Below are 72,089 nucleotides of genomic sequence, written 5' to 3'. Positions count from 1 at the left end.
CCTTTAAACATGTTATATCAAGTTTCACTAGTAACTTTTTCCAAATTAACCATTTTTACCTGTTTTATATCAGGTCAAAATGATTAATTTTGAAAAATGTCTTAACATTTATGGCTTAATCGGAAAAGATAAAGTTGAAGGGGTTAAACCACAAAACTGCCCAAAATATAAGGGGTTTTCTGTAATTTGTTGAAAAAAGATTTATACTTCTCTTTCATGACTTGTTTCTGCTTCCACAATTGCAGCTCCAACAGTATTCCCAGAAGACAAACGTGCAACTTTTTTAGCACGAATATCGATTTTTTCATCATCACATTGCATTGGTCTTTTGTGTTGGATATCAAGTTCAAGGGCAGATAAGTCTTTTGTAGCAAGCTTAACTTGTTGTTCATTTTTCTTCACACCTTTTCTTGAACGTTTTTGTTTGTAAGGTGAAGGTGAAGGACCACATGCTAACCGTGCACCATCGAACCGGGTGATCGGGACCAATGAGTCCGGGTCAACACGTGGTTGACCATCGTCTCCTCTTTTTGCTTGTGCCTTGTCACGTTTCACCCTCTCAAGTTGTTTCTAAACAAAACAAAAATAGGAAATTACAGAAATGGTCCTTCAAGTTTTATGGTTTTTATCAATCAAGTCCAGTTTTTTTTAATGTGAGTATCAGCTGTTTTTGTAATGGTATTAAGTTACATATTTGGTTTATGTTGTTAAACTTTGAATGTTAAAAGTTAAAACCATACAGAATTACGATTGTACCCCTTGTTTTATATTTTTAACAACTAGTAAAAAAACGGACTTTGCCCCAGGTCAGTTTTTTTTACAATAGAAGGCGGCAGGGACTAAACATGCCAAACTGTGGAAACTATTGTGGCTAAATTTTGAAGACCGCAAAATTTTGTAATAAGGGACCAGAAGTGTAAGAATCAAAAAGTTGAGTGGCAAATGTCTAAAACAAAAGAACTTTACTATTCCTTAAGCTTTTGAGAATTAAGGGACTAAACTTGCCAAACTGTGGAAAATATTGTCGCCATATTTTGAAGACCACAAACTTTTGTAATAAGGGGCCAAAAGTGTAAGAATGAAAAAGTTTAGTGGCACAATGCACCAAAAGAAAAAAAAAACCACAAATGTCAAAGTTCAAAAAGTTTTGGGCCAAAAATGTCAAGATTGAAAGATATGTAGTGTAACTGGTTAAATTTACTTGTTTGCTTCTAGGTTAATCTCAAAAATGACCTTATATTTTGTGTTTTTTTCCAGATTAAACCTCAAACTTATTTTCTGTCTGAAAAGGACCTTGTATTTTTCATTTTTTCCGAAAAAAAGGCCTCAACTTTTTAATTTGTTCCGAAAAAAACCCTCAACCTTCTAAATGGTTTCCAAATAAGCCCTCAACTTTATTAGTTTTTCTTGAAAAGACCCTCGCATTTTACAATTTTTTATGGCAATAAATGACTAAAAGGGCCAGATTGGAAACAATGAAAAAACACAAGGTGTTTTCAGGCAAAAAAATAAATTTGAAGTTTAATCCAGAAAAAAACAACACAAAATATAAGGTCTTTTTTGAGATTAACCCTTTGCTTCTAAAAGAAAAGGATTTATCATTTTAACCCCTTAGCCTTGATTTCTTTTTCTCTTTCATTTTTTTCTTCTTTTAGACAAAATCATGACCTATACCTAAACTTAAAACATTTTTTTTCTTTTATATTGTCTTTTGTTTTGCTTATGAACATGAATGATTGAATGAAAAAGATGTGTAAGTGAGAATTTATACCTGAAGCATACGAGCTCTCTTTTGAAATATAGCCTCTTCAAATGATCCAACTGCTTGAATAAAATGCTCTACTTTAACAAGATCTGGCTGCAACAATAAAAATAGAAAATGGGAATGAAAAAAAATAAGGGCAAATTTTTAGAAAATTTCTATAACTTTCTTTATTAAGTCAAAAAAAAAAAAAAAAAAAGATGCATTAAGCAAAGAACATGTAATCAGTAATCAGTAATCACCTTGCTTGCATCAGTCAGATATCCACCCATGGCCTTAAATTCTTTTTTATATACTGCAAATAGTAAATTAATGGCACCCTGAAAAAGCAAATAATAAGATTTACACAATTTGAAATGTAACAAATAGAATTATAAATAATGGGAGATACAAGAGAGGTTTTAAAAACACACCTCACGAATATCCAATGTAGGCATATGTGGTAGAAAATCATTTCCAACAAAAAAACACAAGAACACAAAATCATCAATTATTCTCTCCAAATCAATCTCAACATTAGGAATTTGCATCTCGTGTTTCAAATACTCCCTAAGAGTCCAAATATTGAGAAACTGCAAAAAAGCATAAACAATTATTAAAGAATTATGAGTCATTATAGCCCAATTTGTACTACATAATTGTAAGAGTAAACTACACAAATGGTCCCTAACTTATTTTTTTAACTTGAAAGGTCCCTAAAGTTTGTTTTTGTTGTGTGCTTGGTCGTTGTCTTACCTAAAAAGACTATTTTGCCCTTGATTTTTTAATTTATTTAAATAAACACACCCCCAACCTACCCACCTTATTTAAATAAATTAAAAAATCAATGGCAAAATAGTCTTTTAAGGTAAGACAAGGACCAAGCGTGCAACAAAAACAAACTGTAGGGACCTTCCGAGATAAAAAAGATAAGTTTCGGACCAAAGTGCAAATTACCCCAAACCATAGGGACCATTCGTGTAATTTACTCTAATTGTAATAATAATGTCAACTGAGACAAAAATTGAAATTTTGGGTAAGGTGGGACATGGACTTGCACTTGATCTCTTGTTTGAGCAAAAGACATAAATGCCCTCATCATAGAAAATTTATCCAATTATATGTACCTGATATGGTTTTTTAGGCTCTTCAGTGCCTCCCTTCTCATCAAACTCTCCTGCCTTTCTCTTCACCTTCCCTTTACAACCAGCAGCCATATGACCTGATTGACCACAAACAAAACACTTGCCTTGTTCTCCTTTGATAAATACAACCTAAAACATAAAACAATGAGAACATACATACATACATACATACATAAATTGGACAACATGTGTATGCTAATTTCACTAGTTTTTGTAAGTTAATTATACAACACTTACTTCTCTAAGTATTGAAAAATGAACTTCATGAGTAGCCAAAGCCAACATTATCAAATCTGCATCCTGTAAATTAACAAACTTATGTAACATTGAGTTTAAAGAAAAAAAATTTAGAAAAAAAGAAGAAGAAGAAGAAGATTTGTGTAGTTATTACCAAACCATATAAGCAATGTCGAGTATTTGGATCAAAACTTGGGAGATTTCTTTGAAGACGAATATATGACATGATCTTGTGTTCCCCTTCACCAGGAACATTTGCATCAGAAAGAATAACCTTCATAAAAATCATAATCAGATCAACAACAATGAAAAATAAATCAAAAAATAGAAAATACTCATAGTCAAATAGTCAAATACCTTTATAGACTTCCATCCGGGATCATTGTTTAATCTTTTGTGAACATAATATTGTAAAGCAATTGACAAAACAGCCATGAATTCTGTTCCTGGTGTAATGACATTAGAATCAAAAGTTTGTGATTCTTGCTTTGGTGGAAGTGTTCTTCCTTCTTTTTCAAACTCTTCCCTCAATCTTTCTTCCTCAGCTGCCTACAAAACATATGTCACAAGTATCAAGATTCAATCTTTGAGGTAAAATATGGCAATTTGAGTTATATTTTATTCATAATGGGTTGATTTGAGTTATATTTTATTCATAATGGGTATAATTCAGCTAAAAAGGATGTGGAAAACGATTTAAAAACTTAAAGAGGTCAAAAAAAATCATATCTTGTGAAAAGATGATGTAATTTTGAAACAAAAAAATAAAAACTTTTTGCAGACTTTTGTAAGTAAAAGTAAATTTGCAATGGATCCATTATGAAACAGGTGGTTGTTATTTGATATTTTCTCTAAAAAGGAAGTCAATTTTTTAAATGGGGCCCACATATTTTTGGTCATTTTTGTGATTATATTTATTATATGTGGAATTTTTAAAGAAGTGGATATAAGAAAAAGGTACATACTGCTTCAGCTGCATCTTTAGCTGCTCTAAAACGCCTTGAACGTTGCTGATTCATTTTTGCTCTTGGAGCAACACCATCTAATAAATATTTAAAAGTTAAGCAAATATTTCCAAACCAAAAAACTCATAAAAAAATATAAAAAAATAAATAAGAGTGCATTTAGTAGTTACCAATAGCCATGTAAAGCAGTTTTCGTGGTCTCACCATTACAAATAACCGGTCAATATAGTCAAACACACACTGAAACACCTCACTAAAAGAGGTTGGAGAAGGCTGTATACATGGGAAAATAAATAATCAATCATAAAGGTTATAAACATATGAAAAATATATATATAACATCATGTGAAAAGAGCATTCAGGCATGGTTTATTACTTTGTTATATGAATGTTTAGAAGTATATTGTACACTTGATACAATTAAGTGTTTAATTCCAATGTATATTTATCTAAAAGGTAAAACATTTATAATGATAATTGATAACACCTATACTTATTCAACATACTAAGCATACATCAAACATATCATTGCATAATGTAACTCTCGCAGTATAAAAATGCATAAGGCTCATCTACACACTATTTAATCAGATAACAACAGATTCATATATCAAAGTTTTAAAACAGTAGAAAGCAGTGATATTGAAAGGATCAATAAACTTGAAAATCATAATCAGATCAAGGTTGCTTAAAGCTAATCATATTTCTTTTCTTGAAAACTATAATGGTCATATTCGGTTGAATAATTGCACATTGCCACATTTCATCAACCTTGAATCTGATATTTAGTCAATGAAGCTCCCAATTAATTATTTTCAAGGACAGTAAAGCATGTATAGAAACTAATACGAATCAACATATAAACCAAACAAGAAATAACATTAAAAAAAAATGCATTCGAAATTCGTTACCCGGTCTTCAGGGTGGAAACACGGGTGAATAATTCCATTCATATCGAGATACATATTATCGTACTCGATCTTATTAGGGTTAGGTTTACTTGTATCCACCGGGATTTTAACGCCACCGATTACAACGGGTTCTTCCTCTATAACATCCACTACCACCATCGGGTACTTCTCGGCTAACCACCGGTAAAACGCCGGCACACCCATCTCAAACCAGCCTTGCTATACCCACTAGATAACTAAACCCTAACTAGATTTGAGAAATTTGCAGGAGGGTTTAGAACAATGCTATCGAGTATCGACGCGAAAAGAAATTTGCAGAAGGGTTCATTTACCCTATTCATTTAACCAATATTGTAAATTGATAAATTAATTAAAATAAAATTTAAAAAAAAAAAAAAAAAAAAACATCTTCTCTAATAAATAATAAATAAATGAAAATATTTTTGCTCCACGTCATATTCTTAGGTTATTGAGAGTGGTAGCACTCCTAGCAACTTCTGTCATGTTATTTTTTTGTCTGCCACATCGATTAGTATCTTTTTCTAAACATTTTATAAGGAGTGGTAACATCTTTAGTATTTTTTGTTTTTTTTTTCATTTTTTTAAACTTAAATAAATTATATTTTTTTAATACATAAACATTTTATATTAAATAATTTTTATTTTTTATTAACACAAAGACTCTAAAGAAAGAGAAAAAAAAAGTTTAAAAAAAATTAAAAAAAAAAATAACATTGGAAACAGTAACAAATATGTGGAATTGGGATTGAAAATTGGACGGTCCTTCCCCTTTCTCTTATTTTATACTAGTTTTGAGATTTATTATCCTTAATTCAAAGAGGCTCATTTGCTTCCACAGTAAAATCCCCTTTTTAATAAATAGGGTTTCAGCAAACACAAATTTGGATTTTAATAAATAGGGTTTCAGCAAACACGAATTTGCTTTCGACAGGAAAAGGTCCTATTTTTTGTATTCTTCTGAGTGTTGAGGGGTTTAATAGCTCGATCAATTGTTTGACCAGAGATGTGAACGACGGCAGCGGAAATGCAGACGGAGAAGAAAGAAGAGGAGGTGAACAAAGTCAAAACTCAATAGTCAATCAAATCATTGCAACCCTTTCTCTCTCTTCTCGCTTAGCCGGTAGCGATAATCCCTTAGCAAGCCTCCTGGCGAGGGCCATGGGGCGGTGTACAGCGACTGTAGCGAGTCGTAGCGAGGGTCGCGTAGCACACGACTCCGTCCAACCTTATTGATTTGGTTATATGTCATATTTTGTGGTTATTTTTAATTATTTTTTATATGTCATTTTGTGGTTTTTTTCATTTTATTAAATTTCACATAATATCTAAATGTAATAATTGGAATAAATATAATAATAAATGTATATCAATTTTATTAATTGATTTTCCTTTTAATTTCAAAATTTTATAAATTAAAACCTCATTAGTTTCTTTTATTTATTTATCTAAATTATTATTTAAATTTAAAAGAGAAAAAAACATTTTAATTTTAACTAATTCAATATTTTTCTTATTTTTCTTATAAATTCAAACTTTTCAAATGTTTAAAATTTCATATTTAATTTTTCTTTTAAATAAATCCATATAATATATGAGTCTTACACCTACTTATTATTCTATAAAAATCTACTATAATAAATGAAAATCCATTTTGTCACATATCAATCTCTCATAAGTTTTGACACTTGTCATTTTGTAGTATTTTTGAAATTAATATAATCTACATGTCAATTTCTATGTTTTTCTAATTTTTAAAATTAAAAAACCACATAATACATATAATATAGACAAAATTTCATAATTGATCCCTATGGTTGTAAAATATCGCACTTTGAGGACTTTCAAAGAAAACGTCACGCCACTAGTCCTTGTGGTTTGCAAAATTACATGAAAGGTCCTCCTACCGTTAAATCTAACTTTTCAACTGTTAGATTTTAATGAAATATACTATTTTACTCTTGTATCAAATTTGCAATATACTACAAACCTCAAGGACCATTTGTGTAATTTTGTATATTTAAAATTTTGTATATATATAAATTATAAATATAAATTTGGTGTGTGAATATATATATATATATATATATATATATATATATATATATATATATATATATATATAATTTGAATTTGATAGCTTTTTTTTTCTTTTTGACATTTTCTTTTCTATTTTTATTTTATAAATTTAGTTATTTATGGTTTTTTAATTTTTTTCTTTATTTTGATTCAAGTAAATAAACTTAAATTCGATAAACCATGTCGATATCATTTTTCTTTAATTTTTCTTATTTGTGAATTGAAGCGTTAATTTTTTTTTTTATTTTATGTTATTACGGTTCATGTGTTTTTTTTAACTTTGATGTTTCATAGTTAATATCGTTAGCAACTTTATATTTGTATTTATCATTATATTTCATCTTTTTTTTTTATTTATTTTTATAATTTTAGTTATTTATTACTCTTCTATTGTTTTTATTTATTTTGATTGAAGTAATAAAAAATAGAAAAACAAAAAACAAAAACTCAAACACCAAAAATATTATATACTCTAATATATTAATACATTTTATATTTTTCATCTTTTGTGGTTTTTATCGTATTTTTAAAAAAAATCATATTATTTTTTTGATATTTTCGTATTATTTTTTAATTTTTTTTTCCTATTTTAATTATTTTCGTTGTTTCATTTTATTTTTTATCAATTTGATAACTTTTTTTACCTTTTTCCAAAAAGTATAAAATATATGAATATATTAGAGTGTATTACAATTTTTGTGTTATAATTTTTTTGTTTTTCTATTTTTTAATAATTTTGGTTATTTATGGCTTTTGTAACTTTTTTTATTTTGATTTGAATAAATAAAATAGTTATATTACATGGGTTTTGTATACCCCTTCGGTATCTTTCAACCGGTATCTGCCATCGGTATCTTTCAACCGGTAACCGGGGACTATTTTACCCCTACCACTATCATATAATAACATGATATAATCATACAATCAAACATTACTGGGGTACTGACCTACCCTTCGATCCTAACGACCGAGTCAGGGAAGAACTATTCCCTGCTACTACCACTGACACACATAGCATATCACATAAGCATACCAAGATAATTATCACAAAGACAATTATCTGCCAACTACCCCTGTTGGTGGGCCGACATTGTGGCCTTAGACCCACCCCTACTGGAAGGTAACTCACCTCACACTGTTGAAGTCCCGTAGACATAACCCACACTGTTGAAGTCTCGCAGACTCAACCCCAGCTGCTGGATGACAGATTCCCGAACTGTCAATACCAAAATAACACCCAATTAATAATCGGGTTCCACTACATAACCATAACACATACTTGGATAATTACTACATTACCCCAAGTTTGGCGTATTCAAGCCCAAGGCCCAATCCATAAGCCCAAAGACAATTAGGAATCAAAGCCCAACACATGGCCCAATTTTCCAAATTGGTCCTAGGCCTATACACGGTCTCATTCTAAGGCCCAACATCATATAACCATTAAGGCCCAAACTAGGCCCATCTATGGCCCAATTTTCCAAATTGGGCCTAAACCCCTTACATGGGCCTTACCCTAGGCCCATTAAATTATTCTAGTTCAATTGCTTGCTCTTGGATGGTCCATTATTATCTTAATCATTTAGGCCCAATATAAAGGCCCGATAATATACCCAAGTGAAATTAGGGTTTCACATAAAATGATGACTAGGGTTAATTTTCCTACTTAACCCATTAAGGACATAATCCTTTAAGGACTTAATCCATTAAGTCCAATATTGCTTAGATTAATCTTGCCAATGATTATTATTTAATAATTCAAGTTATTAAATAATTTATTGTATGTCCTGATTATCCCAAATTAGGATTTCATTGCATTAGGGTTTTCCAACCCATCTTAGCCCAATAGGCCCAAAATCAAGTCCTTAAGCCCATTAGGTTTCCTTAGATCAATTAAGGATTTTGCTAGGCCCATTAGCTAAGTCCTTAGATCCATTAGGGTCCATTAAGCCTATTAGACACATGCTTGGGCTTTAATGTCAATTAGGGCTTTATTGGGCCCATTAAGGTTTATGTCCCTTGTCCAAACACCATAAATGAGTCACCATACAACAAGGCACACCGCCACCCGACACGGCGACCGGTGGCGGCAGGAGGCGGCGGCCACCACCCTAAGGCGGTGGAATTTCCTTTCATTATTCCATTTTACAATTTACAAAGAAAATACTAAAATAAAAGCACATACACACTACACTAAGCAAAGTAAACGACACGACGACTGGTGGTGGAATTTGTGACATCCCCTAATTTCTCGGCCAGAAAATACCGATTTAATTTATGTTTTTTAAAATCAAATCAGAGAAATCTTTATAAAAGATGTTGCGGAATTGGTCCCCAAAACAAAATATGATAAAAGTTTGTCAAAACCTTTCTTTAAGAAGTATATCATTTCCTTTTTATATCAAAACCTCGGGATGTCATGTTCCGATACAGATCAAAAGCATAAACAAGACATTATAAACCTTAAGACAGTTATTTGTAACTATTGGTCTATAATCTAAAATTCACCCATCATCATCATCTGACTATGCTCAGGGTCCTCTAACTGTAATATAAACAGCTGAGTGGGTCAGGCTTGGAAGCATGGTGAGCATATAGGGTTTTCAACCCACAATACATAAATTTATTATGTTTAAACATCAATCAATCAACCGAATTGCCCTAACCCCCATTATTTTATTTATTTCTTAAGGGTTTACCCTAAGAATCAACTATCACTCCTTCCTAAGGATTCATCCTAAGGAATAGACACAAAGTCACCTCGTGACCGAGGTTTATACAACGGGCGCTAATTCCATAGCTGCCAAGGTTTATTCAACATGTGCTAAGTCCATAGGTCTCATTTATCGACTATATTATTTACAGGTATTCTCTCCTGCAATACATATCAATGGGTTTTTAGAGTACAGCAAATGAACATATAGTTCATTACACCTATAGGTTGCGGGCCTGCTAGTGTTCCATAGACTGTCTAGAATAGTCCATGGTTTTCATTCATACTCTGCGGAATGATGGGGGCCAACAATTTGGTTAAGTGATTCTCTCAAATTTCACCATTCACCCTCAACTCATGATCAATATTATTGATCATCTCCTCTATCCAACTCACCTTTCATCATACCCACTATTTCATGTATCCATGTTTTACCCAACATTTTGAATCTTTCGCACATAGGGATTTTTATATTCTTTTTATCTTTTTCGTCCTCTCTAGCCTTTCTATGTTTCCTCCATTGTTGTTTCTTTCTTACTTTCTTCCATTTTTGGCTATGGATTCCTTTGCTGAATAGTTCGACGCTTTACGTGATTTGTTAAACCATGATGTAAATCATACATGGTAGATACAAGAAAAAAGAAGATAAATAATTATTTCTAGCGAAAAAGATAAAGTTACAAAATCTCATACATACATATTATTTATTAAACCGTGATACTAATTATAACTTTATCTTATTTTTTTTATAATCATGTAAAACAGTGTGTTCAGCCAAACAAGCAACGTTATGTATATATATATATATATATATATATATATATATATATATATATATATATTAAGATAGAATGTTATTTATAGTCAAAAATATCTTTAGAAAATATTTGTCAAAATAATAAAAATAATATCAATATTGATTGTTAAAAAAACATGAAGATAGCATAATATTTTAATTATTTTTTATTTTTATAATTGTATGTAAGATTAATCCCATACACAACATGACAGAGACATTAGTAACTCATTGCTGCTGAGATAAAAATGTCATACTTCCTTACTCACTAAAGTCATTGCTTTGTCTTATCAACTTTGTTTTTATAATTATATATGTATTTTTAAAATATATTTTTCGATAAAAATGTTCTATTAAATTTTATTCAAATAAAGACAAATCAGTAATATGTTTTCTGAAAAACGATTTAGAAAATGAATTATGGTCGGAATACTAAATTTTTATTAAATTAAAGTTAATAAACATGAAAGTGTTCTAAAATATATTTTTCGATAAAAATGTTCTATAAAATTTTATTTAAATAAAGACAAATCAATAGTATGCTTTCTGAAAAACGATTTAGAAAATGAATTATGGTCGGAATACTAAATTTTTATTAAATTAAAGTTAATAAACGTGAAAGTGTTCTAAAATATATTTTTCGATAAAAATGTTCTATAAAATTTTATTTAAATAAAGACATATCAGTAATATGTTCTCTGAAAAACGATTTAGAAAATGAATTATGATCGGAATACTAAATTTTTATTAAATTAAAGTTAATAAACGTGAAAGTGTTCTAAAACAATGTACTTCTGTAGCAAGAAGCCTTTCTTGAATAAGTGTGTATAAATATAATTCAAGATTGTCATCCCGGCGGCATGGTGTTAATAGTTCCTCAGTGGGTCCATTCCTCAGTGGGTCCATAAAAGGATTCTTGTTCAAAAGAAGTCACAATTATAGAGAAAGATGTCATTTTTGATGGCATAAAGGGAAAAAAATCAAAATTTTGATGCTTCTCCTCAGTTCCATTTCACAGATTCAAATCAAAATCAAATTTGTGGACCTCTTTTGATTGCTTCCTATCCGTCGCTCATAAATTCCCGTTTCCAATGATGTCGTCCACCAATTCCTTCACATTCCCTCACTCCCCCCGAATCTCTTCAATCATTGTAGGTCACAACACCAAAACCCTAACAACAGTTCTTCAAAATGTCTCTCACAATTAAGCTCCGAATCGCTCCCACCATTTCACATTTCGACCTCAATCGCAAAACCCAGAAAAATCCCATCATTTCACGAACACCCATTTACCATTCCAACAAATTATCCACTTCCCTCTTGTTTCGTACCAAAAAGATGGCGGCGTCTCATGTAATCAAGAGTTCTCTGATCGAACCAGACGGCGGCGTTCTGATTGATCTGGTTGTTCCAGAAAATCAAAGGGAATTGAAAGCTTCACAGGCGGAGGGAATGGAGAAAGTGCAGTTAACGAAGATTGATTTGGAGTGGGTGCATGTGATTAGCGAAGGATGGGCGAGTCCATTGAAGGGTTTCATGAGAGAAGATGAGTATTTGCAAAGTTTGCATTTTAATTCATTGAGGATGAAGAACGATGATGGGTATGGGAGTATAGTGAATATGTCTTTACCTATTGTTTTGGCCATTGATGATGCGACTAAAGAGAAGATTGGTGGTGCTAATGACGTGGCTTTGGTTGGGCCTGATCAGAAGATAGTCGCCATTCTAAGAAGGTTTGCATTTCTCGTTTTTGATTATGTTATTAATTCAGTATTTGATATCTAAAGATAATAACTTTCTATGTGGTTGTTTGGGACATATGTTTAAATCGATTAGTGATTTGAAGTCTTTTGCAAAACTGAAAATAACTATGACGTTGTACCTTAGATTTTGTCTTCATAATCGGATTGCATGCTTCATGAGTTCGAGATATATTATTATGAATTTAATTTCAAGTTTAATATTCAATAATAAATAAAGATTTGATGAATTTTAAGAAATTGAAAAAGATGATAGACTAGTCCCTCAAATGCATTTGTTTAAAAATGCTCAATAGATTAAGACACACAACATCTTTATTATATATACAACAACATAAGAAAGTGACTACTTTCATCATTTTATCCATTTAGCCACTTAACTATTTTCTGTAGTTACCAAACCATTATACTATTTTTTTTAACTTAAAAAAATATCAATTTCCATGGTTATCTAGTTTGAGAAGGTTAAAATACAAAAAAAACATATTTCACCATTTTATCGATTTAGCTATTGAACTATCATTTCTTTATATGATTAAATAGTTTATTGGTGAAAGTATGTTGTACTTTTCTGTATTTTGTCCTAATATCAAAACATCAAAACTAGGTAATGAGGAAAATGACTTTTTCTAAATCAATCAAGAAAAGTATAATTGTCTTATTCTTATCACTACAAAAAACACTCAAGTAGCTAAATTGGTACAATGGCAAATGAAAAAGCCCTGTTTTGTATGTATCCTCACTTATATATCTACAAGATAGGAGATTTTATAACTTTATCTTCTTTTTTCTCATATCTACCAAGTACAATTCACATCATGATTCATGACCTAAATTACATATCTTTCTTCATGATTTTAGCATTGAGATATACAAGCACAACAAAGAAGAACGGATTGCAAGAACATGGGGAACCATTGCTCCCGGATTACCATATGTTGAGGAAGTAATAACTCCAAGTGGCAATTGGCTCATTGGTGGAGATTTAGAAGTATTATCACCTATTAAATACAATGATGGTCTTGATAATTACAGACTTTCTCCTAAACAACTTAGGAAAGAATTTGACAGACGTCAGGCGGATGCAGTGTTTGCTTTTCAACTAAGGAATCCGGTGCATAATGGGCATGCATTGTTGATGAATGACACACGTAGGAGACTTTTAGATATGGGATACAAGAATCCTATTCTTTTGCTTCATCCTTTAGGGGGATACACAAAAGCCGATGATGTGCCACTTGATGTTCGTATGGAACAACATAGCAAGGTACTTTCCACTTTCATTTTCTTTCTATTATTGAATTGCATTTTTGTTTATTTTCTTTTTTAAGGTATTCTACTTTCTAACATCTTCCAAATTGTAACATTGTGGTTTTGTTTTTTTTTTCTTCTTGTTAAGAAATTACATTTTGAAAAATCTACTCAGTTAACAATCCAAATTGCTTTGTGTTTGGATGAGATTGCTATAATTGGGTAGATTTTTCAAAGTAGAGCGTTGTAATAAGAAAAATTAAAGGTAGGATGCTAAACAAATCAACGGAAGTAAATTCCTATTTATTACATTTAAGTAACACAAACCAAAATGGAACCACATTACTTAATTAATAAACATGTGTTCAAGTGTCCCTTAAGCTTGCATTTGAAATAAAGCACCAATATCTGTTTGGGATTGGTTATTTTAGAACTTTCTGACAAGTTGTTAGTAATTATTATCATTGTATTTGCACGCATTAAGTTATGTCCTTATTAACATAAGACCTCATTTATTCTCATTAAGTGTTGTCCAATGAATGATGTTCAAAAAATATTGGAGAAAATGACAACATACTTGGGAAATTGAAAAAAAAAACGTAAAACGAGGGTAAATTTGTAAAAAAGTTAGGACTTGATGGTAAATCCTCCTTGATTAAGCAATGTCACCATCATCTATTAATGTAAAAGCATAAACTTGAGGCAATATACTTTTTTCAATCATGAGAATATAATTTTTTTTTCTTCTAAATTTGCAATTTATATAAGTATTTGATTCATTCTTAGGTGTTAGAAGATGGAGTACTTGACCCTGAGACAACGATTGTATCTATATTCCCATCTCCAATGCATTACGCGGGTCCCACAGAAGTACAATGGCATGCTAAGGCAAGAATAAACGCGGGTGCTAATTTCTACATTGTGGGCCGTGATCCAGCTGGCATGGGTCACCCGACCGAAAAACGGGACTTGTATGATCCGGATCATGGTAAAAAAGTCTTGAGCATGGCTCCTGGCTTAGAGAAGTTGAACATTTTGCCATTTAGGGTATGTATGCCTTTCGATACCTTTTTAACAAGGGTATTTTTGTCTTTTTCATTCGACCATTTGACATTCGGTTTTCGAAAATGATTGTGAAAATGGTTAAATGTTTGTTTATGCCGAGACATTTAGGCTGTGTTTGGCACGTCACAACTGGCTGATAAACTAGATTATTTTTCGAGCTTTTTTAAGTTGTCATGTTTGGCAAGCCAAAAAGTAGCTTATAAGCTAGCTTTTTAAAAAACTACTTAGACTAGCTTTTTAGAAGCTTTTTAAATTTTTTCCAAATATACCCCTTAATTAATTATATAAACATATTCTTTTAAATGTCCTTTTATGGCATTATATATCTTTCAGCTAGCTTTTCAGCTAGTTTTACCAAAAGTTATTTTTTCTACCAACCAGTTTTTTATTTAACAGCTAGCTTTTCAGCTAATATGCCGACCATAGCCTTAACATTTTTTTTTTCTCAATTTATGCAACAAAAGTGAGTTTTTAGACGAAATATGCAACGTTTTATTCTAGGACCAAAATATGCATAATTCGTGTCGGTTGCATGAATTGGTAAAAAATGAAACATTGTTGCAAAAATTAGTAAAAACGTTAATCATTGTTGTATAAATAAGCATTTAACTAATGCCAAGTCATGAAGTAATCATTTTGCAACTTTTGGTCCTAAATTGAAAAACATGGTTGCATATTATAGTCTAAAATATCACCTTGTTGCATTAAATGAGATAAAAGGTGAAACATTGTTGTGTAAAAAAGCATTTAACCTTCATAAAAACATTCAACCACACCACTATTTTAGGGATTTTGAGTCGAAATTAAATGTTATTAATGATTTTAAGTCAAATGACCAAATTAGAATCAAAGGGAAAGTATATTGTTAGTTTTTGTAATTTACCAACTAAAATATCCATAACATAGAGGTTTTATACTTTTATTATTCCTTATGTATTTTGTTCAAGTTATATTTATAACTGTAGTAATGTTATAAGGCAACATTATGGTCATTTTTTTTACTATAGAAAAGCAAGAGCCTATATTTATTTATGCAAGAATACATGAACATATATGTTTAAAATTATTTGTGCTTGAAATTTGTAGCCATTCTTATTGTTATCATATGATAAAAATGTTTCTTAATCTATTAATATTTTGTCACAGGTGGCAGCATACGACACAGTAGCTAAACAAATGGCTTTTTTCGACCCTTCACGTGCTAAAGATTTTCTTTTCATCTCTGGGACCAAGGTTAGTAGTATTTTTTTTTAATAAACTAAACACATGATATGAAATGATTCTTTTATATATATTCCAATTCATTTGAAATGTTTGTTTTATATTTTATTTTCAGATGCGAACTTTTGCAAGAACAGGAGAAAGCCCTCCAAATGGTTTTATGTGTCCTGGAGGATGGGATGTTCTTGTCAAGTACTATGCTTCTTTGCAAACAGAAGAAGCTAAAGCCACAGTATCTGCCTAGAAATCGCATATGCTAATTTCCTCCTTACAAACCAATTCACTCAACAATTTTGAGTTGTATTTTTTTTTTTTTTTGACTTTTGTGATGATTGTTCTTTAGTATCCCTTGATTAAGTTGTATTAATTCGTTTTTTTGAAATGACCTAAAGGATGTTGGTGGCTCTTTTGCCCAAATGGCTTTCCTTCTACAAATTTAAAATGAATGAATACACTTCAACTTATTGGCTATGTTAATTCTATGATAAGGATAACAAGTGAAGGATGTTAATGTCTTTTGTATCTCCTTTGTAAGTTTGTCTATATTCCATCTTTTTGAGTGGAACAATAAATTGTTTTTCTTTTCGTTTTTTTTCACTGCCAGATAAATGTTTTCTAGGTAACTTGTGTAATTGTTTTCAGAATCGTTTTTCAACAACAACGATAACGATTTTTGAATCATTTTTTAGGCTCCGGCAACAAGGATTTCAAAATTTGTGATGTTGAAGTTTAAGTTATCAACATGAATATCATAAAGGAAGCACATAAATCAACTTTTTATCACAAAACTAGTGATAGAGATCAGTTCATGGAGTCCAATGGGTCTAGGCCTTGGAAGGTTTATTCACGTAAGAATAAAAGAAGACAGGTGTAGGGCTATGATGTCAGCATGCTGTTACGTTTTATGGGAATACTATATATAGTAGTGAGTGCATAGAATAAATGTCATGGAGAGAACATTTTAGTGTTAGGGAAGGGTTGGCTAGTCATAGCTTGGGCAAGAAGGATAATCTTTTGGTTTCCTTCTCTGATTTCCTTTTGTATTCTCTTTTTGAACATTCAGTGATCATAAGCATTCATTCCCATATTTGATTTACAATCATTATTGTTCAACCTGTTATTCCTTCTTATCAATTTGGTTCCATTGCCTCGCTCTTTTGCTTTCTTCCACCATGGTACAAGCAACAGAAGCTCAGGTCACTACTCGATGACAATCTCTTCAATCCCGTATGGATGCACAAGATGGCAAAATTGATAAGATCTCCACCCAGATGCAAGAGATGAAGACACTTATGGAGAAATTGTTACTAAACTCACCTGCAAAATCTGAGAAACACCCTAAAGAAGGATCATCATCAGGATTCATCCTTGAATCCGATAACCTTCCTCCGCGCTTTGGTTCAACCAACCCTCACCACCCCGACGATTCCCTCTCTCTCTTCCTAAGGTCAAGCTACCGGTGTTTGATGGCACCGACCCTCGAGGCTGGATAACCAAAGCTGAACTCTATTTCTCCCTCCATCAAACCACCGAACCCAACAAATTGAAGCTCTCTCAAATGTGTATGGAAGGTACAACCCTAAATTGGTTCACTACTCTGTTTTTCAAACACTGTCAAACCACCTGGAACGATTTCAAATCTAAACTTCTTGTTCTATTTGGGGAAACACGTTATCTCAATGCTCACGAAGCTTTGGGTTCGTTACTCCAAGAGGGAGACATCGAGATTATATCGAACAATTTGAGTCTATATCTGCCTTGATCCCTGAGCAACCTGAAGCCTCAGCCCTTGGGATGTTCTTATCTGGCCTTCAACTGGATATCAGAAACTGGGTGCGTGCCCTTCGTCCAACCACTTGTGACCAAGTGATGGAGATGGCTCGTCACGTCGCCACTGCTACTACAACCGGCGATGATACCTCCGCATTCACCAAAAACCCACCTCCTTTAGACCGGGTTCCCCAAAAGTGGGCCATGTTTGGCAAGGTAACAACTCTGATACTCCGTTTACTTCCAACCCACTTCCAGCCTACTCTCTCGTACCATTTCTAATTTGGGGCCCCAACCGGGTAAACCACCCGACCCGGTCCGCCATAACCCTAATTACAATCGTTCTGTCGGTACCAAAAACCTTACGAAGCAGGAATGGGAAGATCGACGCAAACGGGTCTTTGTTTCAGTTGCAGACATAAATATTCCCCTCAACACAAATGTACAGATAGTCAATTTCATGTTCTATTGTTGGCTGAGGGAGAAGACACCGATGACAACGGCGAGTTCCGACCTATGGAGTCTATTGACGACGAACACCCACTCATCGATGGTGAATGCCATGCTCTCGGCTCACGAGGATTTACTGCTGACTCCTCTTCCACTATCCGTACCATCAAACTAGCGGGTCAACTATGTGGTATAACAACAATCATTTTGATCGATGGGGGAGCCACTCACAATTTCATCTCTAAAACTTTAGCATCAGGGACTCGAGGTCACCTCTTGTCTACCTTTATCCATCAGTTTGGGTGATGGTTCCCAAGTCCAGATGTCCCAAATTTGCAAAGGTATTTCAATTTCACTGGGCTCTTATTCTTGCACAATTGATGATCTGGTATATGAATTGGGTTCTTTGGACGTTATTTTGGGTGTTGCTTGGCTCGCTACTTTGGGGGATGTTGTTTCAAATTGGCAAACTCAGGAAATGCGCTTCTGGCACCAAGGCTCCCTCATCTACCTCAGTGGTATCACCTCTCCACTCCAACATCACTCTCTAAATTCTTGGATTATTGAGCACCTAAATACACTTACCACCTCCCAAGTGTAACGACCATAAAAATTCGACAAATTTTAACTTTTCAAAAACAACCCATTTTCTCAATGTTATTACAAAAAGGTTTTCAATACAATTATTATCAGAGTCTTCCCAGAATCACATCATAAAACGTAATCATGAGGAGCGGTACGATCACGCCTTTGCCTTGCCACGGTCTCCTAAAGAACCTGAAAAACATTAAACCACAACTGTAAGCCCGAAAGCTTAGTGAGATACCCCCAAAATACCAACCACATATACCATACACGCATAACATGCCATATCATATCAGAACACAGAACAACCATGCACTTCGGGTCTACTATGTGACTGGTCCGCCGCACCGGCCAACAGTTCACCTGGTCCACCCTCCGAGTCTAGCCATATACATCGAGTTTGCAGTGTGATTGGTTCGCCCGCACCGGGCCTTCAATCCACCTGGTCCACTCTCTGAGTCTACAGTATGACTGGTCCGCCCGCACCGGGCCTTCAGTCGGCCTGGTCCACTCTCCGAGTCTACAATATAACTGGTCCGCCCGCACCGGGCCTTCAATCGGCCTGGTCCACTCTCCGAGCCTCGGCACGTATGGTCCGCCCTCTTGGGGCCTACAGCCTATCCGGACCGCTCGCTGGGCCTTCGGGACAACCGGTCCGCCCTGGGTATCTTGGCCTACAACACAAAGCAGAACCCGCCTCAACCCAACCCTAGTCCAACAACCATGTGCACATAAACATACAATCATATATCAATTCACAATCAACAAGCCGATCTAACAGATCACATAACATATCATCATCCTAACCAGGATATCGACCTAACCGGGTCTCTAACATATACCATCCTAGCTACCAGGATGCAAACATATCAAAGCAATAACATAACAACAAATACCCGGATCTCAATCCGATAACTCACCTCGCCACTGCCGAAACTCTAAACTGAAGAAGCAAATTCTCGAATCACCGACTCACCGAAAATCCCGAACTAGCCAACATAGCACAAATAATCATTAGGCTTAGCACAATACTCTTCCAAGGGTAAATTGACCATTTTACCCTTAACTCAATCCGGCCCAACACTAGGTAAGCTCCCAAGCCCACTAATGGCCCAAAGCAAAGCCCACTATTGGCCCAATTTACTAAATTGGGCCCACCACACCAAATGGGCCTAGACCCATGGTCCATAACAACTAATGGGTCCACAATACTCCATCCAATATGTCCAGTCACAGCCCAATCCCTAAGGCCCAAAATGAAAAACACAACAGAGGGAGTATGCTGGGCGTACCCTCCTTGGTACGTTGGGCGTACACGCTGATTCGCAACTGGGGATCAGGGCACTGACTCGCTACGCGGGGCGTACTCCTAAGTTACGCGGGGCGTAACTTCGCTGATCATTAAATCCTCATAACTTCTTAATGGCTTAAGCTCTTAAGCCCAAACTTCAGATCCTTAGGCCAAATATGCCTAAGATTCATAAAGTCTCAAACTTTATCACTTGGGACGTCCATAAAGCTCTTAATCCAAGGTCTTAATCCATTAAGACCTACTTATCTCACACATGGAACAACCACAACCCTTGGGACCTCATTTTTCTCACTTAAGACCTCTCCAAAGGTCTGAAAGGACAGATAATCTCGACCAACTCAAAACATGCATCAAGATGAGGACTTTTGGGACAAGAATGATGTCAAAACTTCACAACACTTAGATCTATGCAATATAAATGACAAGCAAGAAGCTTTATACCTCAGATAGGCTCCAAATGATGATATCTTTCCAGATCTATAAGCTCCAGCCACTCAACTCCTTCTTTGACAACTTCCTCTTTCTTCTTTTAGCCTCTCCTTTGCCAAAATGAGCTTTCCAAGGCCAAACACACCCAACAATGGAGGTGGAACGGCTATCTAGGGTTTTTGAGGTTAAGAGAGAGCTTATGGAGGATAGGGTATGAACCAACATGTTCCTTATATAGTGGCTGACCCTAATTTTAGGGTTTTAGAACTCTAAGAGTACGCTGGGCATACTCAACCTTGCACCCGCGTCCAATTACGCTCTTACGCTGGGTGTAATCCCAGCGTAAAGGGCGTACTTGGCGTGTCCCAAATTTTCATATTTGGCCTTCTTTTCCACTTTTCCCACAAAGGACCAAAATACCATTCCTCTTAAATCCCGGGAACTCACAAATAAGTACTTTTAGGAACGGGGCGTTACACCAAGAACCACCCTCTACCTTATCATGTTCACAACAAAGACAGGTTGTTACATTCTATGATGTCAGCATAAATGAGGTGAAGAACAATAATGAAATCTTAAAATTTAAATGAATCAAAAGCCAGATTAACATGAATCATAAATAAAAAATTAGAACTCGTGAGGCTGCGTGCCTGATCAGATTAACACGAATATAATATCAGTTTTTTTGAAGGATGCGTTAAACTATATTATCATAATTGATGTATTAAAAAAGATTGAAATCGAAAACTAAAAAACAAATATTAAAATCGAAAATCCGAACGTTGATTACAAAAACCAACATCGGTTTATTATGAATCAATTTTTTTATTACCGTTGAAAAAAATCAGAATCAATACATAGAGTCCTTCAATTGATGGTGGTTAGAGGTCAAATGTGCACGCCCTTTAGTTTTCTCTACTGATTTTGTTTTTGGCTCAATTTTCTTTAACTTTTCCGCTCAGCCGCTATACACGATATATCAATTTTTTTCCTATGCTAACATAATAAGTTATATAAAAATGGTACCATAGAAATTTGGAGGCCCTGGCCATCCTCCAGACTACCCCACGACCCAGTAGATGTTTTAAGATGTTAATATCCTAATATTTGTGTTAAGGTAGGGGTGTCAAACTGGACTATCATATCGTGTTTTTGTATGATGCGACACGACACAACAAAGTTTAATGTAACATGAACACGACACGACACAACACAATGTGTGTTTATTTTCATTAACACAAAAACAAGCTGATTAAAACACCACAAACACGACACGAGAAAGATAAAATAAAAAAATTATTAGTTTATATAATTCATACTTAATCATATATAACGCAAAACACGACAAACACATGCAAATCATGTTAATTTTGTGTTGCATTTTGAACACGAGCACAACACAATGTGATGTTGTGGTTTTTAGTTTTTACACTTGACATGAATAAGACACAAACACAAAGCGAATTTTGATTTCGTCCCAATTTTGTTTCACATATTTTTTCCATGTCGTATCATCTATGGACACCACTAAGTTAAGGGTATTTTTAGGACGTTCATGTACTAACAAGATACAAATAACTAAGTTGGTAACTAACTTCTTGTAAGCTTAACTATAACGTTCTTTTGTTGTTTTTGAAGATATTGTGAGTTTTCTTCTACATGTTTGTTGAGTGATGAATTGGTGGGATATTAGTTGTGAAAACCAAATAGTGAGAAAAAAACCAAACAAGTTTTAGTTCTACATTTTAAAACTATACAACTTTTGTTTTGATAAGGTACTTAATATTTATGATGACATGTTTTGAAAAGGTGTGCTTTAGTTTTTTTAAGAAGTAAAAAGAAAAGAAAGGGAATGATTTGAAGTGGGAAATCTGAGCTATTTTACACACCAAATCATCAACACAATTTTGGGTGGATTGGGAAGGAAACAAAATAATGACCAATTTTACCCTTGTCATGTTCCTCGTCTTCTTTCTCAAAGAATCTTCCTTCCCACCTGAAACAAACATGTATTCTCTCATTCTCACAACATCATCGTATCAAGACCCCCTCCTATTGAAACATCATTCTACCTTAGCCTTATCATCGATGCCTTATATTCTTCCTCTCCCCCTCTAATGAAGTTGATAAACCCCAACCAACCAAGAGTAAAAATGTCAATTAACTCTGAAAGTTCTTTCCCTCCTACTGCAACTCGAGAATTTATTTAATGATTTTTTTCTCTTTCCATATCCCTCCCTTCCATTCCCCCTCATTAATTTTGCACTCGAGAACACAATATTAATGTAAGGGTAAAATTCATTATGTTTAACAAAATTTTTATTTTGATACCGTGCTATTTTTTGTTACAATTTAGTTACTATTTTTTCTAATTTTTGCAATGTTGACCATTTAATCGATACCTACTGACGGGCATACTAATATGTCGGTCATTGATGATGTGACATGATCTATTTCATTATGTGGCGTTGATGTGACATAATGAAATTTAAAAATAAAAAATAACACAAAAGACACTGTGTTTTTTTTTCTTTTTTCCAAATTGACACAATTTTTGTTGGAAGATAGTGTTCACGGTCACAACAAGTTGGTAATATTACTACTAATAGTAGGGTTGTTTTGGATTATACAGAAGAAAAATTTAAACAACAATTGAAAACACAAAAATAAAGACGATTTAGTTTGTTAATTTATTAGAGATTAATAAATTAATACAAACTAGTTCTTTAAGTGTTTAAAGTGAAATATAGTTTCTTTGTGACTAAGCAACCACTTTATGGAAATCCTAACATCACCTATAAATACAGGTGTTTGGGTGACTTTGAAATGGTTGGAAAACACACAGAATTTATCAAAACCCCGATTCTCTCGAAACCCTCCGCGACTCCGCAGGAAACTAAGATGTTACGAGCCCCTTGCACGACATATCCCACCTCAGATTGGTTTTTATGATTCATGTTAATTACGTTTGAGAGCTAGGAATGGTGTCAAGTGTTGATGAATCTTATCTTGGGTACGACTATGAAAGAGGAGCTCTATGGTGGGCTCTTAGCACTTTCTCCATCAAGATCAAAAGAAGGTTAAATAGACTACAAGGGTATGTGTTTCTAGATTTGTCACGCTTTGCCCGAACGATGGCAGAAACGCCGGTGTAACGTAGGGATGATTGTATTCTCAGCAAACAATCACAATTCAAGAGTATGCAGAATATAAAACAAAAGATAATTTTATTCATTATATTAATTTGGGGTTACATTGAAAGTTTTAAACATTCATGGAAAACATACGATACACAAGATAAACATAAATAACTTCTAACAAGCTTCCATGATGATCCCCTCCTCTTTGGGACTATCCTCCACACTCATCTCCCTGAGAATACATGTATTTTAAAACCTCAACATAATGTTTGTGAGTTCACAGGTCTTTATGATCTTCTGCCTTAATATGATCTTTTAATCTTAAAGATTCTTTTAATTTTTTAGGAAAATCTTTCTGTGATGCTGTTTGGATAATTATCCGTCCTAACTTACTTTGTGTTTTAGGATTCTAATTTAACTCTAGTTCTTTTTTAATTTACTTTTAAGAAGGTATGTTATGTAACATCTCAAAAATCACAACCAATTTAAACTTTTTAAATCAACCAAGATACAAATAAAAGTGTCTACAAAACCATTGTTTTCAAATCAGTTCAAAATAGAGTTTCCCAAGATCAACAACATAAAATCAGGATGTGTACGGTCATGCCTTCGCCTTCCCACGATCCTTAGAAGTAACTGAAACCATAATCAAAACTGTAAGCCAATGCTTAGTGAGTTTCCCCAAAGTACCACCATACAAAACACATATCATAAACGAACAAACATGCTGGTCCAATTAGTCATTGGACTGGAATACCCTCGGGTCCACAGCCATCGGGCTGGATTACCCCCTATTGGCCCTATCAACGGACCATAATGCCAATATACAATAGGTCCAATCAATCATCAGATTGGAATACCAATATACAACAGATCCAGTCAGTCATCAGACTGGAATACCCCCAGTCTGTTGAGTCACGCACAAAGCAGGAAAGTCTCAACCCAACACAATTTGACAACATATAACATATAACAAACATAATCAATAGACAAGTAATCATGTAGTTAGAAACAACATATAATCCTACAAATATACCGGTCTACGAATATCAGCAACTTGCATATAATCATACATATGTATCCATAATCAACATATCAATGTATAACAGGATATCAGTCAAATGGGCCGGCCTTGGTGCCTTCGACCCGTAAGTACAATGAGGATAACTCACCTCACAGTCTGAACAATAGTTGATGTGTCCCGAATCCAAATCTCAACTCTACCCGTCACCTATCCATCCAAATGACCAATTCTCACATACAATCCAAAATACTTAAAATACCCCTAGATCAAAGTCAAGAAAAGTCAACCTATACCGAGTACGCCCTGCTTACTTGGCTCGTACACCCCATGTACTCACGATCCAGATCGGGGCTCCCTTAGACGTACGCCCGACGTACGACAAACTATGCCCAACGTACGCAATGGCTTAACAACTTCATTTTGAAGACTTATTTCCTTAAGTCACTATGTTAAAATTTTAGTCTTAGCCCCAAATGGCATCCCAAACCATAAAGTTTCCAACTTTATGGTTCTACATGTATAGATCAAGCCCAACAACAGAAAACCTAACTTATCTTAACCTCTAAAGCTCTTAATGGCTTGCATGAAGGAATCTCAAGGGCCAAGATCATATTTTTATGACTCAAGACATGGAAATACGTCCAAATGGGCAACCTAAATGTTCTATAGCATACAATGCACAAGAAAGGCCATATTTGGGGACAAGAGATCATATTATCATCATGTAACTAGATCTAGAAACTTAATCATCAAGGTGATAACTTTTTACCTTCTGGAGATGGAGAATGAGGCAAGACTTCCATATCCAAGCTTTCTTCTAGATGATAGGGTTAACCACCACCTTCTTCCTTCTTTGGAACACACAAAAACACATTAAAAGGTCTCAAAATGCAATAAAGAGGGCTAGGGTTTGCAAGGGGACGTATCAAATGATGGAGGCTGGGAATACGACTTACAGATCAATAAATAGGGTCCAAACCCTCAAGATTAGGGTTTTTGTCCCGACAAAGTATGCCCTACATACTCTGGGAGTACGCCCAACATACTCAAAACGGTGTCATTCCCTTAAAGAGGCCTTACACTCCGCGTAACATGCTGGTACGCCGAGCGTACACGTGTTTCATCCAAAATTATAACAATGCCACTATGGGCCATTTTGTAATCATTTTCAATCCCATGGGCCAAGATGCAACATTATTCAACATAGGGTCGGAAGTAGAAGTACCTCATCATCAGGATGTTACAATTCTCCCCCACTTGAACTAGACTTCGTACTTGAAGTCGACCGTCTCGAACAACCCCGAATAATGCTCCCACATATCTTCCTCCTATTCCCAGATCCACTTAGAGCCTCTCCGATCTTGCCACTGAACCTTTACCAAAGGTATCTCCTTGTTGCGCATAACCTTCATCTTTCTCTCCAATATAGCCACCGGTCTCTTAACATAATTCAGGTGCTCATAAACCTGAATATCATCCATGGGAACCACAACCCCATCGTCCAACACACACTTCTACAACCGCGGAACATGGAAAGTGTTATGGATTTGATTGAGCTCACTCGGAAAATCCAACCGGTAGGCCACTCTAACTACTCTGTCTATCACACGAAATGGTCCAATATACCAAGGACCCAATTTCCCCCTTTTCTTAAAGCGTATCACACCCTTCCAGGGTGAGATCTTCAGTAATACCATATCGCCGACTTGAAATTCCAACTCAGATCGGCTCCGGTCTGCATAACTCTTCTGCCGACTCTGAGCTGTCTGCAATCTCTGCTTGATCTGCTCAATAAGCTCGTGGTCTGAACGCTAGTGTATCCAAATCTTGAGGGCAAATACCACTATCCAAACTCTAGGTTATGAATAGGATATCACGCCTCATGGGGCTTCAGCTGTCGCGAAGCATAAGCAATCACGCGCCATCTCTGCATAAGGACCGCCCCCAAACCAGTAATGGATGCATCACAAAATACCATGAAATCCTCAACACCCTCTGGAAGGGTCAACACCGGGGCCTCACATAACCTCTGTCGCAATGTCTCTAAAGCAACCTGCTGCTCAGGGTCCCACCGGAAATCCACTCCCTTTCTCGTCAGACGATTGAGGGGTACTGGAATCTTGGAGAAGTCCCGAATAAATTTATGCTAGTATCCTGCCAAATCCAAGAAATTCCTGATCTCTAAGGGAGATTTCAGAACCTCCTACTGCATCACAATCTCGATCTTGGCCGGATCGACCAAAATCCCATCTTGGTTAACGAGATGTCCCAGGAACTGGACCTCTCGTAACCAAAAATCACACTTTGAGAACTTAGAATATAATCGTTCCCACCTCAATAGTCCCAGAAGCTCTCGAAGGTGCTCCTCGTGCTGCTCTCTGGTCTTTGAATACACCAAGATATCATTAATGAACACGATAACTGATTGGTCGAGCATCATCCTGCACACCCGATTCATCAAATCCATAAACACTACAGGCGCATTGGTGAGCCCAAATGGCATCACCATGAACTCGTAATGACCATAATGAGTCTGAAATGCGGTCTTCACAACGTCCTCCTCTCTCACTCTCACCTGATAATATCCGGACCTCAGATATGTCTTAGAGAACCAAGATGCACCCTGCAACTGATCAAAAAGTTCATTAATCTACAGAAGGGGATAACGGTTATTCACTATTAACTTGTTCAAATCCCAATAATCAATGCACATCCAGTGTGAATCATCATTTTTCTTGACGAACAATATCGGCGCTCCCCATGGCGAACTGCTCGGTCTGATGAACTGCTTTCCTAACAGCTCCTGAAGCTGAGAGGACAACTCCTACATCTCGTTTGGCTCCAAGCGGTATGGCACCTTGGAAATCAGAACCACACGTGGCACTAGATCAATCCTGAACTCAACTTGCCTCTCGGGAGGCATACCAGGTAACTTCATCGGGAATACATTGGAAAACTTCCTAACAACTAGCTCATCTGAAATCGAGACCCGCTCCCTCACCCAAGTATCAACCATATAAGCCAGATAACCCGCACACCCATGCTGGATATATCGTCGAGCCCTGGCTGCCGAACAAAACCCCGAACAAACCCTGGTACCCTCTTCACAAATAACTAGTTCTCCCCCACTTAGGGTACGAACTACAACTCGCAGGATCTCGCAATCGATCATGACGCCAAACCTGCTAAGCAAATCCATCCCCACTATCATGCATACATCCCCCATGGGAATAGGGATCAGATTAATCGGGTAAGGCACCCCGAATATCTCCAATACTCAACCCTAATATACACTGGATGTAGAAACCCCATGTTCATTGGCGATAGAAACCTGCAACGGACACTCTATCTCCCCAATAGGCATTCCAAACTCCCTACTAAACATCTGAGATACAAAAGACTGACTCACACACGAGTCAAAAAGCATAAGAGCAGACAAAGAGTTTACTAGGAAGGTACCTAATAGAATCATAAATATAAGCATACCATATAATAATCGACAAAAAAATAAATAGAAACATACCCGTAATGACGTCTGGTGCCACCTTGGCCTCCTTCTTCGTGAGATGAAAAGCGCGACCTTAAGCCCTCGGCGACCCTGCCCTAGCTCCTATCAGTGATCCTTTGAGTAACCGATGTTGGAGCCTGCGCGAGTCTAGAAGCAAGCTAGGGACAGATGGCCTTCACATGGCCCACCTGATCATAGTGATGGCAAATTCCGATACTGGGTACTGGAGCCTGTTGACAGCAATCCCTTGTGGCATCCAGAAGAAGATCGACAAGTGCCATCATGAACCTTGACGCACTTCCCACTAGTGCGGCCCCTCCGACTCCCATATCTAACATCAGTGGCCTTGAACCGCTTTGGTGCAGGTTGCGAATACACCGGGGCCTGCCTCTGCTCCCTCATCTAGAGCTTAATCTCAATCTCCCACCGCCTAGCGGCCTCCTTCAACTCCAACAGTGAACCATAACGTTGAATAGACACGAACTAACATATATCCGTCTTGAGCATGCTTAAGTACCATGTCATCTGAGCTTGCTTGGAAGCAGCAAACTCAGGGAAAAATATAGCTCTCTCTATTAACATCTTGGCGATCTCCGTCACTGACTCGATCCCCTGTCTCTGGTCTAAATACTCATGAGCCAACCTATCTCGCTCCACCAGTGGTTCATATCTCAAATGGAACATCTCAGAGAATTGCTCCCAAGACATGGCAACCCTCTGCATTGGGGATTATGAACTAGTAACCAGCCTCTACCAATCCTTCGATCCAGACCGAAGAAGGTTCAGAGCACACTTGACCTTCTGGTCAGCTGGGCAAGAGCATGTAAAGAAAAATCCCTCAACATCTGACAGCCACCTCATGGAAATGATCGGGTCTTGAACCCTGTCAAACACCATGGGCTTCGTATTGTCAAAGTTCCGATACTGGAAAGCCCTCTAGCGCCAATCCCCACAACAATAACGACTGTGGTGGATGCAACATTAGTAACCTCAGGAAGTGAAGCATATTGGTCATCAAAGAACTCCATCGTAGCGGTCTTGATAAACCCAAACAACTCCGGTATCTGCCCTCGGATAATAGAAACAACCTCTTCCTGAATAATCTCCCTAACCCGGTCCTCAGTCAATCCTGGCCTATCCTGTCCACCCGATCCCGCTCCGGCTCCTGTCTCAAATCATCTCGTAACCACCATACTGGAAAAAGCGAAGATATATCTAATAAAAAGCATATCATACTACAGGAACTATTACCCATAAAACGCTAGTGATTGTGACTTCCATGTTACACATATGGGTCTTGTGCTTCTAGTAGTACGGGCCCATACTACCTTCCACACATACCCGTATTTGTCTCATGAGATCATCACAACAACCATAAAAATACTCACCAGAATATGCATACACCCTATTCTCACTTCCTAGAGAAACGCTAGACATCCCTCATTGGGTCGGCTGACTCTACATAACTCATCCATGAAACTTCCACCAACCCTATAGCACTTGTGTAAGCTAAGCATACATAAAACTGGATCCTATAAACAGTCGAATACTTGATTTAACCCTAAGCCCGCAACCAAACAAGGAACAGGAAATAAGGCTAAATCAAACATTCTCGGGTTATAAAATCTTTGTTATGTACAATTTTGATGCATAGACTAAGAAACTACAGTAATGATGTCAATTCCATATAAGAACAAAACCCTAGGCTACTGTAACACCTATATTTAATGTATTCTTTTTAACGCTTGAGTTATGTTTATTTTTCATGTTTAGCTCCAGGTGGCAATTCTTTAATTTTAGAGATCTTTGGAGTACGCCAGGCATACACCCTCGTACGCAAGGCGTACTCCGGAGTGCACTAGACTGCTGGGCGTACGCAGGTATGCATGGAATATGCAGTTAGGGTGCAAACCCTAAGTTTTAGGGCTTGGACCCTTTTTAAGCTCACTTATGGCCTTAATCCCTTTTTCACCTCCAATTTCCCTCCTTATCTTGTAAACCCTAAATGTGCTTATCCTTTTGAAGCTTGTTGTGGCCATTTTTGATGCATTCTTGGAGCTCTTGGAGTAGAAGGAAGAACATTGAAGTGGTGGTTTTGTACTCTAGGATTTGGATCCAACATTTGTGCCCCCTTGTCTACCTTGTGAAGGTAAAAAGCTTCAAACTTGATGATTGAATCTCTTGGATCTAGTTTTGATCAAGTTGTTTCCTTTTTGGTCCTAAAATTAGACTTTGTGAGTAGGAGGTACTCCAAGGTATTTGAGTTGTCCTTTTAAGGGTTTTAGGGTTGATAAGTCATAAAGTTGGGTTCTTAGTCACTTGTTTTCACCTATTCAAGTGTTAGATGGTCTTAATGGGTTAAGAGGCTAAAGGTTTTGGTTTTTAAGGGCTTAACAATCATGCTAGGCCATAAAGTTGGTAACTTTATGGATTAGGACATATTATGGGACCTAGATCTGAAGTTTGGACGTGGGTGCTTAAGGGATTAAGCTCTTGATTAGGAGGTTGGCATGTAGCCTCATACGCAGTGCGTACCTAAGGGTATGGTGAGCGTACGAGGTCAGCACCCCGTCTTCCGGTGAACTGTGGAGTACGCCCCGCATACCGACCGAGTCAACCTGATTGACTCAGTTGACTTTTACCTGGCTTTGACTAGGGTTTGACATAGGGGCATTTTAGGTATTTTGAATGGTAGTTTGAGTTTTGGTGGTTTTTAATTGTAAAGGTGGTCGGTAGTGTGAGTTTCAAAGCAGTGTGTCAGTTTAGCTTTCCGTTTGCCTGTGAGGTGAGTTTTCTCACTATACCCATGGGTCGAAGGCACCAATGTGGAGCCATTTCTTGTTATGTGGAATGCTTGTTGTCTTTGTGATAATTATATAAAAGACCAGGACCTGGTAATTATATGAATGGCCATGATCTGGCCCTTGACAATTATATGAAAGACTAGGATCTGGCCCCTGGCACTTGTATGTAAGTATGGGATTTAGCCCTTGACATTGCAAGGAAAGACCATGGTGGTAGCCCATGGCACTTGTATGTAAGACCAGGATCTTGCCCTCGACATTGCAAGGAAAGACCATAGGGGTAGCCTATTGTATTTGTATGTTTTGTTTATGTGGTACTTTGGGGAAACTCACTAAGCTTTTGTTTACGGTTGTATTTGTGGTTTCAGGTACTTCCTGTACTAAGGGAGGACTCGGCTTGATGACGTAACGTTCGATTCTCACTATTTTCTGCATTTTCGAGATTTTACTTTGATGATTCGACACTATTGATATGTGATGATTTTTGGAATAATGTGATGGTTTTAACTCCTATTTTTTTTAAATGAAAATTTTTATTCTGGTTTTTGGGCTGTTACAAATTGATATCAGAGCCTTGGTTTGAGGGATTCGGGCACACTTTTGGGTGTATCAGAACTTAGATTGAGGAAATGATAATGTTTTTAAAAGAAAAAGAACTTGAAATTTTGAAAAATATTATTTTAAGAAAGAGGGGAGTACGATGTGTGCAATAAGCCGAGGTTAAGTAAGTGTTTCCCAAGTTACCCATACTTATGTATTATGATTAGTATGCTTGATATGTGAATTGCATGCTAGATTAGGGCTAAGGATACCTTCAGGAATCGTATGACAAAACTGCCTGAATTGTGTAATACCTTATAACTTGATAAGATTTAATGCCATGTATTACTTGGAATTGATATCGGCTCAACTATTTGCTATATGCATGATTTAAAAGTTGTATATGCTTAGGACTATATATCACTAGAATGACCGGTTTGCCTCATTTCATGTTCCTTTTTTGGCTGTGGACTTAGGGTAGAATCTTCATCCGACAGTCTATGCGGTCCTATTTTGTGTACAACTTGCATGCATAAGGCAACCATCGGTGTTGATTGAGGTTCTTGGTATTGCCAGTGGTAGGGGATTGAGATTTCCTAGAAGATTCTAGTATATGTATGATGTGTATCATAGGTTGTTATTGGTTGTAGTATGGTAATTTAGAGGAATGAATATTTACCTTGAAGAAGGTATAAGTAGGTGTGGAAGGTAGTATTGGGCCCGTACTACTGGAAGCACATGACAAGTGTAGATCTAGGGATCCTAAGGGTACTTGTGTGTTGCGAGTTTCCCTCGATTGTTTGATGATTGTTTATATCTTGTGTTTCAGTTTGAGGATGGTGGTCACTCGCTTGGTATCATGAGGTACGGGTTCTGGCTTTGGATCGGGTTCAGGTTCTGGCTCAGAACTGATTGATGAGAGGTTGCATGAGCTTATTACAGCCGAGGTTACTTGTGGTATTCTTGATGCTACCCCCGTGATTTTTGGCACCGTCAAGGAAGAGATTATGGAGCTCATGGAGGAGCGACTCAGTTGACTTTGACCTGGCTTTGACTAGGGTTTGACTTAGGGGCATTTTAGGTATTTTGAATGGTAGTTTGAGTTTTGGTGGTTTTTAATTGTAAAGGTGACCGTTAGTGTGAGTTTTAGAGCAGCATGTCAGTTCATCTTTCTGTCTGCCTGTGAGGTGAGTTTTCTCACTATACCCATGGGTCAAAGGCACAGATGCCGACCCATTTCTTGTTATGTAGAATGCTTGTTGTCCTTGTGATAATTGTATGAAAGACTAGGATCTAACCCCTGGTAATTGTATGAAAGAATAGGATCTGGCCCCTGTCAATTATATAAAAGACCAGGATCTCGTCCCTGTCACTTTTATGTAAGACCGGGATTTGTCCCTCGACATCGTATGGAAAGACCATGGGGGTAGCCCATGACCTTCGTATGTAAGACCAAGATTTGGCCCTCAGCATTGCAAGGATAGATCATGGGGGTAGCCCATGGCACTTGTATGTTTTGTGTATGTGGTACTTTGGGGAAACTCACTATGCTTTTGCTTACAGTTGTATTTACGGTTTTAGGTACTTTCGGTACTAAGGGGAATGGCCTGACTTGATAGAGCAATATTCATGCCTCACTATTTTCCGCATTTTCAATATTGTACTCTAGTGATTCGACACTACTGTTATGTGATGATTTTTGGAACAATGTGATGGTTGTAACTCATGTTTTTTTTAAATGAAAAATTTTATTATGTTTTTTGGGCTGTTACAGCTACTAGGCATCATATAAGCAAGCAATTCTATCATGTAATTCCTGAAGATCCCTAGCCTATCACTAGCATGCTGTTCTAACATATCATCATATCAAATAAAAGTGTCTACAAAACTAGTGTTTTCAAATCATTGTTCAAAACAGTGTTTCCCAAGATCAACAACATATAATTAGGTTGTGTATGGGCATGCCTTCGCCTTCCCATGATCCTCAGAAGTACCTACAACCATAACTAAAAACTATAAGCCAACACTTAGTGAGTTTCCCCAAAGTACCACCATAAAAAACACATATCATAAACGAACATGGTCCAATCAGTCATCGGACTGGAATACACTCGGTGTATAGCCATCGGGTTGGATTACTCCCTCCTCGCCCAATCAATCATCAGACTAGAATTCCAACATACAATAGGTCCACTCACACATCATATTAGAATAGCAATATACAACGGGCCCACACAATCATCAGACTGGAATACCCTCGGGTCCACTCAGTCATCGGACTGGAATACCCCCGGTTTATTGACTCACGTACAAAGCAGTAAAGTCTCAACCCAACACAATATGTCGACATATGACAGATAACAAACATAATCAAACAGACAGATAATCAGGCAATCAGAAATCACAGGTAATCCTACAGATCTACCGGTCTACGCATATCAACGACTTGCATATAATCATATAGATATATCCATACTTAACATATCAATGTATAATAGGATATCAATCTAATGGGCCCGCCTTAGTGTCTTTGACCTGTAAGTACAATGAGGAAAACTTACCTCACAGTATGAATAATAGTTGATCAAGTCCTAAATCTGAATCTCAGCTCTACCCATCACTTATCCATCAAAATGACCATTTCTCAAACTTAATCCAAAATACCCAAAATATATGTCACAACTAGCATTTTTAGCTAGGAAATTATATCTATGTATGATCAACTCTTGATGTATCTTGTAACTCTAAGGTTGATGTTATACATATTATTCGTTTAAAAAACAACTATTCAAAATAAAACTCACCCGTGAAGCCCTAAACCTAATTCAATACACTACACTCACTTGACTTTGGGCTAGTAACCCAAACTTCCAGGTTCAAACTCTTATTGGACCAGGATCCTCTTATTTGGCCTAATGGGCAAATAAACCCTCAACTTGATTATTTTGGGTTAAGATACCTCATTTGGGCCCTAATTGGACCCACATTCACTAAGTAATTGATTTTTGGGCCATAAGACTCATCATGGGCCTTACTGGGCCAAAAACCACTTGTTTAGTTTTAACATTCCGGAAACCCATTTCCTTTGTCATTTTGGGCCGTAAACACATATGTGGGCCCAATGGGCCAAAAATCCTTATTGGGCTAACATACTCTCGACTTTTATATGCACAACACAAGCCCAACACCAAATTTCTTTCTTTCCCTCTCTAAATTCTCGACTCCATATAAAAAAAGAATTGCAAATGATGAATGTTTTCCACCTTCATATTGCATGGAGGATATCCATGCATTTACCTCCGATACATCCAAGACTTGCATTGTTATCCAGCATACTTCAAGAACTAGTCTCTCTCTTCTCTCTCTCCCCTCCCATCGGCCGAACCCCTCTCATTATACCTCATCTATTTTTTTTTTATTTCAAACACAATATTCTCTTATAACCTCCTTTCAAACTCAAATAACTCCTCTCATACTTCCCTTCCAAAAATCGTGAGTGTGTATGTGGGTGTTCAAAAGTTCCTCACCAAAGATCCCAACTTGGTAAGTTCTTGTTTAACTCTATGGTTTAAATTCAAGTTTACACTAAATTTTCTCCTTAAATCACTCTCATTTCGTGTTCATGTTCCTAGAACCATCATGATTTCGAAAAATCTCCTCAAGAAGCAATTTAGGCCAAAAACTTCCTTCTTTCTCCTTCAAAACCAATCAAGCCCAAGGTGAGTTCATACCCCTTGTTTTTAGTTTTGATATGTTTTTGGAGGAGAATACAAGTTGCTTTTGTGTTAGATCTATGTATTTATGCATGTACATGTGTGTTTTCATGTTATATGTTGTGATTATGTTATGAAAACATGCTAAATCTTCACCAAACTCCAAATATCTACTAAACTTGGTGATGGTTGTAAACTAAACCATCTTATGTGACTTACTATGAAGTTGAAAGGATTAAACATGCTAAGGATGTTTGAAAACTAAATAAAACCGCATAAGGGGCCATTTTTGACAGATAAACAAAAAGTGAGGTCTGTGTGTTAACTCACGGTTTTGGAGAGGACCAAAAGAGTCATTTCAGATGAAAATGGATCTTTATGACATTCATGGTTTAAAGGGGCCAAAAGTGTTAATTTTCACAAAATTGGCATCTATTTGGGCCTTCACGGTTTTAATGAGCTAAATTTGTCAATTTTCACAAAAATGGGTCTTATTTGGAAACTCACGGTTTCATGGGTCTAAAAAGGTAATTATTGACTTTTTATGGATTAAATTGTCATTTTAAACAAACATCGGCCAAAAATGTAAATTTTCGGTTATTTGGGCTGAAAATGTCATTTCTATTAAATTTGGGCCAAAAATGTTATTTCTATCAAAAGTGGGTTGAAAACGTCATTTTATACAAAATAAGCCCTTAAAAGTAAACTTTCGGTCTTAATGGGCCTAAAGTGTCATTTTTACCAAAAATATGCCTTAATTGTAAATTTTCGGCTTAATGGGCCAAGAATGTCATTTATAATTGAGCTAAAACAAGCAATATAATAACAAAAACGTGCTAATTATGTCATTCTCACTTTTATTGGGCCTTGTTTACCCATTTTGATGTTATTGGGCTTTCGTGGTCCATTTAAATGCTTATTGGGTCTGATACATTCATCACATGTTTATTGGGCCTTAGTGACCCATTTACATGCTTATTGGGCCTGATACATTCATTACATGTTTATTGGGCCTTAGTGACCCATTTACATGCTTATTCGGCCTGATACATTCATTACATGTATATTGGGCCTTGTTGACCCATTTACATGCTTATTAGGCCTATTACATTCATTACATGTTTATTGGGCCTTAGTGATCCATTTACATGATCGACGGACCTTTTATACACATTTCATGCTTATTGGGCCTCATTCATTCATGTACATACCCATTGGGCCTTGTAACGTAAATACATACACATAAACGTTATTTAAAACATTAAACAGTGTGTTACAATATTCGCGTAAACATAATTAAGGTTCTTGTGAGACATTCTTTCATTCGTACCTACCTAGTGTACAACCTTCAGTCCTATAGTTATAACCAGGGTTTCCTGGAGGGAGAGCGAGAGTTTGTGTATAGATCTGTACGGGGTTGACAACCCCACACCTGAGCTGTTCACTACAGTTAGACTAGGCCAGTCTAGGGTGACAAACGTCTTACCTTAAACAAGCGATGCCTGAAAAACGTCATTACATGCAGATCAGTCATATCAAACATGGTTATAACGACTCACATAGAAATTAACTCCGCTGTAAAATTTACGGAATACATATACATTTTTGCAGTTACGAAACTATATATAAACACCATTTCACGGTCTTAGGGTTTAAGACCACAACACTTTTACAAGCAGAAAATATAGGATTTTCCGTGAAACTTACATTATACATTACCTTCTACTTACAACAGAAAATATAGGATGTTCCTTGAATACTCTCTTTACATATTTTTAGAACAGAAACACACATGCTTTAATACAAGATTTGATACAAAACGCCCAAACCATTTTTATAGAAAATATCAGATTTTCTGGTGTTTACAAAGTGAAACAAACTTTTCATATAAGCATGCTTATGAACTCACCAACATTATATATGTTGACGTTTTCAAAATAACTTGTATTCTCAAGAAATCGTTAAGCGGGTTGGTCACCAAGAACACATGAATTTTGTTGTATTTTTGTTATCCTCATACACTTATTATTTTGGAATGTAATCTGTAATCCAATACACTTATGTAAACAATGATGGTAGTATTATTGTATGTATGATGATGATGTTGTCTTGATTCAATTATTTACATTGTGATGCCATTGCAAGATGAAGTCACCTAACCCCCAGACGTTTCCGCCATTCTGGTTCGGGGGTGTGACAATATCCCTAGGTCAAAATTGGTCAAAGTCAAAATCAAAGTCAAGAAAAGTCAACCCAGACCAAGTACGCTGTGCGCACTCGAGATCTAGATAGGTGCTCCCTCAAGCATACGACAGGCGTACGACAAGTTATGCCTAACATACGCAATGACTTAACAACTTTATTTTGAGGGCTTATTTCCTTAAGTCACTACGTTAAACTTTAAGTTGTAGCCCCAAATGGCATCCCAAACCATAAAGTTTGGGGCTTACGTCTATAGATATCATAGGATGCATCCAAGCGAGCATGATCTTTTCTTGTGTTTGAGTTTGGGGTTCTCTCCTTCCGATGAGTTCTGATAGCTATGGGTCTTTAGGGGATTATGACTTTTCCGTTCCTTTCGAGGTATGACCAGGATCGATTAGAGGATCAGAGTTGGAAGAGTGTTCTTAGAGTCCGATAGTCGATGGGCGATTAGCAGGATGATGTTTTGCGAGGGTGGTCTGGCAGGGAGATAGACCACTAGAGTTTCAAGTTCTGGAGAGTCAGATAGAGTATCACAACGGAAATTGGGTCTATCCTTCTTCGGGGTCGAGAGTCCCTGTCAGATTCAGGTGATTTTGGTGGAGATTGTTGTAGTATATGGGGTCTTTTCGGTATTGCTTCTTGGGTTTGGGTTCGATCTTTGATAAGGAGCGATTTCGAGGGAGAAATCTAAGTCAAGTTGTGGAGAATTGTAACATCATGTTTCAGATCGTCTGTGATCAGGGTTCGTGGGCTGCAAACCAGGCATGAAGGGGGTCTCGGGGTTGCAAAGAGTTGCTAGGAGCTTAGGGCATCTCGTCACCTATCTGCGGGTTTGAGGTTCGTGGGAATCGGGGTTATATCGAGGAAGCGATGATAGTTTGATGATTTGGCATGATAAGTCCTTTAGTTGAAAATGATGGCAGCGGAGTACGCTGGGCGTACGTGTGTGTACGCTTAGCGTACTCATGAACATGACTTTTAAGCAGAGCCACCTAGTACGCTGGGCGTACTAGGCACAAAAGGAAAACCCTAATTGAGGAGTTCCCCTATATAAAGAATGAGATGGCCTCATTCCTGGTCTCCAGTCCCAGACACCAAACCCTCCTAACCCTAAATCTTCGTTCTTATAGCTGGAGAGTGCATTTGAGAGCTTGTGAGTGTAATCTTGGGTTCTTGAAGTAGAGAAGAAGCTTTGGAAGAGAAGGAGTGAGAGCCCATAAGTTTGGATCTGAGCTTAGCTGTGTGGAAAGCTTCACATAAAGGTATAAAGCTTCAAGCTTTCTTACCCTTTTGATTTGTGCTTTTCTATGGAGTATTTTTGGGTTTTGTCCCAAAAGATGGAGAGTTCATGAGACAAGGAGCTCCGAAGACCTTGATCTACCCCTTTTCAGTGTACTTTGTGGAGTAGAGTCATAAATACCTAATCTTTGATGTTAGGAGTAGGCCATGCATGAGTTATGAGCTTCATGAGGAAAAAGATGGGTGTTTTGAGTGTTTGTGACCTAATCAGACATACAAAGGCTTAAAGTCACTAACTTTATGGATTAAGAGACATTAGGGAGTCCAACTCTGAGAAATGAGCTAAGGACTTAACGGGTTAAGACCAGGGGAATGGTCTAAAGCAAACTGAGCGTACACCTGACGTAAGATCCAGTACGCCCCGTGTACTGGGTTGATGTCTCAATCAGTTTCATGCATGCATGAGTATACTGAGCGTACCAAGAGAGGTATGCCCTGCATAAATCCTCTGTGGGCGTTTGGGCTAGAGCTCATGTTGGGCCTTAAGGGTGGGCCTGAATCCTTGGGCTTGGGTGTTGGAGACTATGAGCAAGGAAAATATTATAATTATGTATTGGGCCCTTGAGTAGGGATGGTCACTTGGATTTGGGAGTTGGGCCTCGGGAGAGCCCATTCATTATTGGGCCTTGTTGGGCCAAATGAGTTTTAGGGTGTTAATGGGCTAGTTAGTGGATTGCCTTTCTACCTAATGAGTGAGAGTTTGGACTTAGTTCCTTATTGAGTTAATTGTGGGTTTGACATAGAGTTAAAGGCCGGTCCGTAGCAGCAACGTTATAGGGGTTGTTCATCATCCGAGGTGATTCTTCTCATTATACTTTACCATGAGTGGTATTTTGTGTGACAGAGATGTCTTATGTGCTTATCTGTGTATCGTGATATCCTGCATTATTTCTTTGTGATTTATGCCGTGTATTACTCAGAGTTTACAGAGCTAAGACCGGAGGGTCCACAGAGTTAGGACCAGAGGGTCCATCAGAGTTGTGGGACTGGAGGGTCTGACTGAGACACATTGACCGGAGGGTCTTACAGAGTTATAGCCTCGAGTGGCTAATTTGTTGTATGTGGTATTTTGGGGAACTCACTAAACTTCATGCTTACCGTGTTATGTGATATGTGTTTCAGGTTTTCTCAGGATCGCGGGAAGGCACCGGCTTGATTGTACACACCAGAACAAGAGTTATGTTTTGAGGATCCTGGAGTACGAATCAAAACAATTATGAAGTTGTGTTTTGTAAATTAAATTAGTGAGATTTTTGTGAAATGTGTTACGATCGAGAATTATATGATTTTAAAATGAAAAATTTGTTTGAAAATTTCCGGTGTTACATAAAAAAGGATATTGGTCTGTTGTTTTGAGATAACAGTACTCCAATTGCCATTCCTGAAGCATCTATGTTTACATCAAATTGAGAGTTGAAGTTTGGTAGGGCTAACGTCACCAAGTCTTGCATGGCTATCTTAAGTTGTTCAAACGCCTCCTGTGAGTTATTCCACGCAAAAGATTTGAGTTTAAGAATATTAGTTAAAGGTGCTGCAATTTTGGCGTAGAGGGGAACAAATCGACGGTAATATCCCGTCAACCCTAAGTAAGCGTGTAAGGCTGTGAAGGATGTGGGTTGTGGCCATTGTTGTATTACTTGTATATTGTCTGCTTCTGGTACTACTCCAGTTGATGAAATTTTGTGTCCCAGCAAAGAGATCTCATGCATAGCAAACATACATTTGGATGGTTTGGTGTGAAATTGGTGATCCCGTAAGCTTTGAAAAACAAGTCGTAAGTGTTCATAATGAGTATCCAAGGAAGGACTGAAGACTAGGATGTCATCCAAGAAGACTAACACGAACCGCTGAAGGGCGGGTCTGAAGAGATCGTTCATGGCGGACTGAAAAGTGGATGGTGCGTTTGTGAGGCCAAATGGCATGACGAGAAACTCGTAATGTCGTCGATTGTGTGAAATGCTGTTTTATGAAGGTCTTTTTCTGATACTCTTATTTGGTGGTAGCCGGATCAGAGATCTATCTTAGAAAAAATAGTTGCTTCATGTAGCTCGTCAAGGAGTTCATCGATTGTTGGAATGGGGAATCGGTCTCATACTGTCACGACATTTAGTGCTCTGTAGTCTACGAAAAACCTCCATGAGCCATCATTTTTCTTTACTAATAGTACTGGGGATGAAAAGGGGCTTTGGCTTGGTCTAATAACTCCATTGGATGGGCTGGTTTTAAAATTTGTGGATGGTCGAGCTTTTGTGGTTGGCCCAATTTTATCTTCAATTAATTTGGCCAATGAACAGGCTTGATTTAACAAAGTGGGCTTGAGGATGGTGAGTTCGTTTTAAATATCTTGGCGTAACCCTGAAACGAAACAATTCTTTAAACTTTCTGGGGAGAGGCCGTTTACTCTATTGCTGATGCGTTTAAACTCCATTAGATAGGCTTGGATGGTAAAATTCTGGCGTAACTTGAAGAGTGCTGCTTCATGGTTTTCATAAGATGATGGTCCAAAGAGAAGTTCTAGTTCCCTTTTGAATTGTGTCCACGATCCTAGCAGATTGTTCTGAGACAAATGTTTGTAACAGGATAGTGCATTGCCTATGATATAAAACGATGTGAGGGGAACACGTTGGATGGGTGGGACTTGGTAGAATGTGAAATAATTGTCAGCCTGAAAAATCCAGTCCAATGGATTGGATCCGTCGAACAGGGGTAAGGAAATGTAAATTAGAAACAATTCAAAAGGTTGAGATGTGAATGAAAGCACCAATTGATAGTTTAACCCTTAGAGGGGGTAAGGCTCCAGTACGTAAATGTAAATCCGAAACAAGAACTGAGGTAATTTTTCTGATCTTTTTTATGCAATCCTAAGTCTTTAAATACAAGAAGGGAAACAAAGCAAGCTAATAATGCATGGGAAGGAAAAGGGAACATGGAAAAAGAAATGGAAACATGGGAGAAAATGTCTTCCTAACTGCATGCAGAAAAGTAGGACGTGGATGACTGCTTCAGTCTTCAAGCCTTGCTGGTCGCTTGGTTATTGGGTTGGACTCCTTAAATTGGCTTACTGGGCTCGTATCAAGGTCGTTTGCGTCGATGAAGACGCAAATATGAGGTTGGAGGCCGTTACTTTCAGATTTTAAAATCATGAAGGACAACCCTTGGGAACTTAAGACCCTACTCGATCCGTGAAATCTGAAATCAAAGTGATTTGGTTCTGTTTTTGCAAACACACACAGAGAGATAGAAAGTGTATTAGAGGTATTTTGCTGTTTTTGAGTTGAGATAGAGTACGGTGGGTTTTCGTCAAAGACTTGGAAGCTGATGTTCACGAAGTATGGAAAAAATATGACATCCAATTAGCGATAGTTTGTTTGGTGCTGAATGGTTTCTTGTATGACCCATACATAAGGGGAGGTAGCCAAAATCGACAGATAGTAGCCGATATCTTAGGATTCAATATTGACTCAAGAGATATATGAACGAATCGATCGATTCAATTGCAGAGTTGGTTAATTATTTGACTGATTCAAATTAACAAAGAGTCGAGTCAAAAGAAGAGATAAAAAGTAAGAAAGGGAAGATAAGGAGCATAAGTTAAACTAAGTATAATAATGTAAGATTTAAACTATAATATTATTATATTTATGGATTGTTGTATTTTTATGTAGTATGATATATATATATATATATATATATATATATATATATATATATATATATATATATATATATATATATATATATATATATATATACACACTAACCGTTTATACCCGCGCAAAGCGGCGGCGCGACAAATAGTTTGTTTCGACAATTAATTTCTTTTTGATGGAGAATGATTATTTTCAATTCAATCATTAGTTTGTTTTAGGAAACATGTCATATTAAAAATAAAGAAAATTCATGAAATAACCAAATTATAGGGTGTTGAGTATTTATTTGGATGAAAATAGATCTGGTCAAAACCTTGGAAGAGAAGATTTATAGGAGTTTGTTTAAATTTTAATATTATTTTATTATTGATTAGTTGTACAATTAGTTTAATGATTTGGACATCTTAAAAAATATTATTATTTTATTCAATCTATTTTTAGAAATAGTAGAATTTGTTTTATAAGACAGTAAAACTATATATATATATATATATATATATATATATATATATATATATATATATAGACTTAGGTTATTTTGTTTTTACTAAGTATTGTGTGCTAAAATGCACAGATCTAGACGAACGGATGAAATTAATCAATGAACATGATTTGAGAGTGTATGATATTACAATGGGGTAACATGTACTATATAATCACACAATTTTTAGCAAAAGAGTATTTTGGACAATTAACTACATTTATAAAAGGAAATTTTCGGATTTTTAGGGATGATTAATTCTCCTAATTAAAAAAAACTGAATTTTTTAATTAATTCAATTTTAATTTTTACCGATTTTATTCTATCAGAATATTTTTTGTTAGAATGATACTCTTTCAGAATTTTATTCTAATAGAATATTATTGAAGAAAAACAAAATTCTTGAATAAGATGTTGAAAAATAACAAACATTCTAATATATTCTTATACATCCGAACTTAAATACAAATTCATACATATTCTTACAGACTAAAAGTCTTATACATTTTAATATAGTTATAAATATTCTAAAAGAATATCAACAAAAATGAATAACATTCTTAAAAAATAACAACATTCTGCTAGAATACTCTCGTTCTCCATGTTTTCTTCTTGAATTCTTGAATTCTGAAAGAATATTGCTATTTTTGTATGTTGAATCCTGAAATTTTGAAAGAATACTGTTGTTTTTCTTCATTCTTTGAGAATGAAGTGTCACATATCTCTTTTTTTTTTTCATAAATTACCTCATCATTCATGCATCATGCTAACATACATTAAATTCCAACATAATATCTGAATCATGAATATTTGAAAGAAACATATGTTCCTGCTTACATCACCTCAAAAAATACACACCAACTTTTAGTTTTTGTTTTCTTCTTATTATCTACAAAACTCAGAAGTTTTTAGTTTTTTTTTATATAATTTTACTCAATTCAAATGGTTTAGAAAAACAAAACAACTAAAGCCAATATATGCGAAACAAGATTCTAACATAAATTGACTTCTATATTCAAAATCACTACAATAAAACATAGAAGAACAAGTATAAAAACAATTCCAAACCAATTACTAAATTAGAGTTTTATAATCAAAGTATCTATTCAAAATTCAAAGAGAAGAATTGATAGTTCCCACTATCTGATTCTTTAAGAATGGCATAAACAATTAATGTATAAAAATTCCACTGATTTAGAAATGATCGTGTGTCTCTACGGATTTAGATTGGGGAATAATTTCTTGGATAGGAGGTTTATTATCAATAAGAGAAATCAAGATCAAGCTGCAGATAAAAAGAAAAACAAACTGAAGTAAAACCTGATGAACGACTCCCCCTCGAGGGGTTTATTTCCTGGAGAGGTAATAAAAGAATGGTTGTCATGATCTTCGTAATGTTTGGAAGCGAAGAGACCTTCAGTGCCGCCATGAAAGAGGAAAGCGTGCAATTGAGGAGTGAAGAGCTCGTTGCGATACTCATGAATCAATGCTCCGATTGGTACGATTGAGTAATCGCATAAGTACAATAAACCCAAAATAAACCCTAGCAGTACTTCGCCATTGTAGAATCGAAAGCCCTCTTTGAGGTGATTGCTGATTGATTCCAGCAGGGAGAGTCGAGAGGAGCGGTGATAAGTTCTGGACTTTGATTCGGACTCTTGGAGAGCACGGCGGGGGGGGGGGGGGGGGGTACAACCCACATCTTAAATATTTAGGGTTGGGTTGTGAAGAAGTGGAGCAGAAGATGAAGGCAGGTCGTTCTTCCTCCTTTTATTTTGGTGATTTTAAAATCAAATCCCTCATTTATCTCAATTACCATAAATTTTGAGTCATGATTTACTAATTTACCCTTATTAATTTATTTAATGATTAAATTATTCCTAAATTCCAATTGGTGCATTCATGCACACAATATTTGCTAAAAACATTGAACCAAATGGAACACTTTCTGCTGCTGAAAACAAGTTTGATGATAAAATATAAAATGTATTTTTATTACTATGAACAACTGCTACATCAGCAAAATAAGTTGCAGGGTTATGCGAGAATATGTCAAAATACAACCTGTTCCCCTTTTCTCGATTAGCATTAGCATCCATCTATAACTCCAACATTGATCTCTATAATAAAGATCAATTTCAACTAATCAAACATATTATATAAGGTAAGAGAGGTGAAGGGAATCTCATCCTACACCAGGTTTGATTTTGGAGTTACATCAAAAATAGATTTTCGAGTTCAACATGACTTTATCAATGTATACATACACGAGATCATGTGCAACTTTTCTAATTTTGCAGCTGCTGGAGTATTGCTTCTAGAAAAGACCTCAAGAAATTTCTATTTGTAAGCTTCTTTTTGCTTCAATCTTTTATAGTCACTTAAATATAGACATGTATTTTCTTAATCACATTATTGATCAGGTTATTGTTATTTTTCTAGGTTATCTCATACATCAATTGTCACACCCCAAAACCAAGAACGGCGGAAACGTTCTGGGGCGGAGGACGTCATGTAAAGTATCACGGCACAGTAAAAGTAAACAAGCAAACAACATCATCCATTGCATTAAATATATAATTTTAATACAAGTGTGTTCTTTACAGTTATAGACACCAAAAATAATGTGAATCAAAATAATAAGATGAGTCTTGGATGCGCTCCATCTTCTCAAAAGCTGGCATTGGTACCTGTCTACTGATGACCTGAGAATACAAGTTATTTTGAAAGAGCTTATCAACATTAAGCTGTTGAGTTCATAAGTATTTTAGTGTTGGTGGTTGTATCAAAACGTTTGAACATAGTTTTTAAACAATAGTTTGTAAACATTAGTTATAAAAGTATGTGAATGTTTGTAAAAGTTTGAATCTCTCAGAAAAACCTATATTTTCTATTAAAAGTAGCCTTCTACCATGGCGTAACTGTTTTGTACGTTTGTTTATCGTAAAAGTGTGTAATTTTCCCAAGTGTAACTATCATTATCAAATTATAGTTTGTACATTAATGTTTAAGTGAAATAATCACTAAATGTATGTAAGGGATAAATTATTGTAGTACTGTAGTGTTGTATTATAGGAACTACTGCTGTACTAATTACCTTAAACCGGATTTATATTAAGATATCATGTGATTAATTGCACCATACTATTGATTGGTAACAATGACATACGAATGGTCGTAGAACGGAATGACTTTTGGGACCCGCAGACCTGCAGGTCCGGCTGTAGCTAGCAGCAAGGTGTAGGATAGTCAATCCAGTATAGATCTATACGCAAACTCACGCTCTCCCTCCAAGAGAATTCTGGCTACAACTCGGGCCATGACATTTAAGGCATGCTCTAATACAGTGGATCACAATTGTTAACGTATTCATGTATATGTAATGTAATGTTACTTGTTCAAGTATCGTTGTATATGTTCTCTTCCTAGCATAGTTGTATATGTTCTTCTCTAGTATAGCTGTATATGTTATCATAGTATTATAATGTATATGTTCTCATAGTAATGTAATGTATATGTTTCTCATAGGACTAAGTACTGACTCATGAATGAACTGACTCATTGATCTAGTAATAGTATAAGTGTAATCCTGTGTTACCCCGATGGTAACTTACTAATGATGTAACTGATACGCATGAATATGGAAGTACTTTTATGTCTATATATGCATATATGATATATAATTAATATTGAAACGACCCTCGGACGGCTACCCGACATCCCACCAGACCACATCCAAATCGAGAAAAAGGAAATAGGGCAGACGGCCTTCCTAAGCCTTTTAAACATTTCTTATATATCTGTACATATATGGACATGCAAATTATAAGAAGTATATTAAAGTTTAAATAAAAGTATTTGATAAGTAAAAGAGTTTGTAAAACATTTTGAAGTAAAACGGTTTGATAAACAGTTTGGACAGTGATAAAATCATTGGTTTTATAGTTATTAATCACATGTGATTGATGTAATAACTATAAGTATTCAACTTGTATTCCCCCCATAAAAGCATTTAAAACATTTTAAAGTATTTCAAAGGTTAATTAAAGGGGTATGAACTCACCTGTAGTGAGTGGTTCTGATGACAATGTTGGATTAGTTGCTAGGCGTCAAGTGGTGACTTGAGTACACACGCGAATCCTATTTAGCATATATTGGCACATATATGGATATAATTAGTGTTATGAACAACTAATTGATGATTTTGGGACCACCTTAGGGACTAGTAAACACTTATAATGAAGTGTTATAATCATATATGATTGTATGAGGGTTTATAAGGCTATACAAGAGGGTGTATGGCCAAAATACACACTATATGTGTGTGTGCGGCCAGGTGTGCGGCCTGGTGTGCTGCCAGCACATGTGTGCAGTCATGTGTGCGACCATGTGTGCTGCCAGATGGTGTGTGCTGCCAGAAACATGGTGTTCTTGGTGTTCTTGGTACCTTTTATGAAGATCTTCAAAGAGAATGGATGATACTTGAGAGGATTTCGTGTTCTATGATTGAAGAAGTGAAGGAAGTGTTCAAAAATGATTTAAGTGTGGTATACATAGGTTGAGTGTGCGGTTGGGAAGGGTGTGAGGCCGCAAACATGAGTGTGTGGCCGGACACTCCATGTGTTGGAGTGTTTGGCCCGGTTTTGATTCCTACACTTCGAGTTAACCCTTTTTAACACTCCTACCTTGATTATATCACATTTAGAATGCTTCATTAGGCTCTAAAGGGTACTACCATATAGTAAAATAAGTCTAATATTGGAAGAATTGAAGAGTGCATGCGAGAAGTTTTTCGGGTTGTCACATCATCCCCCCGTTAGAGGGAATTTCGTCCCGATATTTGAGTTTAAGTTACTGGATTATTACAAATAACTAAGTAAAAAGATGAGGATATTTCAGTTTCATCTGATCCTCTCGCTCCCATGTAAATTCCGGTCCTCGCTTGGCGTTCCAGCGAACATTTACAATCGGGATGCGACTTTGTTTCGTCTGTTTGACTTCACGGTCCATGACCTCTACAGGTTCTTCCACGAAGTTGAGGCTCTCGTTGATCTCGATCTCGTCGAGTGGGATTACAAGAGTCACGTCGGACAGACACTTTTTCAAGTTAGAAATGTGGAAGGTAGAATGTAAGTTACGAAGTTCGTTCGGTAGATTGAGTTTGTAAGCCACTGGGCCAATTCTGGCGAGAATCTCGAAAGGCCCAATGTACCTTGGATTCAGCTTTCCACGCTTTCCGAAGCGTATCAAGCCCTTCCAGGGTGAGACCTTCAATAAAACACGGTCGCCCACCTGGAATTCCAATGGTTTTCTACGTTTATCGGCATAGCTTTTCTGTCGGTCTCTGGAGGCTTTCAATCGTTCACAGATCTGAACGATCTTCTCCGTCGTTTCCCGAATGATTTCCGGGCCTGTCTATAGGTCTCGTGTGCTTGCTATATAAAGTACATATACGAGTCACGAGTAATAGGAAGTGGTAACGGTCGATGGATGTTCATATTTGAGTATTTGCTGATGGAATGCCTCACATCAAGGTGACAGGATTCGAACCTATGGCCCTCTGTACCCAAAACAGATGCGCTGACCAGACTGCGCTACACCTCGTCTCACCACCCCGGAGCATATAGATCCACCCGATGGATGAACACTCAAACCGAACTCACCCATCCTTTTGGGCACAGGGACGCGAGAACCTAAGAAACATCTTTTTTTTTCGAAATCTGCCTCCAGCAAGATAGGGCGACGCAAAAAAGCCGTATAGTGCAGGAGCGATCACATTTTTTGGCTGACTCTTGCACTTGAATTTCAAAATTCGGCTCGCTCCCGGCCTTTGGACCCTTGGCCCGCTTAGAAGTGGATTCGAACCACTGACACAAGGATTTTCAGTCCTTTGCTCTAACCAGCTGAGCTACCTGAACCACTTTCCTAAAATATGTTTTATTCATCGAATAGCACCCTACCTTACCACTTGACTAGTAAAAAGCCCTTGTACTAAAAAAAAGAGAATTGATAGGCCTTTTTCGCTTCTTCGCCAAGCTTTCGAGCAGCTCTTTCAACTGCCGCCTAATCCCCCAACATGCTCAAGAACCGAGAGCCGTCCAGTCCCTGGACAGCCGGAGGGAGCTTGCTTATAGAAAGAAGATAGGCCGATCAAACAAAAAGAACGCGCAAAGGTCTCTCCGCTCCTAGTCACTAAGTAGTGCTATTCTGGGGGGCTGAGTACTGTCAGAAACTTGCCCCTTAGCTAACTGGGTGTCACCCACTTCAGCCCAGCACAGAGGGGATCTGCACTTCCGGCCATAGAGGGCTTCAAATGGGGCAGTCTTGATGCTCGTGTGATAACTGTTATTGTAGGAAAATTTGACAAGAGGTAAGTGAGTATCCCATGCCTTTCCAAAGTCAATTACACAGGCTCTCAGCATATCTTCCAGTGTTTGAATGGTCCTCTCACTTTGCCCGTCGGTCTGAGGGTGGTAGGTTGTGCTCATGTCTAGCCTTGTTCCTAGGGAATGTTGCAACGATTGCCAGAATCTTGAGGTGAACCTACTATCTCTATCGGAGATAATGGATATAGGGACACCATGCAGTCGCACGATTTCCCTAATGTATGTTCTCGTAAGTTTCTCCATCTTATCAGTTTCCTTGATAGGTAGGAAGTGTGCAGACTTGGTCAATCTATCGACAATGACCCATATGGTATCAAGTCCACCCGTTGTCTTGGGCAACTTGGTTATGAAGTCCATAGTGATCCGCTCCCACTTCCATTCTGGGATCTCTGGTTGTTGTAGTAAACCAGAGGGTTTCTGGTACTCGACCTTAACCTTTGCGCAAGTAAGGCATTTACTTATGAAGGTAACAATCTCTGCTTTCATGTTAGGCCACCAGTATAACTTCTTAAGATCCAGATACATCTTATCTGAGCCTGGGTGGACAAAATATCGAGTGTTGTGCGCCTCAGTCATGACCAAGTCTCGGAAACCACCGTGTTTCGGGGTCCAGATCCGGTCCATGAAGTATAGGACTCCGCCACCCTTAGCTTCTAAGTTCTTATCCATTTCTCTGAGGGATTCACTCGCCACATGTTCAGGTTTCATAGCTTCAAGCTGGGCCGCTTGAATTTGCTTAGACAAGTGTGAATGGATAGTCATTGTCAACGACTTGACTCTTCGACCAGAATATTCCGTCCGACTTAGGGCGTCCGCTACTACGTTGGCCTTACCCGGATGATAACGAATGTCGCATTCGTAGTCATTGAGTAGCTCAACTCATCGTCGTTGGCGCATGTTGAGCTCCTTCTGATCGAATATGTGCTGTAAACTCTTGTGGTCAGTAAAAATGGTGCTTTTGGTGCCATACAAGTAATGTCTCCAGATCTTCAGGGCAAACACAATTTCCCCAGTTCAAGATCGTGCGTGGCGTAGTTGACTTCGTGTGTCTTCAGCTGTCTCGAGGTGTAGGCGATAACTTTACCTCGTTGCATCAGGACACAACCGAGCCCTTGATTTGACGCATCACAGTAGACAACGAAATCTTCTATCCCTTCGGGAAGGGATAGTATTAGTGCGGTGCACAAGGCTCGCTTGAGCGTTTGGAATGCTTTCTCCTGTTTCTCTTCCCAGTCAAAGGCCATGCCCTTCTGGGTCAGTGTTGTAAGGGGTTTCACAATGCGGGAGAAGTTCTGTATGAATCTACGGTAGTAGCCAGCTAGACCTAGAAATTGACGAATTTTTGTAGGCGTCTTCGGTGCTGACCAGTTCTCAATGGCCTTAATTTGGGATGGGTCCACATGTATTCCCTCTTCGCTTACCACATCTCCTAAGAATTCGACTCTTCGGATCCAAAATTCACATTTCAAGAACTTCGCATAGAGCTTCTCCATTCGTAAAGTTCCTAGAACTTGTCGCGGGTGATCGCCATGCTCTTCCTTACTACGAGAGTAGATTAGTGATTGTTTTTAGTCATAAGACATCCTATGTGCTCATACAAACCCTAATGCTCGAATCTAGGTTTCTCTATTGTACATGCTTTGAATCCAAGACTATAAACCCTAATTCTAGCATACAAGTAATCATATTAGATATTAGAATAGGTTTATAATGTTACCTTGATTGTTATGTAGCAATAACAATCCCAATTCCTCCTTGAATTGACTTTGGAAGGCTTAGAGTCACAAGTGTCACTCCTCTAATGGTTCACAAACACCATAAGCAAGAGGATGAAGAGGAGAGAGGATGGAGGCTGCCAAAACCATGTGAAAACCCTAGAAGGTAACTTGTCCACGTTTTTGAGCCTTAAGGATTCTATATATAGTGAGGCTATCAGGGTTATCTAACAAGGAAACCCTAATTTGGTTGCTTAAGCCCTAAGCAACCCATGGAGCCCTTTCTTAAAGCCTTGGACGACTTCATATGGGCTTCCCCCATAGAATTCGTCCACCTTATAATAAAAGGCAATCCATGGCCCAAATTGCAATTATCTTATAATTACAATTCCAGTCCCTTAAGTTTAATTAATCTATTTTAGTCACAAAACTAATTACTAATTAATTCTTGACTAATATTAATTAAACAATATGATTTCTCCTTTAATATACTATTCCCATAATATATTAATAAATCATATTTAATCCTTTCTCTCCATAATTCATCCTATCAAGTTGCTTTGGTGAAGGCAACCCAAAAGGACCATGCACCATCGGGTCAAGTACATACCCAAATAGTTATGGACTTAGACACTAATCCAACAGTCTCCCACTTGGATAAGTCTAACAACTATTCTGCGTATGACTTCAGATCCTGATCTGCAATCGTAGCTTTCCAAAGCTGCTGTCAACTCTGATCCTATCAGATACGCGTGTCCTTAGATAAGGGATCATATATTCCTCCATTCTAGATATCGTATGAGACACGATTTCAAATCATTCTCTTTGTACTATATCTCGATTTCTGATTTATGATGACAGACTAATTGAACAAATCAAATTAGCCCTAGCCCGGCCGAGCATTTACGTTTGTCATCATTAAACCATAGAGGGGCCCAAAGATATCGCTTTTATACTACTTTGGATAAAAGGAACGGATAAAATTTGATACAATGCTTGCTTGCACTCACTAACCAAATCACACACAACAATATGTTTTATAACACCAAGTTACTAGTGCGTTTACATATTATCAATGTGCACACTACTAGAAAAAAGGCCTTTTACGACGCTCATTGCGCGTCGTAAAACGCTCAGACGACGCGCAAATGCGTGTCAAGGAAGGCCCTGTCATAAAGAGAGACGACGCGCTTTTGTGCGTCATCTATAGACGACGCGCATTTACGACGCGCGGTTACGACACACAATGCGTATCAAGGAAGGCCCTGTCATAAAGGAAGACGACACGCATTCGCGTGTCGTAACCTTACGACGCGCGTGTTAATGACACGCAATGCGTATCAAGAAAGCCCCTGTCAAGAAAGGCCATGTCATAAATGAAGATGACATACATTTTTGCGTATCGTAAATTTAAATGTTTAAAAAAAAAATAAATTTATATATTTATTAATTTTTAAATTAAATTTTCATTTAATTTCTTATAACAGAAATAAAATACCATATACAAAAAATACAATCCATTGCATAATATAAAATAAATTGCACAAATTATAATGTCATACAAAAAATCATTCAAATGTTAAACAAAAATAATACATTGCTAACATGTGTTATACATTCCTATAAAACTAACAAATAATCATACAACTCTGTTTCTTACTGGAAAGGAAAGCCAAACATGATTACAAGTCTCCCTTAATCTTGAACTTCGCCACCACCGACGTAAGAAAAAAACTGCGTATAAATATCAAAAAACAAGATATGAGCCAATCATTCTATGACTCAAGGAAAAATATCATTAGAGAAATGTGAAAAAAATATGAAACAAATGAATGAAAGTGCATTGCTATTTCTTTAATACTTACTGCATAGAGTAAGACTTGGACATCATCTATAGTTTTGAAGGACATTGATGTCTCCCTATGCTGCACATATTAAAAATAAAAAAGAACAAAATTAAGTAACATATGGATTCATATATCTATCAATTGTATTGTAAATTGTAAATTAAATAAATAAGCATTAAGCATACATACCACTACAGATGCAATGCCAGGAAAAAGGCCTGAGCATATAATGGCGCTAACCGATGATTGATTATGACTTAATCTGTTGCTAATCCCCGATTTAGTCTCAAGTAATTGAGCATCTTTTAAAATATGGATAAACAATTCCTTAAAGAATGTATAGCTTGAAGTGTTTGAGCATAAAGGAAATTCCTCCAGCAATATTTATAAGCATATCCTTCTCTTTCAGCTTCTTTCCATCCTTCATATTCACACACAAGTGCCATATGATCATTGTAATCCTTTGCAGAAAATATTGATTTTGTTGTACTAGCTTGCTGAAATAGACATACAAAAGATATCAGGAAAAGACCAAAATGCCCTTGTGTGAAAGTAGCTGGATTACTCACGTCTTTGTTCTCTTGAGGCAAAAGAAAATGATCCCTGACACTAAGTCCAGCAACAATTGTAAGAATATGATCAAAGCAACGAAAAAAAGCACCCATTATTAGCATTTTCCCTAATTTCGGATCCAATGGAAGCATTACCAGATATTTACGTATATTTTGAAAAAATGAGAAAAGATAATCTTAGGAAATAAACTTTTATAAATATATTAATATAAACTAACCAAGATGTGTAAGATTTTCATTTACATCTAATGCTCCAATCATCTTTGAAAAATCCACAACATTTTGGACCTAGAACAAATTAAAGTTCTATCATTTAGCAATTTGAATCATTCACTAAGATTCAAGTCATCAAGAACTGTTAACACTTACAGCTAATGGCTCTGGAGGCAGCAAAGCAGCTGATAAAAACTCTCCAATACTTCCAACAATGAGGGCCCTTAGTCTTCAGGTCAATGAATCTTACAAATCAGTTCATAGCAAAACACATCCACCTGTTACTGTTAGGAATCCTAATGTTATCATTCATAATGAAACAGTGAGGTTGCTAAGTGGAGCAGGCTTTTTATGAAAATGAAATGGTTTCTGTTGTGAACAGATTGCTATATAACTTATAAACATGTTTTGTTAAAAAGAAATTATGGTGCAAATCAATTTATTAGTTGAAACTGTTGTTTCATGTTAGCCCCATTTGCAAACACCCTACTGCAGCAAGGGAAACCTCTTTACTACCATTTGCAATGATGTTCTTCACAGAACAAATCAAAGACTCCCATCCTACATAACAAATATTCAACTTCACCATTATTCCTTTTTAAAGCACACATGTTTTTGAAGAAATTATAATCTTTTAAATGAAGACATACCTGACCAAAAATTGGTTGAACTTCTTAATAATGGAAAAAAAGTACGCAGGATACGAGCAATTCCACCAAATAAAAGCTCAAGTGTTCCAAAGACGAATATGCCCCTGGATGTTCCAAAGATGTAACTCTTCATTCATGAGACTAACAAGAAGATACTTATTGTCTTTTGATATTGTGAATGAAACTATCATCTGATCCTCCTCAATGCATACTTTGAAACAAGACGAATATGCCCCTGGATTTGATCATCATTTGGGCTCCCTGAAACGCAAGAGATAGATTTTTGGTGACTGAATCTTGATTTTCTGCCCTGAATCCTAAGATTTCCATTACAACTTTGTGAACCCTGACAACTGCAACCAAAACCAACACGAGTATCAGAAAACCAATGTCGTGGAGTCAATTTTTTTTAAAATTTTCACAATCCTGCCAAGTTTCAGTTCACATTATACTCAGAATCCCTTCAAGAATATTCATGTTCTTGAAGAAGATTCCCAGAATGCTTACTGGAATCTGAAAGCTCTGTTTATTTATGAACCAAACCAACTAACTAGGTGTGATGTCACTTTGCAGTACAATAGGGTGGTAAAACGCCCAAGTTGGACCCGTAGGGATTGCAAAGGCTTGCACTTTATGGTTCTCCATCACCATCATCATCATCCATGCTGTTAATAAACAAGAAAAAGTTCCTGTGTTAACAATTATTTTCCTCTATTAACAGTACGCCCTGGTGTATTTGTAACCGTACGCCCTGGTGTATTTGTAAACACAAATGTATCATTCGATCCCTGTATAGTATTTACTCATCATAGTGAAAAAGGGTAGAAAAGTCTTTTGTCAACATATAGAGAAACGAACTTAATTAAACAATTACAAACCTGGTATCTTTTCTTTATTGATGGTTTCAAAGGTGCCTCAACTAAACCACCAAACACTGCACCTTTACGATCTCCAACAACCTGAAAATGTTTAATCAAGTTTCAGTTAAAGGGTAAAGTTGACATTTTGCATAGTTACTGAAGACAAGACATTACCAGTAGACTTAACCCAGGGCAAAGATTGCTTCTTCTATATAAGGTTGAAAGAGATATGCCATGCCTCCATGTACTAACATATAAAAAAGATAATGATATATCAAGATTCAAGAATAATGTGAAACTGAAAATATGATGAAGATGAAATTTTACCTGTATAGTAAGACCCATTTCTTTCCTTGACTGAGAACAGGGAGTGCAACATAAAGATCAGAACGTGTATTTTCTGTCATAAGTTGTGAAGGTTCTGACATTTTTGGAAGTTTATCATAAGGAAAATCTGAGAACAAGAGCCTCAACAAGTGCTCCAGTTCCACCAACAGGGTATTCTAAACTACAACCTGGTTTATACCATTCTGCAAACATATAAATCTGCAAATATGTGGATATATATACAGGCAAAAGATTAGACATTTAGAGAACTATAAAATATGAAGGAATAGAATGGATTCTGTTTGGTTGGAATGGAATGGATGAGGACATGTGGTAATGGAATAGCCCATTCCATTCCTTCCTCAATTCCATCATACCAAAAAGTAAAACTACCTTAAAAGAAACTTTTTAATGTATGTATGATTATGTACCATTTCTGCTGAAAGAACACCATCGGATTTCACTTCAGCAAGTAAGAAAGACAAAAGATCCACCCAATTTCTAATGAAAGGATCTTTGAGTCCCAATGAATCAACTATTTCTGAAAAAGGGCGTAAAAGCTTTGTGGCACCAAGAACACCTTGAGGTCCCATTTTTGCAAATGATTTTAGGAGTGGATATGCATATCTAACTCCAGCAGTAGAAACAACTCCCAAATCACCTCGAATAGATAAAGGTGGCAAAGCCATGGCAGCTGCAGATAATGGAAGTATTGCATCAACCAAGACTGGAACATCTTCTTCTTGATTACATTGTTGTGTGTTTCTCCTTGGTTCATTACTCACATCGCCCTAACAAAAACGAAGGAATCCCATTACTAAACCCTAATCCTAAAGTGTATTAGTTCGTTCATAGAGATTAGATTTCATGAAGATAAACCCTAAGATTAAAAGGTCAAAGAATTGCACAAAAGGTCATATCAGAAATAGAATTTCAAATCGATGATCAGGAATTGAACTAAACTTGATCGAACTATTTTATTATTGATGGTGGCAACTTAGGGCTTAGAGAGAGAGAGAGAGAGAGAGAGAGAGAGTGAGTGAGAGTACAGAGGTAAAGGAAGACAAACCGATTCAAAAGGATGTGCTGATCCCAATTTCACAAATTGGCGTTCCAAAACCAAAATTCCCGATCCCAATCGCGTTTCTGTGCAATCCAATTTGCTAATTTCACGTTTCAGGTATGCTTACTTTGGCAAATTACAGTCTTTAGGCTGCCACCTCCACTTTTGATATGAAGTCGTCGCTTGCTTTACAGAGAGATATGAAGTCGAGACAAAAAGACGAGATTGACCCATCTGGTAATAAACGGACTCGGGAAGCTGAACAAAATGACCCGAGATTGACCCATCTAGTAACAACGCTATTGATGCCATTCCTTCCATTTTCGACTGTTCATCCTCCACTTCCTCTACTGCTACTTCTTCACCATCTTCTATTTTTTCTGTATTTAGACTTGAGAGTATAATTAGGGCTTTTTCTAACAATTTCAACATCGAGTGGGAGATATGGTGGTTCCAGTAGGTAGAAGTGAGGGAAGAAGCTAAGTAAGCAGCAGTCAATGTCGGGAGGGGGAAGGAAGGAGCGTCCAAGGCAAGAGGGAAAGGAGAAAAAAAAGGAAGGCGGGATTTTTAATTTTTTCAGAATTTCATTTCCCCCTACTGTTAAAGGATGGAACGCGCGTTCCATTAAAAATTATAAAGCGACATCCTTAGACGACGCGCATTTTATTATAGGTGCCCTCCGTGTTTTTTTAGACACTAATTTAAGGGCGCGCAATAATGCGTGTCTTCTATCCTTAAATTTTTTGAAGAGATGACATTTTTCTAATGTCACTCTCCTTTGCGTAACATAGATCAATGAGCGTCGTATTTTGCGCGTCGTAAAAGGCCTTTTTTCTAGTAGTGGCAACCGATTCGCAAGATACAACTCACACATCTCGGTTTCAAGAATATAAGATGTTATCGTCTCACCAATCACTCGTGATACAATCCATGGAGTGATCCAAGTGAGCGTGGGTTTAATCCAATGCTCAAATCATATTCGTAAGCACTCATGAACGTTGCAACAAACATTTGCTTATGTCTAATACTTTTCTAGACAATCAACGCACCAATTCACGACAGTCTTCATTCATATCTACTTCCAACATATGAACGACTGTGGCCCGTTTGAATAATTCGATTATTCTTAATAAACTCAATTATTCTGGAAGTCAAAACATGCAAATGTGAAACATAAGAATAATACTAATCCCATATGGCCTCAACCCTTTGAGCATAAATAAAACACCTTTTATTTATCACCATATTGATTACTCATTATTTGTAATTTCGGGTAATCAACTTCTTACTTGAATTACTACACTTGTCCCATGCTCCTAGCATGCACACAATAATTACCTATGGTTCTTCCTTTGTGAAATAGATCACATTGAACACATTTCCAATCATTCTTATTTCACAACTCCAAATCCTTTTTCATAAGTTTAAGAATATCAAATTCTTTGCCACTTATAGAATATGCTAGATTCTAACATTTTATGCAACTATCCTTTCGTAATGTCACTGCACCAAAGTCACAAAGACTTTTGCCAATGATGTTACAAAGTCCTCTATCGGAGATTGTTACAAGACAATTCCTTAGATATGATGTCTCTCACTCAAAGTACATTCCTTTGAACATCCTTTTGCATAAAAGTTCCTAATCTAGTCATAGATTTTCAATATTCAATTCCCAATATGGACACGCTTCCATATTTTCCATATGACAACTTATTCTTAATAGAATCTTATCTATTCATAATAATGTAGATATGGTCCATCCAATATGGAAACATTTCCATATTTTCCAATACTATACTTCCAACTACTCACAAGCGACCAATCCTCGTCGAACTTTGGATTGTCCTTTGATAGTTGTTTAATTATTTTAGTCAAAACCAATTCTAGTCCCTTTTCCCTCTAAATGCGCTTGACATTTGGAAAATTTTAGAATGGTCAAATATCAAACCATTTGCAATCGATCCTATACCCGAAGCGTATGGGACACGACGCATAATGTTTTATTTTCTATGTTCTCAAAATTCGAATTGTGAAGATGAATGCCGTAATCATAATCGAAATTTTAAGAACACACTATGTACCCTTGACTAAATTTATTAACATTCCACAACCTAAGCCTTTAGATTTGAAATGAAGCATAATATTCTCTCCCTTAATTATAGCAAAACAACTATTCCTTCCTTACGACTTTGCAAAGAATGAATCTTGTTTTCTATAATTAATATTGCCAATTTGCAATACTTTCCTTAATAATCATACAATCATAACATTTATGCTCCCACTATCATGATGATTATTATAAAACATAACACTTATGCTCCCACTAGCTTCGACATGTATTCATAAACATCTTAACTTTCAGAAAAACAATACTTATTGAATTTCTTTAGTTCATGTTTCTAATACTTAGTGCTTTGATAATCTTTTATCAAGGCTTCTTGAACTTATACACCTTTGCCTTCGATAGTTCATATGTGTGTGTAAACAATTGCCAAACCTCACAATTCAAATTATGGAAAGGGATACCGTAACCATAATCGAATTCGAGAATGCAAGTTTACAATCACTATCTTCTTAAAATCTTTCTTAGTGAAAGCATTTCCTCACAATCATTTTCATGAAGGAGGAAATCTTATGACACTTAGATTTAAATGGCGTATGTGTTCCTATCCATGTGAATTTGTTAAAACCAAAGTTTATGACAAATTCAAACTTATATGGACCGAACTTTCTTAATCTTGATTTCTTGCCTTATGGTAGCATAGATGCCCACCACGTCTTCCAAGTAGTTAAGCAGCTCACCCTTTCCTATCAATGTACCTTTCATTGATTAAGGTGCTTTACCTTTTATGTGTTCAAAATGAGAACTCATAGAACTCACATGCATAATTAACTCGATTGGATTGGCACAGAAACCAAATAATGTCATCACGATAGGTTGTAAACCTCAACTCGTGTGCTAGTGATGATCGATAAGGTTTATTTGATTTGTTCTTGAAACTTTTCAAGACTATAAAGACTCCCACTGACTCCTTGACATATACGATTCTCTTGTCAAAACATTTCCTGACAAACAAATATTCAAGAGTTAGTGTAGCTTTTATCAAAACACTTCATAAATTGGTCCTAGTTGGTCTTTGTCTTATCCAAGACATCACAACTTACCACATTTAATGAATGTTATAAACCTTCTTAATACTTTTTCACTCAATGTCACAATCTTAACTTTAAGACTTGTTTTGGAATGAAGTATGATTGACTTTTTGATTTAACCATTTCTTCAATTCTTGATTCCTCTTCTTAAACATACAATTGTACTTACAGGATCAATTGAAATATGGTTCTTAATCATTAAGACCTATCATAAAGCATAAAAGGTACTCTCCCTTCTTCTTAGAATGGAGAAACTTTTATCTTTCTGCCTACTCGATTCTTGTTATTCGTTCTACTATTGATTTAAACTTTCTCAATCAATTCAGAATTACACTTAATCTTATAAGTATAATCATATTTATTAAACCTTTAGTAAATCATGATGAATATCCTGTTACTCTTATGGTGGACTTTGATCAACACACAACTTTGTGTACTCGATCTCCTAGTCCTTCACTTGACACTTTGTCAATGAATTAGTCTAATTTCCAAATACGAAATTTCTCATTCATCATGCATCCAAGTTGCATGATTCCAAGTTTCTGTCCAATTGAAACTTGGGCGATGAGAAACTCTCCCTATTTGGTAAATTCTTGACTTTTCCATAAACACCTTAAATAAGAATCATATCCATTTGTTGTAGAAATATGCAAACACCGATTTTCATAACGATTTCATTGCAAGGAAATAAACAAATAAATAAATAAGTCAAACGAAAATTTATTTTATTTATAAAAGCAGCGGAAAACATTTGTCCTTACAATGCAAAATCCATTGAAAACTATGTATTTCAAAAGAAAAATTTCTAACAACTCTATCATAACTATCTAAGCTTAAAATCTAATCTTGAAGTCCATGTGACCAAGATCCATTCCTCGTGATTAGATTCATCTTGCTCTTTCACCAATCTTCCTTTCTTTTCACCGATCCTGCAAAACATTCAAATGCAATCTTATCACATCATGTATTAAGAATCAATGAATAGGAACTTAACGGAGTTAGATAGTGGATTTTACCTGAAGCGCAACCATACTCTTTGACTCTCCCATCTTCTGGACTCTTCAGGCTCTTTGGGCAGACTTGTATCCAACGCCCTTTCTTTTGGCAGCAAACGCAGGTCGGTTCTCCTAGAACGTCCTCGGAAGCATGGTCGGTTGACTTTCCCAACAAATACGCTCCATTGCTTCGCCAAATCATTTCTGATTCAGCAGCAATGAGCATGTAAGTTAGGTCAATGAGGTTGTCATCATGATCCATCATATAATACTTTCTTTTAAACTCATTATATGATTCAGGAAGTGACTGCAAAACCCAATTCACAGCCAACTCATCTGGGAATGATGCACCCAACATTATCAACCTATCAATGTGTGATTTCATTCCTAGAACGTGGGCACACACGGGTTTACCATCTTCGTGTTTCATTTCCAATAGGGCTTTAGTGATATTGAACCTTTCAATTCTTCGATCTTGTGGGTTGGGGAGAACAATAGGAGGAGGAGGAGGAGAAAGTGAAGCATGATTTCTCGTTCCTTGATTGAATCGTGGAATACCATCTTCATGTGGAATGCTTGTTCCACGGGATTTGGGAAGACCATAGTTGTCGAACTTTGACATCTACAAACGGGAGAAAAACAAATTCAAGTTAGTTGATTGATTGAGTCCTTAGTAAATCACCCAAATGAGATACTAAGGCTAGGACCCAACACAATATTCTACAACTCGGGAGAGGGATGCCGTAACCCTAATTGAAGAATATTTGAAGGTAAGTGAATGACGATTCACTAATTTCCACCACAAAAAACGAAAAATAAATTTAAGTTTTAAATCTATGAAAACTCCTAGATCCTTTGAGATTCATTGAACTTTCAATGGCATGTTTAAATCTCGATATGCCCCTCTTGTTTGTGACTGGGATGCCGAGGATCACAAAGCGGGTGTGAATAACCATGCAAACTTACATGGTGCCCTCACATGTTACAGTCACCTATTCAATGTGTCGGTAAACCACACACGCTCCACTGAACTATGACAAACATTGAGTCACCCTTTGCTACCTTTGCTTAGAACCATTTAGTGTGCCGGTTAACCACACACGCTCCACTAACGTCTTCGCAAGGGCACAAAGTGTAATTTCATGGAATTGCATCAATTCACTTTTGCCTAAGTAACTAAGATTGGGAATTTTATGAAAACATTTAGTTACTTTTATACTTCATTATACTTATAATGGAAGGTTTCGTCCTATCCTACCCGTTCGGCTAACGACCCTCCACTAGTCAAGAGTGCGGTGGGTAAGAGTGGATACCCATTCAATCGCCTTTTTATAGGCAATTTCCTTAAACACCCCTTATAGACCAGCTTCGTGAATGAGGCCTACTAACGGTAAGACTGACTTTTACTCATACATATATATAATGTTAGACTTTTAATGTTATATATAGTATAGGGTGTATTTTATACTTTTAAAATATTAGGTGGTCTAATTTAACAATTATACTTTTAATTCAATTAAATTTTAAACCAAAACTTTTATGGATTTATTAAACCTCTTTTAATTATACACCTTAATTAATTAATAAAACCATAAGGGTGTGATTTGAATTTTTTCAAACAATACTAGAGTTTTAGAATTTAACATTTCTAATTAAACTTTTAATCAACTTTTAAATTCCAAAACTTGAGGGCAAGTTTTGAAACATTTCAAACATTAGGGTTTAGAATTTAAATATACATCAAAATTAAACAATTAATCAAAATTTAAATTTCAAAACTTGAGGGCAAGTTTTGAAACCTTTTTCAAAACATTAGGGTTTTAACTATTTAAATTTCAAAACAACAAAACTTTTGGGTTCTAATTTAAACTATAAAACCTAAAGGGATTAATTTGAAACTATTCCAAACTTTGTCAAGAATATTCTAGATCACATAATTCAAATAAGGCAATTAGCAATAATTGGTGGTTATCTAATTAGATCTAGTTCAAATTCTTGCAAGATAATGATCAAATAATTTCCATAACTTAACATATATCAAATAAGGTAACAATTATCTAATTAGATGACCAAAATCTTTTATTTTGACAAGGATAATCATAAGGGATTAACAAAATTCGAATTTTATTAAGTTTAAACAATTATGGCAATTATCCTAAGTCAAAATAGGTAAAAATCCCGAAAATCCGCATGTCTGACAGCTGAACTCGCTGAGTCCCCTTATGGACTCGCCGAGTCCACAATGGGACTCGCCGAGTACATCAGCCAGGAGGCATAAACAATTTTTTCAAGCATGAACAAATTAACAAGGCATCAATACAATAGAAACCAATCAAGGCTCTGATACCACTGATTGTTTTTAGTCATAAGACATCCTATGTGCTCATACAAACCCTAATGCTCGGATCTAGGTTTCTCTATTGTACATGCTTTGAATCCAAGACTATAAACCCTAATTCTAGCATACAAGTAATCATATTAGATATTAGAATAGGTTTATAATGTTACCTTGATTGTTATGTAGCAATAACAATCCCAATTCCTCATTGAATTGACTTTGGAAGGCTTAGAGTCACAAGTGCCACTCCTCTAATGGTTCACAAACACCATAAGCAAGAGGATGAAGAGAAGAGAGGATGGAGGCTGCCAAAACCGTGTGAAAACCCTAGAAGGTTACTTGTCCACGTTTTTGAGCCTTAAGGGTTCTATATATAGTGAGGCTATTAGGGTTATCTAACAAGGAAACCCTAATTTGGTTGCTTAAGCCCTAAGCAACCCATGGAGCCCTTTCTTAAAGCCTTGGACGACTTCATATGGGCTTCCCCCATAAAATTCGTCCACCTTATAATAAAAGGCAATCCATGGCCCAAATTGAAATTATCTTATAATTACAATTCCAGTCCCTTAAGTTTAATTAATCTATTTTAGTCACAAAACTAATTACTAATTAATTCTTGACTAATATTAATTAAACAATATGATTTCTCCTTTAATATATTATTCCCATAATATATTAATAAATCACATTTAATCCTTTCTCTCCATAATTCATCCTATCAAGTTGCTTTGGTGAAGGCAACCCAAAAGGACCATGCACCATTGGGTCAAGTACATACCAAAATAGTTATGGACTTAGACACTAATCTAACAATTAGGATGTCGTCAATAAAGAAAATGACGAACTGATCTAAGTAAGGTCGGCATACTCTATTCATCAAATCCATGAAGACTGCGGGCGCATTGGTTAATCCGAATGGCATCACCACGAATTCGTAGTGTTCGTAACGAGTCTGGAAGGCTGTCTTCAGAACATCCTCCTCTAGCACTCGTAACTGGTGATATCCGGATCTCAGATCAATTTTGGAAAAATAATTTGCCCCTTGCAGTTGGTCAAATAAATCGTCGATGCGAGGCAGAGGGTAACGATTTTTGACCGTCAGTTTGTTGAGTTCCCTGTAGTCGATACACATACGGAATGATCCGTCTTTCTTCTTAACAAACAAGACCGGTGCTCCCTAAGGTGAGAAACTTGGTCTTATAAAGCCTTTGCTGAGAAGTTCGTTAAGTTGACCAGATAATTCCTGCATCTCAGCTGGTGCTAATCGGTATGGCGACTTAGCTACTGTGGTGGCTCTTGGAATTAAGTCGATTCTGAACTCGACCTGTCGTTGCGGAGGTAATCCTGGTAGCTCTTCTGGAAAGATGTCGGGAAAGTCGCTGACTACTGGAATGTCTTTTATTTCTTTCGTTTCTAGGCTCGTATCGAGGACGTGAGCAAGGAATGCACGGTATTCTTTACATAGATATTTCTGTGCTTGAATACTGGAGACAATACGAAGACTTGTACCAGGTTTGTCGCCGTAGACTATAATAGTTTCATTAGACGGGAGGTTTAGACGGATTGCTTTCTCGAAGCACATGATGTCGGCACAATGAAGACTTAACCAATCCATGCCGATGATAACGTCAAAGCTTTTAATTGAAACCGACATGAGGTCGATTGGAAATGAATGATTATCTAGAGTTAGGTTGCATCCTAAGTATATGCTCCTGGTGCTTTTAGTTTTCCCATTAGCCATTTCTACCGTGAATTGTTCTTTAGGTGCGTGTGGTTGATGTTTAAGTATGTGAGCAAATTTATGGTTCACGAAGCTTCGCTCCGCTCCACTATTGAACAAAATGCATGCATAGGAGTTATCGAGAAGGAACGTACCAGTCACCATCGTCGGGTCAGCAACCGCTTCCCCATGGCTTATTTCCAGTACCCTCCCCGATCCACCTGCATTCTTTGCTTTGGGGCAGTCCCTCTTGTAGTGGCCTGCTTCACCACATCCATAGCAGGTTGGGCTCGCGCCTGAGCCAGGGGCTTGAGTGATCGGTCTTGCCGGAGACCTACAAAAATGGACAGTGTGTCCTTTCTTGTCGCAGTTAGAACACTGCATTTCACAGCAGGGGCCGTTGTGGTGGAAGTTGCATTTGTTGCACTTAGGCAAACTTCCAGCATATTGCTTCACCGGAGCAGTAGCAGCAGTAGGGGTTATCGCAGCATGTACAACCACAATTTGCTGCTTTTTGGCAGCTCGCTGCTTCTTCTTGTCATCCCAGAACTTCTGCTTAGAGTCAGCGGGTTGGGAGGGTTCTGAGGCGGCTTGGGTTGTTGTCGCTATTGGGGATTTGATTCCATGGTCAATGAGTCGTTGTGCCAGCCGCTTGGCACTGTCGAAAGTAGCGGGGTTTGATGATAGAACATTTCCTTGATACGGAGGCACCAGTCCCCAGATGTACCTTTCGATCTTTTTCCCTTCAGTGGGAACCATATTGGGGCAGAGAGTCACTAGTTCAATTAACCTGGCGGTATAAGCGACTATGTTGGAGCCCTTCATGGTTAGGCCCCACAGCTCTTGCTCCAATTTCTGGATTTCTCCCCTCAGGCAATACTCCTCAATCATGAGGTCTTTCATTGTTTCTCAGCCAATGCCGTTGGCTACAACGAGTGTTTGGGATTTAACGTGGCTGTTCCACCACGTCAGGGCTTTTCCTTCAAAGGTGCAGGCGACATATTTAACCTTGCTCGCCGCAGGGCATAAACAAATTTCGAAGACCGGTTCAGTCTTCTCTAACCATTGCGAGAGGGCAATGACTCCCTCGGTTCCATAAAAGGACTTCAGCTTATAGTTGGTGAAATCCTTGTAGGAGAAATCTCTCGTGCGCACATGGATCTCAGCATGAGTAGATTCAACAGGGGTTCCACCTTGGCTGTTGTTAGTTGAGTGATATTGAGCCATGACAGTTGCCACTGCCGCAGCTACTGCAGCATTGATGACCGGAGGAGGAGGTGGTGGAGGTGCGGGGTTACGTCTTGTTGACTTACGTGGAGGCATCTTTCAGCTATAAGTTTATAAATACAAATACAATGGTAAGAATCAATTGTAAGCAAGTTGAGAGTGACACATGGACTAAATAGCCATAGTCCAACAGTTGAATGAGTGTACGAATTTAAGTCACAATAGGGAAAACTAGTAGGAAAACGCAAGTGTAAAAATTTTCTCACAGATTAGTTAGCTGTCAATAATACTGGTATTATTGATGTAATGGGTTCAGGGGAAAATTAACCTAATAGTAGGTCTTACATCATACCATACGGAAAAGTTTGACAATTATTAGATTCCTAGTTAGCGTACTGAGAGTTAGGAATATTTTACAGACAAGCGTTACTAAAAGCCCAGATACTAAAGGCTATTCCTTAATCAAAAGACAAAGATGTACTAGACATCTTCTAATGACGACGGGAATTCCTAGGGCGAATCCTCATATCTTCCAATTGACAAACCACTTCTCGGAGGTGTCGTTCGTGAGCTCTTCGGCGAACTCGAAGTTCTACGACTTCGGTGGTCAATTGATGTCGCAGTGTGTCATTGGTTCTCCTCATCCCTTTGAGTGCTTCTTCCAGATGTCGAATGCGGACGGTATTAACGCCTGAGTTAACATCAATTTCCATGACTCGGTCGATGGCTGCTCGACCTTGTTCGACGTTTCGAGCAATTCTACAGACCATGACGGGCAGAGCTCTATCCGCAGAACCACCTTCGCTAACGTTGTAAAAGCTTCGGTCCCCAAAGTAGGGTAAGGGTTGACCCTGTTCGTCACTCCAGCGATTCAAGTTGTTTACCTACAAGGGAGTGGGACCTGGAAATGCTGGTCGGGGACCGTTGTTTGGGGCTTGACCTACGGGAGGTAGATTGTTGACTTCGGGCTCAGAGTCAGATCCATCCGAGAAACCTTTTGCTTGATGATCATCCAATGGGATTTGGTGCTCATCATCGGACTCTGCGTCAAGCCATCCTGCGTTGCCTTTGTTTGGAAAGTATGGGTCGCCATGATGAAATCCAGCCATGATATCTACGCGAGAAAGGGGATATAAGAATCTTATAAAATTTGATGTACTACTAAGATAATTATAAGATGATCTATATCAATTATGTCAATACTTGTGTAGTGCATACCAATTATATGAAAATAGGGTAGGATAGGCTTTCGAATAAGTAGCCCTAACTCCAAAACCACAACCAAACAAGGAACAGGAGATGCAACAAAGGTTACAGATTCTTAGACTATAACACCTAATTTCATACAACCTTAAAGTATCCACTTAACGACTATTGACCTATTTGATAATGACCCTTTTAGTTCTCAGATAATTGATTAAAGTAACACAAAATACTCCTATAGTATTTTAAACCTATGCTCTATTCTAATGATCGTATTGTAGTAGTGTTGGTAAGTTTTTTTAAACTTGTTACCATATCACAACTATTCTAGGGCATATGCTAATCACTCCTTGGACCAGCATAGTTGATCAGGCTATGCCATTCCCAGGACTGACCATACATCCCCAAGATCACTTGTGATATTTAACAATCGCAATACTTTTGTTCTTGTCGTTGTGACACCAATTTTAGTATGAATGCAAACTTGTATACTTTATTAAATATTTTAGTATTTAAAGTATAGACTCTTGGTCAGAGTGTTTTAATCCCAAATGGGTTTATAGTTAGTATATCTTTTATGGGTTGATATACTAAATTCACTATAAACAATGCTCTGATACCAATCTGTCACACCTCAAAACCAAGAACGGCGGAAACGTTCTGGGGCGGAGGACGTCATGTAAAGTATCACAACACAGTAAAAGTAAACAAGCAAACAACATCATCCATTGCATTAAATATATAATTTTAATACAAGTGTGTTCTTTACAGTTATAGACACCAAAAATAATGTGAATCAAAATAATAAGATGAGTCTTGGATGCGCTCCATCTTCTTAAAAGCTGGCATCGGTACCTGTCTACTGATGACCTGAGAATACAAGTTATTTTGAAAGAGTTTATCAGCATTAAGCTGGTGAGTTCATAAGTATTTTAGTGTCGGTGGTTGTATCAAAACGTTTGAACATAGTTTTTAAACAATAGTTTGTAAACATTAGTTATAAAAGTATGTGAATGTTTGTACGTGTTTGTAAAAGTTTGAATCTTTCAGAAAAACCTATATTTTCTATTAAAAGTAACCTTCTACCAAGGCGTAACTGTTTTGTACGTTTGTTTATCGTAAAAGTGTGTAATTTTCCCAAGTGTAACTATCATTATCAAATTATAGTTTGTACATTAATGTTTAAGTGAAATAATCACTAAATGTATGTAAGGGATAAATTATTGTAGTACTGTAGTGTTGCATTATAGGAACTATTGATGTACTAATTACCTTAAACCGGATTTATATTAAGATATCATGTGATTAATTGCACCATACTATTGACTGGTAACAACGACATACGAATGGTCGTAGAACGGAATGACTTTTGGCACCCGCAGACCTGTAGGTCCGGCTGTAGCTAGCAGCAAGGTGTAGGATAGTCAATCCAGTATAGATCTATATGCAAACTCACGCTCTCCCTCCAAGAGAATTCGGGCTACAACTCGGGCCATGACATTTAAGTCATGCTCCGATACAGTGGATCACAATTGTTAACGTATTCATGTATATGTAATGTAATGTTACTTGTTCTAGTATCGTTGTATATGTTCTCTTCCTAGTATAGTTGTATATGTTCTTCTCTAGTATAGTTGTATATGTTATCATAGTATTATAATGTATATGTTCTCATAGTAATGTAATGTATATGTTTCTCATAGGACTAAGTACTGACTCATGAATGAACTGACTCATTGATCTAGTAATAGTATAAGTGTAACCCTGTGTTACCCCGATGGTAACTTACTAATGATGTAACTGATACGCATGAATATGGAAGTACTTTTATGTCTATATATGCACATATGATATATAATTAATATTGAAACGACCCTCGGATGACTACCCGACATCCCACCAGACCACATCTAAATCGAGAAAAAGGAAATAGGGCGGACGGCCTTCCTAAGCCTTTTAAACATTTCTTATATATATGTACATATATGGACATGCAAATTATAAGAAGTATATTAAAGTTTAAATAAAAGTATTTGATAAGTAAAAGAGTTTGTAAAACATTTTGAAGTAAAACGGTTTGATAAACAGTTTGGACAGTGATAAAATCATTGGTTTTATAGTTATTAATCACATGTGATTGATGTAATAACTATACCTATTCAACTTGTATTCCCCCCCATAAAAGCATTTAAAACATTTTAAAGTATTTCAAAGGTTAATTAAAGGGGTATGAACTCACCTGTAGTGAGTGGTTCTGATGACAATGTTGGATTAGTTGCTAGGCGTCAAGTGGTGACTTGAGTACACACGCGAATCCTATTTAGCATATATTGGCACATATATGGATATAATTAGTGTTATGAACAACTAATTGATGATTTTGGGACCACCTTAGGGACTAGTAAACACTTATAATGAAGTGTTATAATCATATATGATTGTATGAGGGTTTATAAGGCTATACAAGAGGGTGTATGGCCAAAATACACACTATATGTGTGTGTGCGGCCATGAGGATTTCGTGTTCTATGCTTGAAGAAGTGAAGGAAGTGTTCAAAAATGATTTAAGTGTGGTATACATAGGTGGAGTGCTGTTGGGAAGGGTGTGAGGCCGCAAACATGAGTGTGTGGCGGGACACTCCATGTGTTGGAGTGTTTGGCCCGGTTTTGATTCCTACACTTCGAGTTAACCCTTTTTAACACTCCCACCTTGATTATATCACATTTAGAATGATTCATTAGGCTCTAAAGGGTACTACCATATAGTAAAATAAGTCTAATATTGGAAGAATTGAAGAGTGCATGCGAGAAGTTTTTCGGGTTGTCACATCAATCACTGCTACACCTTTTTGACATTGGTCCATCAAGGTGAGGTGTTTCACGGTAGGGTAGGGCTGAGAAAGAAATTTGAGGTTCAAGATAATGAAATCGAGTGATTTTTAGTCAAACAAATTGATGTTATGGTCGTGCTTAGCTATAACAGGTGCTAATGAGTGATGGTTAACATAGAGTGAAACCAGTGGTTTAATGTCTGGTGGTGTTAGATGGTGGTCCGACTAAGTGGCTTATTGTGATGGTGGGTGTTGGTTGATGACTTGATATGATATGGATGGTTTATGTCTTGAAAGAGCACAATAATTATATAGTTGTTTATGAGATAGTGAGATCATCTATTTCTTATTTTTGGGATCAGTTGATAATATAGATCTTTGATTGTAGATGATGTTTTTTTACAGAGTAAGAAAATGAAGGGATTGAAGTGGAAGAAGGCAATGAGATTCGTGTAAATGGTTGAATTATTCACCAAACATAAGCAATCAACAATCTGATTAGATCCTTAATCATTTTAGTTTAACCTTTATATTCCAATATAATAACCTTTTACAAACATGCTCTCATTTTTTGTTAATTTTTCCAATTGGTCTTTGTTATATAGGATGTGGTGTTAGAATAGTTTTCCTTGGAGTACTACACACTATTGGCGTGTTATAATCATATGAAATGGTCTTGTGGGTCTTCATCATGTAGTTTGCACAAGCACAATCAGTGGGTCTAATTGGCGCAATTATGGAATCTTATGTTTTAGTGGGTGTTTTGGTCGATTATGCCCCTGAGGTTTGGTAGCTGTTTTGATTCTCCTTTTGATAATTACAAAAATTGTTTGGTGGGTCATCGATATGTAATTACATAATCAGTAGTAATTGGCGCAATTCTAGAACCTTACTTTTATTGGTGGGTGTTTTGGACCATTACGCCCCATATTTTATGTTAGTTGTTTGATTTTGTTTTTTTGGAATTTTGGGTCTACTTTACCCTTCGAACCTATTTTGCCTTAGTTATGTTGTAACATATTCTCGGTGTGGTGGGATTGATATGGATATTGGTTGTATATTTGATGTTGGATGAAATTATATTAAAGTTGTTTGCTTTGGAAAGTTCTAACGATTAAATTAAAAATACGTTTTAATGGTATTATTATATAAATAAATAATAAGTTATCATTCTAAATAAATTTTCTAAATAAACATAAATTTAAAACTTAAACAAAAGACAGAAGCGGTCAACATCGCTCTACATTTTCAATTTTTAACTTTTTTAATTTTCAAAATTTTGAATATTACAACAAAAATTTTAAATTTTAAAAATTTAAAATATTTATTGTCTTAGGTAATATTTAATTTTTATAAAATAAATTTGATATAATTTAGAATCGCAGCTTAGGTGCATGTTAATATTGTACACTCAATCATTAGTAATTTTATGCACGTTCTATGGAGTTTTTCCTTTTTACGTTATTATAGTCTCAAAATTAAAAATTCACATACTTGTTACTTAAATTCTTATTAAGTTTTAAGACAAAATTACATAAATGGCCAATGTGATTTCCTAAATTCTTCTTGGTCAAACATTTTTTCGTAACATATACGGTTCATAAGCTTTTTGTCCCAAAAGAAACTAATTTACGAAACAAGTATTCGCTGTCCGTCGCATTGCGCGGGTAACGGCTAGTGAGTATATATATATATATATATATATATTAAGAAAAATTTCAAATTAACAAACTAGCACATTTATAATGAACGTAAAAGTTTCAGTCAGCCGAAATTTGAAATTTTATATTTGCAAATTGTTTGTGGGATATAAAAATTTCATGTATAATTTTGCATATAGTCGATGTTGGTGATTTTAGTTTTGTCAATCCTGTTAGTCTAACCATGATTAACTCGAGACATTCTAAGTTCATCTTTGGCTATAACTCGAGATTGGAGGTGAAAAGTGCACATTTAGGTAAACAAAAGTTTACTCGACAACACAAGGTCCAAGGGCGGTGCCCGTGGTGGGGTTCCAAGGGACATCACCCCTGGCAAGGCTTAAGGTGCAATACCCTTGCCCAAAACCAAATCCTTATGTGAATGAATTGACCTTAAAGTTATGGGATAATGTCACTATAGCACATAAAACTTTCTTCATTTGACTAATTAGGTCCTTAAAGTTTTTTTGGTACATT

The 72,089-nt window shown here is 36.6% G+C and overlaps 3 protein-coding genes, 1 long non-coding RNA gene and 1 other non-coding gene across 5 annotated transcripts in view; 1 reads left to right on the top strand and 4 right to left on the bottom strand.

The window, feature by feature from the left end:
- LOC111916082 (5'-3' exoribonuclease 3) overlaps window positions 1–5,380 on the bottom strand; it is an 8,745-nt gene extending 3,365 nt beyond the window's left edge. The window contains exons 1-11 of the mRNA XM_023911722.3: window positions 5,000–5,380; window positions 4,259–4,361; window positions 4,089–4,165; window positions 3,481–3,672; window positions 3,278–3,397; window positions 3,124–3,186; window positions 2,869–3,015; window positions 2,176–2,334; window positions 2,005–2,082; window positions 1,772–1,858; window positions 208–570 (exon numbers count right to left, since the gene is read on the bottom strand). Coding sequence (XP_023767490.2) covers window positions 208–570; window positions 1,772–1,858; window positions 2,005–2,082; window positions 2,176–2,334; window positions 2,869–3,015; window positions 3,124–3,186; window positions 3,278–3,397; window positions 3,481–3,672; window positions 4,089–4,165; window positions 4,259–4,361; window positions 5,000–5,203 — 1,593 coding nt within the window. The 5' untranslated portion in view covers window positions 5,204–5,380. The remainder of the gene's footprint in view (window positions 1–207; window positions 571–1,771; window positions 1,859–2,004; window positions 2,083–2,175; window positions 2,335–2,868; window positions 3,016–3,123; window positions 3,187–3,277; window positions 3,398–3,480; window positions 3,673–4,088; window positions 4,166–4,258; window positions 4,362–4,999) is intronic.
- A 6,152-nt stretch (window positions 5,381–11,532) lies between these two features.
- Window positions 11,533–16,373, top strand: LOC111916083 (ATP sulfurylase 2). The gene is made up of 5 exons (XM_023911723.3): window positions 11,533–12,338; window positions 13,227–13,632; window positions 14,403–14,663; window positions 15,828–15,914; window positions 16,018–16,373. Exons 1-5 carry the CDS (start codon window positions 11,797–11,799, stop codon window positions 16,144–16,146), a joined length of 1,425 nt encoding a protein of 474 aa, XP_023767491.1. The 5' UTR covers window positions 11,533–11,796; the 3' UTR covers window positions 16,147–16,373.
- Window positions 16,374–48,341: 31,968 nt separating this feature from the next.
- Window positions 48,342–48,416, bottom strand: TRNAP-UGG (transfer RNA proline (anticodon UGG)). Its single transcript has one exon. It is a non-coding gene; the product is annotated as a tRNA-Pro (tRNA).
- A 4,682-nt stretch (window positions 48,417–53,098) lies between these two features.
- On the bottom strand, window positions 53,099–53,816 carry LOC128132009 (uncharacterized). Its single transcript, XR_008229935.1, has 3 exons — window positions 53,702–53,816; window positions 53,330–53,620; window positions 53,099–53,257 (listed from the first exon to the last, which is right to left on the bottom strand). It is a non-coding gene; the product is annotated as an uncharacterized LOC128132009 (long non-coding RNA).
- A 1,274-nt stretch (window positions 53,817–55,090) lies between these two features.
- Window positions 55,091–66,987, bottom strand: LOC128132278 (uncharacterized). Its single transcript, XM_052768787.1, has 6 exons — window positions 66,873–66,987; window positions 56,638–56,825; window positions 55,814–56,173; window positions 55,383–55,601; window positions 55,230–55,302; window positions 55,091–55,154 (listed from the first exon to the last, which is right to left on the bottom strand). Exons 1-4 carry the CDS (start codon window positions 66,985–66,987, stop codon window positions 55,497–55,499), a joined length of 768 nt encoding a protein of 255 aa, XP_052624747.1. The 3' UTR covers window positions 55,091–55,154; window positions 55,230–55,302; window positions 55,383–55,496.
- Between the last annotated feature and the right edge of the window lie 5,102 nt (window positions 66,988–72,089).

Source organism: Lactuca sativa, chromosome 2, assembly GCF_002870075.4.
Source record: "Lactuca sativa cultivar Salinas chromosome 2, Lsat_Salinas_v11, whole genome shotgun sequence".
NCBI classification, from domain to species: domain Eukaryota; kingdom Viridiplantae; phylum Streptophyta; class Magnoliopsida; order Asterales; family Asteraceae; genus Lactuca; species Lactuca sativa.
Note: the sequence above shows the minus strand (reverse complement) of the source record. Positions and strands in the feature narration are given on the sequence as shown.

Coding starts and splice junctions, on each gene's coding strand:
- LOC111916083 (XM_023911723.3), top strand. CDS start 11,797: ATGTCTCTCACAATTAAGCTCCGAATCGCTCCCACCATTTCACATTTC. Junction 13,633..14,402: donor GTATGGAACAACATAGCAAG/GTACTTTCCACT, acceptor ATTCATTCTTAG/GTGTTAGAAGATGGAGTACT. Junction 14,664..15,827: donor TGAACATTTTGCCATTTAGG/GTATGTATGCCT, acceptor ATTTTGTCACAG/GTGGCAGCATACGACACAGT.
- LOC128132278 (XM_052768787.1), bottom strand. CDS start 66,987: ATGGCTGGATTTCATCATGGCGACCCATACTTTCCAAACAAAGGCAAC. Junction 56,826..66,872: donor GGATGATCATCAAGCAAAAG/GTTTCTCGGATG, acceptor GTCTAAATACAG/AAAAAATAGAAGATGGTGAA. Junction 55,602..55,813: donor GTGTTCTTTCAGCAGAAATG/GTACATAATCAT, acceptor ACATATTTGCAG/ATTTATATGTTTGCAGAATG.